This window comes from Chiroxiphia lanceolata, chromosome 2, assembly GCF_009829145.1.
Source record: "Chiroxiphia lanceolata isolate bChiLan1 chromosome 2, bChiLan1.pri, whole genome shotgun sequence".
NCBI lineage: Eukaryota > Metazoa > Chordata > Aves > Passeriformes > Pipridae > Chiroxiphia > Chiroxiphia lanceolata.
The window spans coordinates 89,614,779-89,686,867 of NC_045638.1; the positions used below are offsets into that span (position 1 = coordinate 89,614,779).

The 72,089-nt window shown below is 41.8% G+C and overlaps 2 protein-coding genes across 5 annotated transcripts in view; both read left to right on the plus strand.

The window, feature by feature from the left end:
* Positions 1–4,103: 4,103 nt before the first annotated feature.
* GUCY2F (guanylate cyclase 2F, retinal) lies at positions 4,104–46,195 on the plus strand. The gene is given in 19 exon segments (XM_032679268.1): positions 4,104–4,842; positions 6,583–6,878; positions 8,631–8,985; positions 13,183–13,267; positions 17,656–17,752; positions 18,251–18,385; positions 19,672–19,752; positions 20,763–20,939; positions 22,141–22,297; positions 23,662–23,811; positions 25,692–25,840; positions 28,133–28,296; positions 28,594–28,786; positions 28,870–29,044; positions 34,278–34,376; positions 35,762–35,856; positions 36,965–37,056; positions 43,108–43,192; positions 46,056–46,195. Coding segments are annotated over 19 exon segments (3,351 nt in total). The 3' UTR covers positions 46,083–46,195.
* A 14,915-nt stretch (positions 46,196–61,110) lies between these two features.
* The window catches only part of LRRC32 (leucine rich repeat containing 32), a 17,954-nt gene continuing 6,975 nt past the window's right edge, over positions 61,111–72,089 (plus strand). The window contains exons 1-2 of one of the 4 annotated variants that reach the window (XM_032681019.1): positions 61,111–61,214; positions 70,835–70,910. In XM_032681019.1, coding sequence (XP_032536910.1) covers positions 70,839–70,910 — 72 coding nt within the window. In that variant the 5' untranslated portion in view covers positions 61,111–61,214; positions 70,835–70,838. Of the gene's footprint in view, positions 61,215–63,079; positions 63,426–63,546; positions 63,823–70,834; positions 70,911–72,089 lie in introns of those variants that run through there. The other 3 variants (XM_032681017.1, XM_032681018.1, XM_032681016.1) reach the window with 3 other exon arrangements.

Consider the following 72,089-nt stretch of genomic DNA (forward strand, 5'->3'; position numbering starts at 1 on the left):
CATACCACACTTTCAAAGCAGATGTTTGCATTAAGGAGAGCAGAGAAGGGCTTAAAAACTGTGTTTCTGCAGTGTTCATCCAAGCTATAGAATTAAAGTGGAGAAAAATCAAATAGGTGATAAAAGATGTCATCACTCCTACATTCACCATTAAGGAGTGAGGCTTACTAATGGATACTGCTTTTAATTTAGCAAAAAGAAAAAAAATTAAAAATGAATGTTGAAAGAGCATTGCAAGGATGGAATGCTGAAAGCATCCTCTATGGTAAAAGTCTTAACGAGCTGTTTATTTATTTTGTTCAGAGTATGACTAGGATGTGAGCTAATTATGGTGTGCAAATAGTCTACAGGGAGGTGATATTTTTTGTACTTCCTTGTTTTTGTTTCTAAGGCAAAGGTAGAGTGAGAACCAGTTGCAGGAAGCTGAAGCCAGACACACTACATGCTAAGTGGGTATTTTTAATGTTGAGGATAATTAACAGTTGGAATAATAGACAAAAGAACCTGGTAGATCTTCCAAGACTGGAGCTTTTAATTAAGGCTTGGAGGATGTGCAGAAAGGCTAATGTGAGCATTGCCATGCTGTTCTCTCTCAATTTTTTCTATAATCAATGGAGATACAAGACTTTTCTGCAGGGAGAGTAGAACAGGAGTCAAGCCTTTTCCTTGTCTCTCTCTGCTGACAGCAGAGCTTTTCCAGAGAAATCAGCTTTATTCAGTGGTACCCTCTGGTATAATTCACTACAAAACATATTTTATTTCCAGGATGCTGAAAGAGCTTAGAGGAGCAGCAGCTCCTGGGAGGTTGCTTGGCTGGGAGGCTGATGTGGGAGGTCAGACGGAGAGATTAGAGCACCCTCTCCTGCTCTAAAAATTAAAAGCAAAGAGATACAGCTGTGGCTTAACTGTCTCTTGGGAAATATTATGCTATTCACTTCAGTGAGTATGAAGAGTGCTGGGAATTAATCTGTTGGTATGCAAGTAATGCAATATTGCAAAGAAATCTTTCCTCTGTACTGTGGTTGTTGCAATAATGATGAGCTGTAGATGTGGGGAAAAAAAGCAAGGTTTTGGACACATAGGCAAGGTTTTAAACTTCAGTGTTAATTTCAGCCAGATGGATAACCTAAATAACTTTTGGGGTTTTTTTTTTGTCTCAGCTGCTTGATTTACCTTGCTTTTTTATTAGAGAACCAATCAGGCAGTGCCAGGACTTGAGAGGAATGCCAGGACTTGTTTTGCAGAAGGAGGAGTGTTATCCCCTGTCCTGGATACCCTGAGCAAAGGAGAGATGTGGCAGAGCCATTTGGGATAACCAACTTTTCCTATGGAGGACGGAGGATTTTTATTACTGCCACAGTTATTACTTGATGGTAGGAGAGTCTTTTCATTCACCGGCAAAAAAGAAGCAGAAGAAAAGGGAGACTGATAAAGTTTTCCATCCACCTATGGAAATGTATAAATTGTTAAGGGCAGAGTAATTACACTAATGAATAGACCACCAATTTCTTAATCTTCCATTGCTGTATGCCTGACCACATATTTTTCAACAAATTAGGTTTTAATGCTATAAAGATGCCCTAGAAGTGAGTCACTGGAGTTTTTCAGCTATTCCAGGAGACTTTGAGACTGCTGATCTGAAGTGGAATTAAACTGTGCAGGCCCAGTGTTTATACTGAAAGAAATGAGATAGCAGTGAGCATACGATATATGGATAGAGATACAGGTATATCTGTATATGGATAAATCAAACTTTCAGGTTCAAATAATAAAAAAAAAAGACTCCTAATTGAAAAATCTTTATTTAATTTTTTGAGTAAAACCTGATGACAAAACATAATGAACTAGTAGCATACAAAGCAGTGTTCTGAGTTTAGGCTTGACATTAGAGTGTGTTTTAGGTACTTTCCAAAGATGAAGCTATTTGATAGTCCCTGATGACTATCTTGAGCTGTAACAGTCCTCAATGAAGCACATGTCCAGGAACCTTCCTGGATCTGGGCCTGTGCAAGGAAATGAGTGAATGGGAGAAAATCGATGAAATTAATGGAGAGAGCTGAAATCTTTGGGGCTTCCCTCAATCATTAGTTACGAAGAACTGCTCTTGAACACACACACCATATGATATGTATAATTTATATGATGTACTTGAAGTTAATACTACTAGAAGGTTAAATCACAAATTTTTCCCTCTAGACCCCAAGCACTGGTCCTCTGACCTCAGCTAAATTATTGCAAGGGGCTTCCTAGCTAGGACAGGCATGGAGACCTCTGAGGTCTTTGCAGGATGACAGTTTTATTTCCAGGGTGTCTGGGAGTGGTTCATTGGAGAACCCAGAGAAATAACCAAGAATCTTAGAATCATAGATTAGTTTGTATTGGAAGAAACCTTTCAAGGTCACCTAGTCCAATGCCCAAGAGGGCTTTGATGCAAGTGTGTGTCATGATGGGTACAAAGGAAAAAACATGAAAAAGGAGAACATAACACATCAGCAGAATGGTAAAGCCAAAAATCAAATATTTTACTTACCCCAAACCTAAAATAGCTCTTATCTCAGCTGATTATAAGGCAGAAGAGGAGCCACCTCTCCTGAGCTGCAGAGACTTAAGGAGCTGTTCTGCAGGGGCAGATCCCAGGAGCTAAATCCCACTAATCCAAAGGCAGAGCTTTAAGATACTATCCCTACAGTTAGTGAGTTAGATAGGAGTACGTCTCTGCACTGAGACAGTTCAGTGTGAGGCAACCTTGGACCTTTGCAAGATCTTCAACAAGGCGCTAAGGTCTTGGGATGTTATGCCCCAAGTTGTGAAGCCCTCAGGAGGAGGATGGCCCTCACCAAAAGTGACCTAGGAAGCTTTTGACAAGGCACAGAGGGTCCCAGAGCACCCACCCAGCTGGAATGGCCCATGCACACAAGAAGTTGACGGAAAGTGGGCATCAAAGCAGGGGAAGCTGATTGTGTTTCACCAATCCTTGTGATGATACCCACATCCAAGGACAGCCACTGCTGAGAAACTGCTCTGCTAGTGGGTGGTTCCTTCTGGAGGTCTCCCTCCATCAGGCTAGAGGACCTGTGAGTGCATTTAGAGCACACACTGCATTGCAGTGCTCTGTGTTGCATGTCTCAGTGGCTGAGGATCCAGGATACAAGTACTTTTCCAGTATTGAACAGGTAAGCTGATGTAAGGGGCCTGCTATTTTTAGAGCACAAACCTGCTGGAATCAGCAAAGTTTTTTAAGCCATGGGGTGACACTGCAGAGAGCTGGGGAGCCTGTTGGGGCTCTGCTATTTCTGTGCCTGGCTGCGAAGGGTTAGATGGCTATTCCAAAAAATCCCTCTATGGCTCCTCATATTCAACTAAGATTATTTTAAGCCAAGAGCATACACAAAGTTTTTAAACTGATAGTTATATAGCAGTTCTTTATCCAAACTGATAGTTATATAGCAGTTCTTTATCCAAATTCAAATAATAATCCTACTTTTCCCTCATTTTCTGGTTACCTGTTTATCCACCTTTCATTTTGCTAGGTTTAAGAGTCTCTGCTATGAGTTGTTCTTGAAAAACTTCCTCAGGAAGTTTTAAAATCAAATGCATGTACATATGCATCCCTAAGTATATGAATATAAGGGTCTATGTATGTGTGTGTGTGTATATTTGTCTTCACATGGGCTCTAATTAATATTCAAAACTCACTGTGGATTTTTGGCAAAAGTTGATGGCTTAGTGTGTTTCACTTTTTTATTTTCTTCTATGTGTGTTTGTGTGATTTTGAAATTATCTTTCTTAAGAACCAAACCCACAGTGTATCCACAAGTTGTGCTTACTGCTGCAAACAAAGCAGACTCATTCCTCACTGCCTGGTGTAAGAATATATTGCAAAGCATATTAAAATACATGTGCATGTCCACGTGTCTGTGCATGGTTTTGGCTTCTCACAGACTTGCACCTGTCAGCAATTTGTGCTGACTCAGATGTATCTACGTGCAGTGAACAAATACGTACGTTGAAAGGCGAAAGTAATCTACTTTCCTTCCAGCCACTGGTAATGCACTGCCTGGCTTCCTCAAGAACTTGGTGCAGATCTACCCACCTGTAATACGATGTCGTTTCTCCTACGGTGCCCTAACAGCTTCTTCTGGGTGCTGTCGAGGCACATTAGCTTGCATCACCTCAACACTGGAAATTCATTCAAGACATTTTTCTGGGCTCTCTGGTGGCCGCTGTTCGGAATAATCCTACTTTTCTCTCCAGCACATTGTTCTGTCTTTAAAATTGGACTGCTCGGACCCTGGAATTGTGACCCCTTCTTTTCCAAAGCCTTTCCCCATGTGGCTGCCAGGTTGGCTGTGGGACGAATAAGCCAAGATCCTTCACTAGATCTTGGCCACAGGCTGGATTATGTGATCCTGCAAGAAGAATGTGAGGCACCAAGAGCTCTGGTTAGATTCATTGACTTTGGAAAGCTTTCCTCAGCTTTCATAGGCCCTTTGAACCCTGGCTTCTGTGAGGTGGCTGCACATTTAGGGGAAAACTGGAATAAAGCTATCTTCTCATGGATGTGCAACAATTATAAGCTGGATTCCACCATCCACCACCCTGCATTTGCAAGGACTCTTCCCTCTCCAACCCACGTTTTGTTTACAGTAATGAAATATTTTAACTGGGCTCATGTTGGAATCATTGCGTCCAGTGAGGATATTTGGATGTACACAGCCAACGAGTTAGCAACTGCGCTCAGGAGCCACGGGCTACCTGTAGGCATTGTAACATATGTGCATAAAGGAGAAAAAGGCATTGAAGACACCTGGAACAAGATTAAAGAAGTTAATGACGTTAAAAGTAAGTGCTTTAAGTCTCATTCCCTTTTTTTTTTTTTTTTTTTTAATTATCATGATTTTCTCTAGGGTGGTACTGCCTTGTTATAGTTTAGAGAATGGAAAATTTAAAGTGGTTTAAATCAAGAACTTTACCTCTAACCTTAATGGACCCAGGTCTTCACATACAAGAGTGCTGGACATTTTGTGTTTGATGAAGATAGAGTAAAATAGTCTCCTATAACATGAAAGATTAGTTCCAGCTTATCTGAAAAAAATGATACTTAGTAGATGGTTGTCTGTGCTTGACTTGTGTAAAGAGTAGTTTATAGGAAGGTTTTATATTAATAATGATTTGTATTCTGGATTATCAAAAATCTCACCCTTTGACACTGTGTCCTTGCCACCTGTGTTCAGTGAAGATATCAGAAGTGAAATTCAGTGTTACACAACAGTCTACTAAAGCAGAGGAAGGACTCTTTTTGACGCACAGCTTGTAGTAAAGAACGATCTTCTTTCTCTTGAGAAAATGGGTGGGGGGAAAAGTCCTGTTTTTCTGGTTCAGAGCCTCGTTAGGAAATCTGTGATGGAGCTCTGATCCTGGATGTACACCTCTGCAGTCATTATTGGGACTCCAGTGAGGATGCATTTTAGCTGACTTTGGATTTTACACCAAAGAATAACAAGGGTAGCAAAACGCTGTCTAACTTCAAGTTTTATCAGTACTCAAATCTGTGCTTGAGACCAAATCCACCTTGGGTGGGTTCATCTCCTCACCGTCACAGCTCTCCATGCGAGTTACAGATGATGGGCTCCTTTCATAATAAATGGAGAGAACCAGTCCCTTTTCAAATATCATTCATTTGACCAGCTTAAGTTCTCTGCTACAGTATGGGATGAACCACTGTCAAGAAGTACAGGTTTCTTTCCTGTAATTCAGAAACCTGGAAATATTCTTTTTCATTTTAGCTTCTACTTTTCCAAGGATACTTTTTCTCCTAAGAAGAGACCACAGCTACTCTAGGGATCCTGGTCTCTCCTGGTTTAGTAACCATCAGGTCTCCTTTGCAACTTCCCTTTACATCATTGCCCTATTTTTCTTCTCTCATTGACTTAGTCTTGAGATGCTATCTTGGATCAAATATCAGGAGTGATTCCTTTCCTGAAGGGCCAGTGAGCACCCAGGAAAGCCTGTTAAACAGATACAGCTGTATTTCAATTCTCCCAACAGACATGGGGACATTGGCTCCATGGCATTTTGCGGGCAAAGACACAGACTTTGGGACAGTCAAGCATGAACCAGATGTTTAAACACAACACAGTGTCCAACCTAAAATCTGTATATTTGGTGAGAGGGTGAATGAGTGGAGGTTGGACATTGCTTGCAATGGTGTGGTGTCTGTCAGCTCAGGGCACACAGAGGGAAAGTTCAAGTCTCATGGTCAGTGACGACAATGACCATAACTACCCATCATGTTAACCCGTGCCTCACTTCTGTCAGAATTTCTCTCCATTCTTTCTTCTTTACAGCTCCAGAAATATGTACTACTCACAACGTTCTTTACTAGATATTGCAGTCATCCAAAGGCTGAACAAGATAGGTGTAGCTCCCAGCTTCCTTGACACGTAACATAGGAATCTGACTTGTAGTCAGGAGTAGAGTAGTTCAGACAGCTCTTTTATTGGGAGGGGAGGGAGCTATTTTGTGTTGAAAACCCCACATAGATTAACAACACTCTCTACTGTCCTTGTGTTCCAGTTATAGTCCTGTGCATGCATTCTGTTCTCATCGGAGGGGAGGAACAGGCCACCTTACTTACAAAAGCTCTGGAAATGGGACTAGCAGATGGAAGATACATCTTTGTTCCATATGATACTTTACTGTACAGTCTTCCTTACCAAAACAACTCATTCAATGTCTTTGATAATGACAGCAAGCTCCAGGAAGCGTATGATGCTGTGCTGACTGTCACACTGGAGTCTGGAGAAAGGACTTTCTATGAAGCATTCAGGGAAGCTAAAGAAAGTGGTGAAATAATGAGGGATTTGGAAGCCACACAGGTAAATATTCTTTCTCTTGGGCTTTTCTGGGACCTGTCAACAAGAGACATGAGACAAGCAATCATGGCTGGGCTTCACGAACGAAGATTTGGGAAGGGCTCTACCCACGTTTGCTACAAGCACGTTGGTGGCTAAAAAAGCCAATACGAGACAGGCATGTCCAGTTGCAAAAGGCACAGCAGAAGGACTCGTGAGATGGTATCGGCAAGACACGATTCTTTCTGCGTTGTCTTTTCTCCTTGAGAGTGATCCTGCGTGTGTTCTCAAAGGAAGCAGCAGCGTTATAGATAGAAGCAATAGTTATAGAGAAAGCACAGGGGAGAATCAACCCAGACTGCATGCTTTCATTTCGAGAAAAATATGGTGAAATTTGAGCATGGTCTGCATTCATTTGGAAAGATCATTTCTCCTGGATGTCTGGCAATATAACTCGGTTCAATTTGCAGGACCATACTGGGAATTCAAGAGAAAGAGGTTGTCTCTGACCTTCTCAGATTTGTTTTGCTATGTGCTAACTGCAGTAGATTCAAGTTGAAAAGGTGTCTCCTAAATTGGAAAAAGTCCATGGAGTTTGTAAGGAACCAAAATAAGATGTTCATATGCCTGAAAACTTGAGGGGATGAGACAGACTAATGAAATACTGGATGTTTAAGATGTTTAAGAGGGAAATGTTTAAGATCTTGCTGCCTTGTTCTTAGCACTATAGTTAAAGTTACTGTTTGTCAGCACAATTATCTAAATGTCACCAGTAGCCTATTAAAAACTGAATCAGTTGCTACCTTGTAGACATTTACAGGAAGAACTGGGGAATCTCATACTGGTGAAGAGATGCAGGATTCAGCTGAGCTGATCTTCAAATCTCCCTATGACCTTTGAAAAAATTACAAGTAATTTTAAGGCATGATTTATGGATGTCTACTTAAAAAGGAGATGAATCATGCCTTGAAAGCATTCATTTCTTTCCCTTCAATATAATGAGAGCCCAGGTTAACTATATAGAGTGTCGGGTTCTTCATTGTAGATATCTAGATCTGAACAACAAATCCCACCACAAATGTCAAATTCTGTGGCTCCCAATGGTACTCTTCATTTTTTTCACAGGTATTTGCCTCTAATCCCTCTTCACCTACCAGTTGTGAATGTCCACATGATTTCAAAAGTCACCATTTTTGTTAAAGGTTCCTAAATCAAGTCTGTCATGGAAGGGAGCAATGCAAAGAGAAAAGGCTCTGTTACCCAACAAAACAAGTTTGCCATGGCTCTGCTTTGGGATTTTAATATTTTAGGAATAAGTAATTTTCTGACAGAGAAGACCAATTATTTAGGCAATGACACTCTTCCTGTCTTGGTAGGGAGGGAGGCGAGTCTGTGACTTTGAACTTCTATTTGTAGAAGATGTTTAGTGTAGTGTTTTGAGGCAGGTTGCGATAAATGTCAGGTGAACATCAGGCTCAGAGTCTAGGCTTTTACCATCCTAAAGCAATTTTGCATAGTTTTAAAAATATTTTGAAATTGTATTTTGGGAAGCAACCATAGGAAAAGACAGGTGTTCAAAGTCATGCATATATTGAGTCTATCCAGAGTTACCTTTGACCTGAGATTCTTCAAACCCTTTACTCTCAGAGCCTTAACGCTCAGCTGCCTCAGTACTTGAGTTTACAACTTAGCCAGTGGGACAATATTTTGTCACAAACCTCAAACTGGAGGTTGGGAACAGTCTATCCTGACCTCAATTTCTCCATGTATTTTTAGGTTTCTCCACTCTTTGGAACAATCTATGATGCTATTTACTTCATGGCAATGGCTATAGATAGTGTCCGGAAGAAAGGAGGCAGAATCTCTGGAGCTAACATAGCTGAACACACAAAAAACTTCAGTTTCCCTGGATTTACTCACCAGGTAGAGACAGACAGCTGTGGAAAGGGGCTCAGCAACTATGTGATACTGGACACAGATGGTCATGGGAACCAGCTTTTCCCAACCCACATGCTGGACATGTCTTCAGACTCCATGTTGTCCCTAGGCCAGGCCATCCACTTTCCCAATGAAGTTCCACCCAAACCAGACTCCAGCTGTTGGTTTGATCCAGATGTTCTCTGCACTGAAGGTAAGGGGAAAAAAAACAACAAAAGTGTCAAATGGCATTGAGTGTCATTTCTTTCATCTTTTCTCTCACTCCAGGTGGTTACCCCTTTAGATTAGAACTCTCCAACAAGAAAAGTCTAAATTCAAGAAATTCATATAAAGATGTCCAGTCATCATCCTGTTTGTAATGGGAATCATATGCAGAGATACCATCACTGATCCAAAAGACTCTTTTATTGCTTGTTAGGTCATAGAATCATGGAATCATTAGAGTTGGAAAAGACCTCTAAGAGCATTGAGTCCAACCATTAATCTATTACTTCCAAGGCCACCACTACCATACCCCTAAACACCACATCTACACATTTTTTGAGCAGTTCCAGGAACATTAATCCCATCACTTCCCTGCGCCAATAAGGTTGTTGCCACTCCACTGTTGTGGTGTGCTTAAAGGGGTTTTCTGGGTCTAACAGTCAACATCTGCCTATTTTAATAATGACCATTATATACCAGAGGCTCCACCCAGCACTATGTCCCTGTCCTTCTGAGGGATAGGGCACTAAGAGGATTTGCCTGGAAGACAGCCTTAGAGAGCTGCTCAGCAGCAGATGCTTTCACCACCTCTCCTGTTAACCCAGTTTTTTTATCCAGTTGTGGCATTAAGGACATCAGAGCTCACCTCTTCAAGAAAAAATGGTAATTATTACTCAAAATAGTCTGAGTCACTGTAGACAACAGAGGTAGTAAACTAAGGCTTAGGGGCCAAGATATTTGTTCTGCTTCCCAGGTTGGTAAGATTGGGCACTGTTTTTACTTATTGTTTTTAATTTGAGGCAACTGTGGTGCAGTTTTAAAGTCACAGGGAAGCCAAAATCTCAGGGTAGGATACTTAGCCTCCTCTTGACATATTTACTTATAATATTAAGCATTTACACCTACTGCTCCAGGATATGACTGAAACAGACAAAATTAACCACATCTACAGAATACTTCATTCAGTAGTTGAGAAAAACATTCCCTTTGACTCAGCCATAGCTGGTTTAAATCAGTGTCACTCTATGAAAATTGGAGATACACTGATCTTACAGCAGCTGGTAAGCTATAGAAGAGATAAATATAATACTATCATAGATCTAATTTTGCACTGCTACTAGGAACCATGTAGCAATTTAGAATCCCCTTCCAGTCTATAGAAAAATCCCACTGATTTTCAGGGAGATCAGATTTCATGTTCACACCTTTACAAAAGTATAAAGCTCTAGGCATTTGTCAGTGAAAGAGTATTTTTATTACTAATATTTCAGAGACTGAATTTTATGACTAAAATTAAACCCAGGACTCACTCTGACTTTTGAAGTTAGTGTTGGAGGGGGATTTGATGTGAAGTTGTCAGGCTGCTGTGGTTCCTAGCTCCAGGTTCACCAGGAGTGGGGCTGTGTTGCTGTTCCCAGTATGTGGACATACACATACACACACATACACACTGCAGAGATAACCAGTCACTGATAAGAGTAACAGATATAAGAGAGCAGTGTTTTCAGAGGCACCACACCTGCAACCAGGATTGCTGAGACACGGACAACATAAATGGCCCCATCCTGTTCTCATGCACCACATAATTAGGCTCTAAGCTTGCTACTGGATCTCACAGCCCCAGTTCCTGCAGACTTACAAACGCACCCTCTGGTAGATGGTCCCAACCTAAATTCCCTCTCAAACCCTTTGATCTCTGCAGAAGGTGACTTCAGACTAGTGGTTTCTCATGGGTTGCAGGCTCCAGGACTCATCTTACCTGTTTGTTTGATCGGTGTGAAGTCTGTAAACATCATGAGCAGTCAGACAGCACACTCACCCAGAAAAAAAAAGAAGCAATAGGGGTTAAGAAGAAGGTAGGACAGATTGTGATGATCAGGTGCAAGGTTTGGCTGGAAAAAAGGCACAACATGGTTACGTGTAACCAGCATCCCCATCCTCTTCCATACTTGACCATCCCTGACTCATGCTATCTGTTCCTTTCCCCATTTTTACCCTTCCATCTAAAGATCCCATAAGAAGTTTCACATAGTCCCACAGTTCCCTTAAAACATTCCCTAATGACTTTAACACAATTCCACAAGTTCCCTCAAGTATGCCATAAGTTTGCTGTTTCCCATGAGCTCACAATAACCTTGCTTTCACTTCTAACTAGTTATAAAGATCTGTTTGAGCTTCCTCAGGGCTTGTATGGTCCCTGCAATGCCCAATTCATCACTGACATGAACTCTCTGGTGTTCAGTAGTGCCTTTGCTATCTCTCATTCCTCGGGGTTTGTTTATCTGGCTGTTTATTTTTTACTTTTCTTGTCCTTTCAGTGTATGGTTCACTGCAGTGAATGTTGTACTATGACTAGCTCTCATTCTCATCTTATCAAATCCTGTTTCAGTGAATAAAATTAGATGGACTTTGGATGTTTTTTAGCTGATTAAGTGTCTTCATATCTGTAATGATGTGAAACTGTTCCCCTACTTCAGCAAGGGACACGATCAGGGAGAGACCTTTTGGCACTCCTTGATTTTCTACACTGCATTTCAAGTACCACATTGCATAAGGGTCCTCTAAAGAATGGTCAAGTACTTGTAGGTTATTCTAGGCAATGATAATCAAAAGAACTTCTCTTGGAGTCTTTCTCAAAGGAGATTTGTTCAGAGAGTAGTCTCTGGGGGCTACCTAAGGAAGTTTAAGAGACAGGACCAGTAAAAAACCCTGACTAAATACAGAAGAGAACATTACCAAACTCCAAATTATTCCTACCACATTGTGGTCTGGGTTACAGATTCTCTCTGAAAATGTTAGTAGGTCATGCAGGGATGTGAGATGAGACTTTCATACCTTCATCACCGGTTTGTCCAGGAGGCATTCCTTGCTTTGTCCGGCAAGAAAACCAACTCATAGCACTGTGGCTGGGCTATTCAAAGCTCATTCTCTCTTTAAAAATAAGTTTCTTAGCAGGTGACCACAGCCCAGAGCACTGGGTTGCCTGCAAATCTGCCTCTAAGTGGATCCAATCCTTCCTTCTCCATGCACGGATACAGATGAAGGTATCCAGGGCTAGATCCAGGCTGGAGCATGAAAACAGAGTGGAACGTCTTTCACTAGAATCATAAAATAGTTTGGATTGGGAGGGACCTTTCAAGGTCATCTAGTCCAACCCCACACTAGACCAGGTTGCACAAAGCCCCACTGAGCCTGGTCTTGAACACTTCCACAGATGGGGTAACCACAGCTTCTATGGGCAACCTGTTCCTGCATATGTGTGAGGACAATTAGAGACTGGGGATCTAGGCTGAACCAGGAAAATTTCAGCTAAAATACTCTGTCTTTTCTGAAATGGACATCACTTTTCAAAAATGTCTTCAGTTTTCACTGGGAAGGTCTAAGTTTCAGAGGTTGCAGATAGGGCTGTGATTTAGGTGCAAGTGTGACATAAAGTCATGAACCTTTTACTAACCCAAATTTCTCCATGTTTGTTTGCATTTATAGATCTCTGAATACAAACAGAATAAAATAGAAAAATCAGAAGACAGAAAAGGCAGACACAGCAAACAGCTCCCCCTGGAATTCAGCTCATTCACTCATGTTGGCTTCCCTTAGCTCTCCAGTAAACACACTCATGAGCAAAGTATCTGTCTCCAGTACTTTCTGTCCATGGAATGTTGAGGAGAACATCAACATTCTGCTCCTCCTCTTCTGCTCTTTTCAGCATTAGAAATCTGTAGCAGAGGATGAAAAATCCCAGATGGGCCAGTAACTCACAGTGACCATAAGTTTGGTATCACATGATAAAGATTTTTCAGCATTTCAGTTCCTGGTGTGAAAAGGGTCAAATGCTAAAAGGTTATGAACTTTGCAGAAACTTGCTTTAAAACTTAATACTTTCCTGTGAGTCTAGTCTTTATTTACTTAAGAAAAACTATTTTTCCACTGATCCAAGGCTCTAAATCTGGTTTAGGTAAAAAAAGTGCATGGAAATAAATAATTAGAGCAGTTACGGTCTCGTGTAAACAAAGTCAGTAAGTATTTGTGTATTCACAAGTTAACATTGCATAAAATTTTCTTTTGTCATTCTCCTGGCTCAATATTTGACTTTGTAATCTAATGGTCTGATATTGATGTTTTTAATATTACTGCCTAAATCAAAATGATTTTCTAATTCACTGATTCTTTTCTCCCCTTTGCACAGGGATTGAGACTGAAGTCATTACGTTGGGAGTAATGCTGATATTTGCCCTGGTGGTGTGTGCTGTGGGCCTGGCTTCTCTCATCAGGTGAGGTTTGCAGCACATATTTGAGTTGGTGCCATTTTTAACTTCTGGGGGGGTTCATGCTTTAACCAGCAGTTTAGACCATGCACACAAAGCAGGTGGGATTGTGCTCTCTGCTCTCCAGCCACAAATCTCTTCACATTTATAGTGGGTTGACCCTGGCTACATGGGAGGCATCCACCAAATCCACTCTATCTCTCCCTTCTTCAGCTGGACAGGGAAGAGAAAATATAACGAAAGACTCATAGGTCAAGATAAGGGCAGGGAGAGATCATTCACCAATTACCACAACGGCCAAAATGGAGTTGACTTGGGGAAACTAAATTTATTACCAGTCGAATCAGAGTAGGATAGTGAGAAATAAAATCAAATCTTAAAATCAGCTTCTCTCCACCTCTCCCTTCTTCTCAAGGCTTCACTTTGCTCCTAAATTCTATGCTTTGTCCCCACCAGTGGCACTGCAGCCAGGTAATGGGGACTGTGGTCAGTTTTTCACATGTTGTCTCTGCTGCTCCTTCCTCCTCAAGGGAAGAACTCCTCACACCCTTCCCCTGCTCCAGCATGGGGTACCATCCACAGGAGACAGTCCTCTGTGAATATATATGATAGGAGTTCTTTCTACAGGCCACATTCTCCATGAACTCTTCCAGCAGTCCTTCGGGGTGCAGTCCTTCAGGAACAGGCTGCTCCAGCATAGGTCCCCCACAGGGTCACAAGTGCAGCCAGCAAACCTGCTCCAGCATGTGCTCCTCTTTCCACCGGTCTAAGGTACTGCCAGGAGTCTGCTCCAGTGCAAACTTCCCAAGGGGTCACAGACTTATTTGGGCATCCTCTTGCTCATGGATTGCAAATGGATCTCTGCTCCACTGAGAACCTCCATGAACTGCAGGAATACAACCTGTCTCACTCAAGTCATCGCCACAGGCTTGCAGGGGAATCTCTGCTCCGTCACCTGGAGCACCTCCTCCCTCTCCTTCCTCCTTGATCTTGGTTTCTGCAGGGCTATTTCTCTCACATATTCTCACTCCACTCTGGCTGAGTTGCCCAGTTATTTTTTTCCTTCTTAAATATCTTATCTCAGAGGTGCTACCACTGTTGCTGATGGCCTTGACCACCAGCAGGTCCGTGTTGAAGCCAGCTGGCATTGGTTCCATCAAGGAGAATCCCCTCCTTACAAAGGGAGAGGTTCTAGCAGCTTCTCACAGAAGCCACCCTATAGCCCCCAACAACCAAAACCTTGCCATGCAAACCAAATACAACTTTACTAGGTGACAGTGGCTTGAGCACTGCAGGCGTTGGTTCTGCAGTCTCAGGAGCAGCCATTTTACTCTTAACGCAGTCCAGGCTTGGTAGAAGATTGCAGTCTGTTGCTGTAAGGATTAGCTGGATGATGGGTCTGAAGCATCAGGATGATTATCACTTTGGAAATGCAAAGGATGGCATATGAACCAAAGACAGGAATCTGCTATGAGAACATGAGGGTGGAGGTCAACTCTTTTTCTTACTCCAGATCATTCTTCTCCAATATAATCCTGTTTCCTATGCAAGGCTGACCCTCTGTATTTTCTCCACGTACTAAAGAGAAAGAAAATACCTCTAGAGAGGGTTTGGTCCAATTGTTTAGGATGCCTCTTTATTATCAAGCTGATTCATTCTCTGTTTTGAACTGGAGTTCAGATCCCTAATCATTCCCATTGTATAAATATTGGTCTGGGGATGGGACCTTTGGAGCAAATGCAGTAGTCGTCTAGGAAAGGAACCGTTTCCAATAATTGCATAGGTCACACTTGTGTCCCAAGTGTGTGTGTGTGTCCCACTCTACACCCAGGGTAGAAATCAGCCAGAATGGAGTGCTTAGTTCAGGAGCTATGGATTGATGTTTGGCAAGGACACTGGGGCCCCTGGAGTAGTCTATCTCTGATTATTGGTGTCTACATGACAAAGTAAAATGAAAATAGACTGAAAGTAGAAGGCATTTATTCAGCAGCAATGAGTTCAGCAAAGCAGGGTTCCTAGGTTGTTCCATCCAGCCTTGCCTCTCAAATAATTCCCAAATATGTTTTCCCTTCAGTCCTGAATCATCCCTCTGAACCTATATGATGCAAGGCCACCCAGCAAGCAACACCCTGAACAGCTCCCCCACTTCAAGCACACAGCTGCTTCTGATAGCATTGCAGGCACTGAGGAGGTTGCCTCCATCCACCCACACTTTGAAACTCAGCTCTATTCCCTGGCTACCAGCCTCTACACTTAAGTAAACAGAAGACAATCTTTCTGCCTACTCTATTTGTAAGCTCTTCCACAAGTACCATGATTGGGAAGGCTCAGTCATGAGTAAAGATGTATGGCCATCTGCATGGCAAGAAAAAAGTCCAGCATGACTCAGATAATAATTTTTATTAGGAAAGGGCATGTCTGGAACTAAATTTAAACCACAGCATAGTCTGTGTTTAAATGTGAAAGCTCTGGTCCTAGCTCTGCCAGAGATCTGCTGCATGACCTCCAAGGAGTCACTCTACTCTCTATGCTTAGCTTTTGGCAGAGGGATGCTTTCCTCCATGCTTGTGGGAAAGGATGTGATTGATCAAGCAAGGTTTTTCAGGTGGACCAGTGTAAGATACATAAGTTATGAGTTTTTTGCATGAATATGACTTGGGTGGCTTGGGGCAGTGTGGTTAGAGAAAGATTATAAAAACATCTTCCCAGGTAAAGCCTGTGGTTACACAGATAAGGCTCCCTCTGAGCTCCAGGAAACTCTCTGCGCTCTTCTAAAATGCCCAAAATGGTACATGGAGTGGAAAAATGAATTGTGGTGATGTGGGGGTATTTTATGGAATGGAGTTCTTCTATAGTAGAGTTAGCAAAAGACATTCTATGGTCCATCTTATCAATATCACAGAATAGTCAATACCACAGTATATTCTGAGTTGAAAGGGACCCACAAGGATCATAGAGTCCAACTCTCACTTGAATGGCCAGGTGGGGATTGAAACCACAATCTAGGCATTATTAACACCATGCTCTAGCCAACTGAGCTAATCTCAGTGTCAGAAAAGTCTTAGGAGAGTGCAGAGCTGACATCTGCTTTAGTGTTAACAAAGTTCCTTAAACAAGAAAGTGACACTGAGGGCAATAGGAGAGCATTTCCTTCCCTTCTCTGTTCCTGCTTGGGGAGTTTTTGACTGTCTAATAGATATAGTCTGCTTTGTTCTCAGTGTTAGACCTTGATGTCCATTGAAACAGTGGGTTTAAAATGATGAGGTGTGATGTCACATGTGCCATACTGCTCATCCCATGTAGCTTTTCCCTCTGTGTAAGCTTGTGATCATTACAAGAGCATATCTTCCTCTGTGCTTCATACCACACAATACTACAATCTGGATACTCAGACAGCATATTTCAACAGTAACTTGTGTCCAGACAGCTTTTATAAATTACCCACAATTCAACATCGGTTCCTAAGAAAGGCTGGTGTGTCTGAGAGTGGTTTGCTCACCAGCCAGGCCAGTTGGACTAATAAAACCTATTTTTGTGTCCTAATGGAGGATGATTTGGGATATGACAAATAAAACTGAGCAAAACAAAATATGCATTACACACACATCCAATTAATATTTGTAACCAGATTAAATCAAGTTGTCCGTTTGTGATCACACCCTTTTAGGTGGTATCTTTTGTAGTCTGTGAAATGGATAACTCTTGACTCAGGGGATTTCAGTCCAAGACAAGGCATTGTGATTTGTCCCCCGGTTTCACCAGTATCCAACCCCATTGCCATACCATGTGGTGTGGTACCTTAAAGACCATGTAGTTCCAACCCCTCTGCTATGGGCAAGGACACCTTCCACTAGACCAGGTTGCTCAAAGCCCCATCCAGAGGTTCAAAGCCTCTCTTGGCTTTGAACATTTCCAGGGATGGTGCTGCCACAGCTTCTCTGGGCAACCTGTGCCAGTGCCTCCCCACCTTCATAGTGAAGAATTTCTTCCTAATTTCTAATCTAAATCTACCCTCTTTCAGTTTGAAGCCATTTCCCCTTGTCCTGTCACTCCATGACCTTGTCTAAAATTCCTCTCCAGCTCTCTTGTATCCCCTTTCAGCACTGGAAGGGGCTCTAAGGTTTCCCCGGAGCCTTCTCTTCTCCAGGCTGAGCAACTGCAACTCTCTCAGCCTGTCACCAAAGGAAAGGTGCTCTAGCCCTCTGAGCATCTGTGGTCTTCTCTGAACCTGCTCTGACAGGTCCACAACCTTCTTATGTTGGGGTCTCCAGAGCTGGAAGCAGTACTGCAGGCAGGGTCTAATACTGCAGGGAAGCCAGATGTGGGGAATTCAGAGGTGGTACAAACTGGTTGCCTACCTAAAAATGATAACCTTGACTCTCCAAACCTTTCAGGCAGAGTATCTTGAACAATCAGCTTTTCAAGGGTCCAAACAAGATAATAGTGACCTTGGATGACCTCATCTTCATCAACCCAGAGTTACATAGAAAGGTAAGTCTTCTACTCGTGAAAGTAATCTGGTGGAACACTAAAACCGGTTTGCTGTGTGGTATTTTCATACCCATGAAGCTCTGTGAAGGTATTCACTTCTCCATGTCATTTTTCCCTGCACATCAGAAAATTTCCCATATGTTGAGTGGTTTTGAGTCTCAGATTAGATGTCAGAGCTTTTACGATGATGTAAAACAGTATCCTTGATTGTGTTTATTCTAACTGCCAGGGCTTATTCTTTGTTCTTGAGGTTGGATGGTGTACTATAGTGCACGTCCATATAGATAAATCATCTTATCCTCTACAATAAAGTGTCTGCATTCAAACCTATTGGAAAACATTTCTGGTCTGTGCTGGCTCCTACCCAGAGCTGGTGACCTCCTGGGGGATGATCCCATGATTTACTTATCAAGAAATCTGTGGTCCAAGAGAGAGCTGGAGTGGAAGTCTATATCCAAAGGTGGTAGCTGTCTTGCACCTGCTTTCCTTGCCTTACAGAGGCTGACCTTGGACAGTCTGGCTGATGCAAACAGCATAGCAGTCAACTGCAGAAGCCTGAAATCTGTAACCCGCTCCTCTTCGTTGAAAAGCACAGTCGCCACCCACGAAACCTCCAATGTGGCTTTGTATGAGGTAGGTAGAGACCTCATGCAGCCTTCTCCCACTGCTTCTGTTCACTGAACTGCTCTAGTGGGAAAATCGTGGGTTACAGTACTGTAGGTCCCAGAATGGGAATTCTGTGAACAGACTCTAAGCATGAAAATAAGTTATTCCCAAGCATGGACTTACCAGTGATTAAGGTAAGTAAAGGTTGGAATACTCTACCCCAACCCTCACCCTGACACTTGGAGTCATGTGGGATGGTGATATTCAACATCCATATGTAGCATTGTCAGGTCTGGTCCCTGTTAGAGAAGTCACCATCTAAAGGCACCATGAAGAACCTTTCTTACAAGACCGTCTTTAGCTGGTGACATCTCTAATAAGGAACTTTCTAACAAGACAGCATCCAAATACACAAATAAAGGCTCTCATATTCCCCTTTGTGCCACTAGGTCTGTATGGAGCTTAAGCAGAAGCAATGTCCAAGAATTTTCACCCTGTCCATCAGTTCTTACCTGAAAATACAGCTTTTTGAAAAAATGGCACGGTAACTTTACCTGAAGAGGAGCAAAATAAACTGCATCTATCATTAATGACAGAAAAAAGATCTGGCCAGAGTTGCTTTCCTTTTTAATCAATTTATCATTGTTTATCAGATACTAATACACCTTCCAGGCGTGAAGTTCTGATCTGGGTGAAAGCCCTGCCTCACCCCTTTCTTGAGGATTTGTGTGGATATTCTTATTCAGGTGCAGTGTAGAAATAATCTACTGCCAAGAACATTAAAAATCCTCAACCACTTTGAAAGTGAAGGATCTGGAATTCATACCTAGGTCCCAATGTTAGCTGTTGCTCAGAGACTTGCTCTATCATTCATCCACCTGTACTGTGATTAGGGGACTGGAGCATCTCTCTTATGAGGAAAGGCTGAGGGAATTGAGCCTGTTCAGCCTTGAGAAGCGACAACAGAGAGGGGACTTCATCAGTGTGTACAAATATCTCAAGGGAGGGTGCCAAGAGGATGAAACCAGGCTCTTCTTGGTGGTGCCAAACAATAGGACAAGAAGCAACGGGCAAAAACTGATGCACAGGAAGGTCCATCTGAATATGAACTTCTTTACTCTGTGAGTTACTGTGCACTGGGGCAGGTTGTCCAGAGAGATTGTGGAGTCTCCCTCACTGGAGATATTCGAGAACTGTCTGGACACAATCCTGTGCCATGTGATCTAGGATGACCCTGCTTGAATACAGAGGTAGATAATCCATCAGTGTTTATTCCACCCTTACCCATTCTGTGATTCTGTGATTACGGACAGGGAGACTGGGTGTGGCTGAAAAAATTTGAGACGGGAGTGATTCACAATCTGCGGCAAAGCTCCACCAGCATCTTAAGGAAGGTAGGAACAGGAGATAAAGAGATGTGTGGAGGGAAGGTTTCTCTGGGGGGACTTTTGCAGCTTCAGGGTGTTCTTATTCTCCTTGTCTCCTGTTTATCCATTGAATCACACATCATAGTTGTCAATGAGTCTTGTCCAATCTGGTAGAATGGACCATGCATGACTGCATCTGACAAACTTACCAATGATCAATATGTCAGAGTCAGCAGTTTGTAAAACCTCACCCAGGACCTGCCACTTCAAAGCTGGTACAATGCTAAATGTACAATGAATCCTCCAAATGACCTTGCCTGCAAAGGCAGAGTGGTTTGGGGGAGCTCATCCCTATGCAGTGTGAGGCACTGGTAGACACTTTCATGTATTATATGTTGACAGTGTGACACAGAGACAGTTTTGCATTTCTCTGGTATTTGCTTTGTGTCTCCATCTAAGATGCCTGTTAGAAGTTGACTTTTAGTCTTAAATTTTATTATTGTTACCAAATGACAACAAAATATACTTATTTTCCAAATCCAAGGCCATTAGTTTTTGACAGCTATCGCTAACATAGCAGTGGCATTTTAATGCATATAAATACAACAAATTTACCAGGTCATGTCTCCAAGGGCAGTGTTGACAGATAACTTTGGACCCTCAAGTATGGAGTTGCTTTCCAAATCAGACCAGACCCAGAGCAAGATGCCACATGCTGAACTCAATCTACCCCAGCAAAGCCATTTTGGCCTATTGAAAGATTCAATCCGGACTGTCTAAAGAGAAGACAAATTTCTGTTCAGTTTGCTTTTGCTAATTTTCTTTCTTTGCCTTAATGGATAGACAAAGGAAAGCAAAGCTTGAAAAGAGCACTGAGTAGCCAAAAATAATCACCAAAAAGGCTGTTTGCTTCCCCATCCTTGTATGTAAGGCTGTTTGGGAGTACAAGAGTGATAAGGACATCTAATGATATCAAGAAGCTGCTAAGTAGATGTCTGGATGATTTGGACTAGCTATGATTCGCTGTCTTGTTTCAGATGAAAGATCTGCGTCATGAAAATGTGAATCTGTTCCTGGGCTTTTTCTCTGACTGTGGCATCTTTGCCATAATGACAGAGTACTGCTCCCGAGGAAGCCTGGAGGACTTGCTGAGAAATGAAGATATGAAACTGGACTGGATGTTCAAGTCCTCTCTTGTGATGGATCTAATTAAAGTAAGTCCATTACTCCTGCTGAGGCATGATCTGCATGTGACTTTTATATTGAATGAGCTATTTGATCCAGAACTTTGGGATTTTTATAGTAATGCAGGGAAAACCAATGTGAATGTAATTATACCGATACACAGCATCTTTAATGGAGAACTCTTACCCTTATTTTGTTACTATCTGAGAGAAGTTAACTATTTAGGGTAACAGGAGTGGAGCCACACAGCAGGATAAGAGGTTAAAACTACGCTTCAGGCTGCAACTGATCCCCTAGAACAAAGAATTTTGTGACAAATTCATACTTTTCGAAGGCCCTATCTTATTGTAAATCAGAAATGCATCCACCATAGAACCAAACAGTGTCCATCCCCTGCCACAGGATGTCTGCACATATGTCTGCACAAGGAGGTCATTTGGAGGATTCATTGTACATTTAGCATTGTACCAGCTTTGAAGTGGCGGGTCCTGGGTGAGGTTTTACAAACTGCTGACTCTGACATATTGATCATTGGTAAGTTTGTCAGATGCAGTCATGCATGGTCCATTCTACCAGATTGGACAAGACTCATTGACAACTATGATGTGTGATTCAATGGATAAACAGGAGACAAGGAGAATAAGAACACCTTGAAGCTGCAAAAGTCCCCCCAGAGAAACCTTCCCTCCACACATCTCTTTAGTAGAGTGTTCACATCCTTCTAATCATGTCCCATGTGTTTTCATCCCATAATGGTAAACTACTAATCTGGGACACACGGTGTTCAGAGGGTAGACTGCCAGAACTATTTTTGCAGCCTGTGATCTACCTTCTGAACCTCCTGCAGGGAGCTGGATAAGGGCATCCAGCTCTTCATGGCTTCCTTTGACCTAACCATTGAGTACTACTTGTGCCTGCTTTCTTACCCTTGCCTAAAAATGAAACTTACGAGTGCACTGCGTCCTAGGGCTACAGAGGGAGGCATCTGACTGTTCCTAAAGCTGTCAGACCTTTCCAATATTACTTGAGGGTGCAGACAACCTAGTTCATGTTCCTAATCTGTTTCTGAACCTCCCCCATAGTTTATTGGTTTGATCATGACTGCATTTGACATAAAGTCAATGCTGTATCTGATGCCATCTAAGGTGACAATTTGGCTTGGTGTCTCTGAATGCTGATTAATAATATAAATCCTAAGGAATAGCCTTGGGTTTTTTCTGTATTTCATAGGGAATTAGATATTTGCATCACCGAGATTTTGCCCATGGACGTCTCAAGTCTCGTAACTGTGTTGTGGACGGCCGGTTTGTGCTGAAGATCACCGACTATGGTTATAATGAGCTCTTAGAAGCACAGAAATGCCCCTATATTCAGCCATCCCCAGAAGGTAGGTGACATGAGGAAATATTCTTTTCGGAAATGTTTTTCCACTGATTTAACAAATGTTTGTCCTAATACAATTTCAGGCCAGTGACCACATAAGGATTTACATGCTCAATCTCATGACATCTTGTTTCCTGTATGTCAATGTTATACGAAAGGATAAGCTAAGTTTTTTTCAGACTTCCTAAACATGAGTAACAGAGTGTCATTGTTAGGAAAATAGATTTTATTGTAAGTTGTGACAGAATGTAAGCTTGTTGCAATTGGAGAAGTATTTAACTGTCCCTGAAATCTTATCAGTACTGAATTTCTGTGACCAATAGAATTGGCTTCACGTACTTAGACCCAGTCCTATATTTGAAGTTTTACATTAACCCACATGCAAAGAGCCTTTTTGTTAAAAGAAGCTGTCTGAAACACAAAATGATGCAGATGTCTTTGAAATAGGTCCTCTACATGCCAGTTGCCAAAGGCTATCTCTTGAGAATCCCACCACTTAGGAAGAACATCTCATGGGACCAGGTCTGGAGACTTTGACAGGATTTCTTTCACATGCCCCTTGTTTTGGGATTCCTCTGATATCTCAATTTATTCTTGAAACATGGTTTCAAGTAGTAGGTAGTGTTTTGATCCCTCTGTTGTGGGATTTGATGCCTACACATTTCCAGTGTCTCAGGTAGGGCAGTTACCAGATAGAAGACCTTCTCCTCCCTTACAGAAGTTAAACATATTTGCAGTAGTTGAAATGTTCATTATTCCCATTATTCAGAATGCACAGTTACCAGGGTAACAATAGCATAGTTTCAAGATCCATTTCTTGATGAGGCTGGATATGTTTTACAGCTGTGTTTTTCATCACTTGAACTATAGGATTACAAAGACTGATTGTGCTTCAGATTGTCACAAACTGCTTTTGCAGAAACTACTTTCATCTAAGAAGTACTACAGAAATAATGGTATTAATTGTTTGCTTTTTAAAAGAGTAACAACAATAACAAGAAATCCAGGCTTCAGTACCAACATTTTGTCTCAAGGATATTTTAAATAAAAAAAAAATAGTTAAACCTTTTGGCAATGGTGAGATGACTTCTTATGCTGAAGTTCAAGGCTGGTGTTATGTGATAAAATTTGTTGGTACTGAACCTTTTTTTTTAAATGTAGAGTGAAATCTGGAAAATTCAATTTTTTTGTCAGGATGGAAGTTTAGTATTTCTAATACATCACAAGAAGTAAAATATTTGGTCCGGTAAATAATGAAGGACTTTCCAACCTTTCCTCAAATGACTGAAATAAGGTATTCCTTTAAGCATTTACTTTGCAAGAGTCTGAGCTCAAGTGTAAGAAATGTGATGTTCTGGAATTTTTTAGAATTGCTCTGGACAGCTCCTGAGTTACTGAGGGACCCAGACATGCGCAGAAAAGGCACATTCAAAGGGGACATTTACAGCTTTGCAATCATCCTACAAGAAGTGGTTGCTCGGGGTCCACCATACTGCACATCAGAACTCTCAGCTGAAGGTAGGCAACAGTATATTTTTAAGGCTTTGGACAGAGCACTCAGAAAAAGTCTGGTCAAGCCCCTGGGTTAAAACATTAATATGGAAATAATGTATCAATCTCATGAGTTTTCTCAGTGAAAAAAGCTTGTTTTCAACAAAATATCCATAATAAACATCAAACTGTGTAGTTCTGATCACAGCCTTGGGGCTCTGGGTACCCCTCAGGATGCTTCAGGGCCGGCCTCAGTCAGGCCACTGTAGCACCTCCAGTTCCCTGTCCAAACTCTGACTTTTTGCAGTATGGGTTGAAATCTGATGGTAGAATTTTCCATAGCTTCCCACTCCTTAACTTCTCATTTGACAGCCCATTTTTATGTGCATCATGGGGGCTGAAGTTTTTGAGCTGGACCCCTTGCCAACATCCTATTTTGTCCACCTGCCCATCTATTTTTCCTTAATTCTTCTCCATTTAAAGAGGTTCTCTCTTCAACAGAGTTTGAAGTGATACGTCATTAACCTCTTACTTATATATAAGGTGACTTCTATCAGAAATAGCAAAGATATGAGCTCCTTGGGAACTATTCATTGGTGCAACCATGTTGTACATGCATGGAAAGAGTAAAGTCACTGCAGTCTGGGTCACATCACAAGCAGTTGAACAGGGAGGGACTGAGAACAATCTAAATTGAGCTGATTTTAGTGACAACCTGTTCTCAACACATTTTAAGCTGGGTGGTCACCAAATAGGGTATGGCCATTCAGTATCTGCCACTTCAGTGCCTGAAAAAACAGGGCCTCGACCTTGTTGTGCTTGAAGATGGTGCAACAATGCAATGACAATGATGATTATGATGTATCCCACCCTTTAAATCAGAGTTGGACCTATGATGTAGCCTATGATGTAATTAGCTCTTGTTCCCCTGCAGAATCTCCTGCAGAATCCCCTGCAGAATATGAACACAGTTCAGCCCAATTTCCTAGTCTGATAAAATGATGGATCTCTACTCACTGTGTTTTAATCCTCAAGGGGCTTTCACTTGTGATGGGAACTTTAAAACAATCTGGGGGAGGCATTTTCCCTTGGCTGTCTGTCAACTTATTTGGACTGGGTGCTTCGATTAGTTCATTTGGTGGAGACTGGTGGGATGGACCAAAGAGCCTTAAAGTAAACTCTCAACACTGAAAAGCTTTGGGTACTCACAGCAACAGCTGTGGAAATGCAGAGCTCCTGCCAGAGAGAGTGGTTTTCACTCCATTTGACTGCTCTGCACTACACAAAATGAAACTTTCAAATACAATAACTTTGGTGGGTTTTTTTTTTAGGGACTGACTTCTCAGGGCTTAAAAGCCCAAGCCCAGTTCCTTATTAGTCTCATTTCACCTCTAGATAGGGAGTAATTTCCCAGATGTTGTTTTGAACCCAAACTCTCCCCCTTAATATTGTTTCCACTGTCTCCATTCGCATAACCTCCTACATACTGGTTACCAGCTAACCAAGAAGTGTCAGAGGCTGCTATTCTTCCTGTCTGGGCTCAGCCACAAACCTCTGCTGTTTTAGAAGACTGCCAATCCTAGTGGAGAGAGTCAGAGGGAATTTCATTATACACAAGCCTGCGGGCTCACACATCCATCTGTCACACATTCTTCCCCCATCCAGCCACTTTATTGCTCATAACCTGGTTCTCCAGGGACAAGAAAGCAGATGAATCTCTTTTAAATCCTTCAAGAGACTCTTGACAGAGTAAAGCAGAAACCTCCAACTTCATTTGGCACAGACATTGGGTGCTGAGAAATAACAGTAATGGCTGAAGAAACAAGCAAGGGACAGGTGAAAAGTCCTTTGCCCCTATCAAGACCCTCCATCTCACAACATGCTTCCCATTCTTCTCTTTGTCACAGAAATTATAAAGAAAGTGAAGAAGCCCCCTCCTCTGTGTCGCCCAAACATAGCCCCTGAGGTGGCCCCCCTGACGTGCCTCCAGGTAATGAAGCAATGCTGGGCTGAAGCCCCTGAACGACGTCCAACCTTTGAGGAGATATTTCATAAGGTTGGTGAATACAGCAGTAGGTGTAATTCCTTTACTTGTACTTGGCAGGGAAGTGTTTTGTTGTTTTGGGTTTTTTTCTTTAACTGAGTTATTAAAGAATGAAGAAGTGGAAGAGCCCTAGACTTGTCCTGACCTTGAGGTGGTGAAGCAGCCTCGACATAGGCTTAATGTCTTCACATCTGCAGTGTACCTTCACAGATTGTCTCATGGAGATCAATGATTTGTAAATTATGATAGCACATTTATATATTTTCCTTTTTTTTTTAATCTGCTGAAGTGTTTAAAAGGTGAGGAAAAGGAAAATTTGCCAAAGATTGTTAAACACAAAGATACAATGTTTGGCATAGGAGGTCTCTCAACTCCAGATTGGTGGAGGATGGGAGAACATCCCAGGGAAATATGACTGTACCTGAGCCTAGTTTGAAAAGCTTTCTTAGATGTCTGTTACTGGCCAGTCTCATGGGCAGGCACTGGCAAAATAAGCCCCCTTTCTGATCCAGTAGTGCAGTTCCTATGTCCTTATAAGGTCATAGAATCATAGATTTCTTAAGGTTGGAAAAGATCTTCAAGATCATCAAGTCCTACCGCCAACCCAGCACCACCACTATGTTTGCCACTAAACCATGTCCTCAAGGGCCACATCCACAAGTTTTTTGAACACTCCAGGGATGGTAACTCTGCCACTTCCCTGAACAGTCTGCCACCATACTTTACAATCCTTTATGTGAAAAAAGAGTTTTCTTAATATCCAATCTAAACCTTCCTTGACACAACTTGAAGCCATTTCCTCAAACCAAGTGTTAAACCCCAGTCTAGCTTTACTGGGTGCACACTTTAATTTTAGATTTCAAGAGATATTGTCCATATGAATTCTTGCAAACAGCTCTGGTTCTTTGATACTTTGAGTTCATATCCAGAGAAAAGACTACACACTTTTCTCTAAGAGACTTTTTTTTTAATTTGGTGAGAAAATAGGCATTTTGGCAAAAAGGGTTTTACAGAGATTACATGCAACTTCACAAAAGTATTACAACAGGCTACTAGGACTTGCTGTAGAGTAGGAAACTTCTGTTACACCCAGCAAACACAAAACCCTATACAACTTAGATGAGATACCTACAACTTAAGTGAAATACAGAAAATAGGTGTTTAAGTTACCCACAAGAGGAAGAAAAGAGTAAAGGAAGAGAAATTAAGAGAAGAAAGAATAAAGAGAGAAAAATATAGTTACCAGTGGAAGGTCACATGTTGACAACTTCGAGGAGACCAGGCAGGATGGAGACCTTATGTGTGCCTCTTTATCTACTGTGACCCCTCTCTCTAGGCAGGACCTTTGGTTCACTGACCACTCAAGTGTCTTCCTAGCCAAAGGGAGGGGTTCTGCAGCCAGTCAGGGGCTCCAGGGGGTGTGGTGTGGGCAGGCTGCCAGGCAGGCCTTGTTGGTTGACAGCCCAGCCACATGGGTCTCGGTGCTCCCCTGTGCTCTTCGTGGGCACAGCCATGTTGGCTACAGGCCTTACATGTGCCTTCTTGCCACGGGGCTGCAGATCATGTGCCTGCAGGCCTAGCCTAGCCCTTCCCCCAACACACATGCTCCCCCACAAGGTGGTTCTGACCCAATAATTACTGATCTACTGATTTCCTTGGTCTAACACCAAGTAAACAAACATCCATAATTTTTACCTTTTGGTTCTATGAAACTGGGAACAATTTTAGACCCAGTGACTCCACTGTTGAATCTAAGGCAGCTTTAGAAGCCACAAATTATCCAAAGGTTCCAGAGGTTCAACTTCAGGTCAGGAAGAGAAATCACAACAAGAATAGAGAATGGAGGTGGCAGTACACATACATGCCAGAGTGCAAAGCTGGATTTAAGTCCAGTAACATGTAAGCAGGTTGTAAGTGTTCCTAATACCCTGAAATTTGTACCTCTGAATGCAAAGATTTGCAAGTTACCCTAAAAATTGGTCATAGGATAAATGGGGTTGCAAACCTGCAGCCTGATAAGACTCCATAACAACAATGTTGACAACTACTGTAAGGTGATGTAAGGGAACTGTCACTGAAAGTTCATAGATGAGCGACATGCTCCTGGACAGCTTCCATAGCTATTGATGCAAATTCACCTTCTAATATGCCTTTTTCCTTTATTGTTGAACTCTTCCCATTGATGAAGCCAGTCCTTAGCACTGAACCTTGAAAATAAGTGTTTGCGTTTCATTCCTTTCCAAACTTAGAGTGCTACGGTGGTGTAATGAGATGGTCAAATAACTCTCCAGTTTTATTTTCCAGTTCAAAACAATCAACAAAGGGAAAAAGACCAATATCATTGACTCAATGCTCAGGATGCTTGAGCAATACTCAAGCAACCTGGAAGATTTAATCAGGGAGCGGACCGAAGAGCTAGAAATTGAAAAACAGAAGACAGAAAAACTACTGTCACAAATGCTTCCCCCGTAAGTACTGGTACTTTAGGTGGTATAAAAAAAAACCCAAACCAAACCAAATAACCCATAGTTTGACTGGATAAAAATCTTCCCCAGAAGTGAGCAACACTGTACAGCTGACCTCTAATTTTGGCTAGCACCTTCCAATCAAAGTAAGAAACTTTAATCAGTACTTGTTACAGCCATATAGAACTTTCTATTTATTGAAAGATACTCTGAACAAGTAGGACAAAAGAGTCTGAGCTCTTGAGCATGCAGTAGAAAAGGGTTTGTGCCCTGCCAACTTTGCTGGTGTTGTTATTTCAGATCAGTGGCAGAAGCTCTCAAGACTGGTGGCACTGTGGAACCAGAGTATTTTGACCAGGTGACTATCTACTTCAGTGACATCGTGGGCTTCACATCCATTTCAGCCCTCAGTGAGCCCATTGAAGTAGTTGACCTTCTGAATGACCTTTACACACTGTTTGATGCTGTTCTTGGAAATCATGATGTTTACAAGGTGAGAAGTAGTTTTATTCTATGTGTCCTTTCCATCTTTTTCAATTTTTTAATTTATTTTTTTAATGTAATGGTATTTGCTAGGTGGAGACAATTGGTGATGCCTACATGGTTGCTTCAGGACTACCAAAACGGAACGGGAACAAGCACGCGGCTGAGATAGCCAACATGTCCTTGGACATCCTCAGTTCAGTAGGAACATTCAAAATGAGGCATATGCCAGACATTCCCCTCAGGATACGAATTGGCCTGCACACAGGTAAGCAGCAGCACCCACCTGCACCTGAACATCAAAGAACTCCTTCACAATTGTATTTCCAGCTTCAAATGCTTTATTCGCTCCTGCCCCCCAAAAAACACTCTTACAAGATATGTTAAAATCTTCCATATCAACAAGGGCATTGAAATGAAAACGCAAAACCCAAAGAGGGTTTGTGGAGGAGAATGGTTAAGTATCATTTCAGGGAGAAATTGTGTATTCTGTCCCAGTTAGGAACTGCATCCGGATTATTAGTCACAAGGGTTTCATTGTATGGATAGATCTTTGATGTGCCATAAGATCTTCAGTAGTGGGATACGAAGACATCCAGTGATGTCTACTCTATTCCGAAATTAAAAAGCACAGAAAAAGTGGCATATAAAGTGAAAGAATAAAAAATATGGTGATATTTATTACAGGTAGGACATCCTGGAAGAAAAACAGATCTTAAGAAAAAGTTATGTTATAAAGAAAACAAATTATCTCTAATGTAGAAGTCATAATCTAGTCAATTAACAGAAAAGTGGCTTGTTTAAAAAGAAAAGAGAAAGTTCTTTTCTTTTATATATCTAAAAAATATAATTAAACTCCAAAATAAACAAAAAAAAAAAAACCAAAAAACCCAAGACTGCCGTTACATAGGCAAAAATATGATTTTTAAATGTAGGAAAATGTCGCGACGAGGGAAGAGAGAGGCGCTCAATATGAGAATCAGCAAGCTTCGTTTATTGATCACTGCTAACAGCTTAATATATGCTTTATAATTAGCTCATACATATTGCAAAGCTAAGCTCATTATTGGTTCTTGCTTAAATGTTGATTCCGCCTTTACTCTCTTCTTTTGTTGACACAGGTGGCTCTCAGTTGCTTTTGTTTTGCTAATCACAACGTCCTGTTTACCAGCCAACTAGCACGTACAAGGGCACTGTAGTCTTGCCATGGCCTTGCTATCTCAGATTTTCTCATCGGCCTAGACAAACTGTGTTCTATACACAGCTAAAGCTATAGCTTTAGCCATATCCATATGTCCTTGTCCTGCTAGCCAATCCTCTACAGGAAAATACATCTGCTATTATCATAGAATCAACATTTTTACAAGAGATATGAACCTTCATAATTTTATACACTTTGTAATCATCCATTAATAGATTTTTTCCCAGCTGTTTGTCACCAGACTTCTCGCCTCTTCCTCTGCAGTATCAGGTAATGCCCATTGTGGGAAGCCAAACAATGAAAAAGACTGCCCAGGAATCTCACCCAATATTACAGGAGGTTTAATCCTCCTACCTATCTGATAATGTCCACATTTTTGCAACTGTGTCATGAAAGCATTTTACAGATGTCAGTATTCTGGTTTCTGTTATACATGTTGGGAGACAGAAGGAGAAGAAAGGAAGTATCTCACCCAGAATATCCAAAGAACAGACCTGTGACTTGAGCAGAGTTAAGATCAATGTTTCATATCTCCTAGACCTTGCAAGATCTTCCTTTGGGGATATCTCTTTTAAAACTCATCTCCCTGTTCTTTTCTTTGAAGTTTGGGAGCCTTAGCTGGCCTTTCACAGAAGTCTAAAGTGTTAAAGGAATGATTGCAGGAGGACTGTGTGTTTAATACTCTATCAGAAATTACGTGAGATTATGGCCCAGGCTTGTCTTGCCCAGAACAGGAGTCTCTGGAGCACAAGGAGCATATTTTCAACATGGAAAAAGAGGAAATTGATGTGCAACATCTGCTGCTGCCTGTTGACAGCAGATCTGCAATGTGTCTTCCATACAGTATGTCAAAAAATCTATCCCTAGGTGATATGTACAGGGGGTAGTTATATTTTTTCTTGATTTTATGAACTCTAGGTAACTGGAATGCAGAATTGCTAAGAATTGTTGTATTGGGTGTGAGAGGAAGAGGGGGAGGAGTTGATGTTTTCTTTCGAAAGAAGTAGGAATCAGATCTTGTTTTGCACATATCTGGCAGCATCGTACTGTCATGGGAGCAGCCACAAATCCATGTTCCAAAGCAAACCAGCTCTCTGAGCCACTGAGCTGACAGCAGAGTTTGATTAACCTTAGACCTTATTTCTCCTGAGAAAAGAAGCATGAAGAGGGAATCATCAGCATCATGAAAGCATTGAGGAGGCACCTGGGGGAGAGGAGAGTTTGGCTGACACTTTCACTGTACTGGAAAGGATGGAGAATGGGTGTGACCCCCAGTTGTGCAGTTCAACTGTTCTCTGGAAAGTGATGTCAAGAAAAGCTCATTATCACCTCTTTGAAAAAGCAATAAATGCAACTTGGGCATGGGCTGCCCATGTCCTTTCAACCCCAATGGAGAGCTGCACCTCTGGGAACTTCTCCTAGCCCATGTCCATGGTCCACTTATGGCAATGCATGGGTGAGGCAAAGAGGACAAGAAGATCAAGGTTTGGTCTGCAGTTTCTCCCCTGCTTTAAATGAATCCTGGAATCTTGTCTCTCCACTCTTGACTTCACTGCATGTCCAGGATAACTCAGCTGACTCAGCTGTTTCCATGCCATCCATATCTGAGCTGGAGCTGGACAGCTGGGGAGAGTGGTGGTGAGAGGACAAGCTTTTCTACTGAGGCTGAAGATTTGTTTATCGATCAGACTCTCTGGCAGTCAGCCCTGTACTTTGCAGCACCACTGATGGTTGTTGCAAAGTATTACCCAGAACCTCTCATTAACTGATCCTTGCAAGCCCTGGCAAAGAGCCATTTCAAAGCAAACCTGTGAACCTATGTAATTAAATAACTAGGCCATAACATTCTCATCACAGGGTGTCTGGTTTCCTCTGAAACTGGTTACTGTGGGAGATTTACCACTGGAAATTTTTACTAGCCTTTTGCTGAACCTGTCTAGACAAGGGAGAACACACCCAGGCAGTGAAGGTAATGAGTGAATTAAGTCTTAGATGCTTTCAACACAGAGAAGTCTTTTGGGAATGCTTATGCTGTAGGGCTGGTTTTGAACTAGGAATTTCCTGCATAAGTACCTCAGCCTAAAAATCTGACCTCTCCTAGGTTCGCAGAAATGGCTAGATGATTGTACTGACTGAGTAGGAAACCTGAATTTAGGCACCCACATGGAGGTGTTTCCAGGGTTTTTAGGGAGCCTGCATTCTTTTTGAGGACACATAAGTGAACCCTGGAGAACCGTTCAGGTGCAGGAATAGAAAAGCTCTCACAGCTCAGTTGACCAGATGACTTGTCTCCACTGACAGCAGTAGAAGCTTGACTCCCTTTACTTGTGCTTCTCAAGATGGAATCAAATCCTCTTCAGCGAGGACTGTTTTTTTTAACAGGAACCATATTTTTGTGTCCCTGCAACACCTACTACAGAAGGATCTTTGTTCCTTACTGAGATTTCTGACTGCTGCTGTCATGTCATCATCACAAGAAAAAGAGAGGTGATGCTTTCTGAGAAAGCGTTTTCTCAGGGAAAGCTATTATTGAAGCATGAATTAAAAAGTCTCCAACAAGACCCTTTTTTTTTAAAAACAAATATGTCACATTAGCATGCACAGACTAAAGACCACTTAGGTAAGCATTAGGTCCTTGGCCCAGAAGTCTCAACAGTGCCCTTACAGTTATGCTATAGAAGTACCAATAGACTAAAACCTGAAAAGACTTCCTGTGATGGATATAGCTCCTCTCCTGAAAAGCTTGAAACAAATTAGAATGTACCAATAAGGATGGGAATTAAATTGGAAGGTATTCTGAGGAACAGTGTCTTGTCCAAAGTTCATTGACGGTTGAAAAAACCCAAACCTTAAATCAGTTTTTTATGATTTCTATCAGTCTCTGCATGCTGTGTTTGATCCAGATATGCTGTTTAAATCCTTGTAACATTTTTGGTATGACCCATTCTTCCTGTCTCTTTTTTTTCCTGATATTTAATCTAACAGTGCTTCATTAGGTAAGAGTTAAAATCTGTCTCACCTCTCAGTTTGCATCCTCATAAAGCATATTAAAATCTGGTAACTTTGTGCAGCAACAACTTTTCAGAGGTTACAACAATAGGGGTTCTTGCAAAGTTTCCTGTAGCTTTCAGCTATGGAGTTTCATTGTCCTTAAGATGTATCTGAAAGAATCAATTTTTGTAAATAAGGCTAAAATCACAGTAAAATAACATTGTACTAAAACAAGTACCTGATAGCTTCTAAATTAGGCTACAATTATATTTGTTACTGTTTTAAAACCAAATAATTTAACCCACAAAACCCCCAATACTTTAACACACAACCTTATCTATAGCATCATTTCAGGTACTGTTGATGATGTACAATGTTCCCATCTCTTGTAAAATTGCATGGTAAAAGATTTCCTAGATATCAGTTATACTAAATCTTAACTCAGAAGGATCAAGACATTGAAAAGGCAGAGACATATCTCATAAATGCATCTAATGGAAAATACAGTGCCTCCTGTCTTTTCTTTGCAAGAAACCCCACATCTCCTTACATTGCTTTTATTTTACAGGCGTGATATTTTATATTGTGGGTGATGAAATTTAGCGTCTTATCTTTCAGAGTGCAGTCTAAACATTATCTAAGCCATGTGCCATGGATGACAATTGTCTGCGGTGTTTGTCACACATTTCATCTCTCAGTGTGTGCATGTTCCTGTAAATCCTGCATGCATACATTCATCTCCGTGAGAACTTGGCATCAATTCTTTGGAATCTACTTTGGAAGTAGATTTTGTACAAAGAATGAAATAAAAGAAAAAAAACAGGTTTTGGCTAGAAAGGCAAGCTAATGACGATTTCCTTCCCCAGGAGGGAACATAGGGTGGTCCAGAGTGCTGTCAGCAGCTCTAGGCTTCCAAGGCTGATTTTTAATCCTGTTTCATTGTGATACAGGGCATATCATAGGATCTGAACTTTCATCTTCTCACATGGAAAAAGGTCTTTTAAAAATGAGATTATGGTAGTCCCTGAGTTTCTGTGAACTCTGGACAAACTTATCCCAGATGATGGTAAACTGAGGTCCTACCATGCATGACCTTTCTCAGGCATAAAACACCAGTGTGCAATCCAGACCAGTGCTTAATTTTTGATTGCTTATAGCAAGCACTAAGGTCAGTGAGATCTTTAAAAACTTTTCTAATGTATTTACAAGTGGCTTTTTGGATATCAGAGGAGAGGATGAGATTTGTTTGTCAGTGAGCCCCAAGATTTGTGCAGTACCATCTGGGTTACACAGATGATGTGTCTTTCAGGACCTTGTGTGGCAGGTGTGGTGGGGCTGACCATGCCACGGTACTGCCTCTTTGGAGACACGGTGAACACGGCATCGCGGATGGAGTCCACAGGCCTGCGTGAGTATTTGGGACAGTCCCTGGGGTGGGTGGCTGAACTAACTTCTCAAGAGAGATGAAGAAATGCAGATCTGTAATTATAATCATTGCAACTGAAAAAGGGCAAGTCAAATGACAAAATTCAAAGCAGTCTGAAAGACAGGGCGTCAGCTTTGCAATTGTAGGTCAGCCTTTATGACCCTGCCTTCAAGACCCTGCCTTCCATCTCCAGTCCTCTAATTTGAATCCCATCAACTAAAATCAACATGAATCTTGCCCTAGTTTTCTCTGACACAGGTTGCATCTTGCTTTCAGTCAGTGCTGAGAATCCTTTATTCAGAGCTGTTCTTGCACAGTAAAATAATGCATTTACCTGTCACGACCAGTACAAAGCAAGGGTTGAAGCACACAAGGGCATTGCTTCCATCATATCCTTGGTTGTAGAAAGTCCCACTGAGAGGAGTAATGCAGATACAAGAGCATTGTTATACATTAGTAGAAATGCATATAGATAAGTAACAACAGGAAAACTGTAGGTTAGTCTCTCAGGAAATGTAGCTCATAGCTATGAGGTCTTCCTCTACATACTCCAACTGATGTTCTTCTCTTAGATTATTATACCAAAAAAAAAAATTAATCGGCTCATCCCCCATCATTCAAGAGGGAAGGGAATTTGATTGACACAACTGAAATAAAAGCTCAATAAAAACAGAAAAGAAAAGTATCTTTGAACTTTTCTTTGAAAGAAAAGTTTTAGAAACATTGCCTGGCTTGCTCACACTAGCATAACAATAACAAATTTCAGGGAGTTCCAGCAAGGGCTGTAAAACAGATTGGGAGAGTTAGGAATTCAGTAAGGTTCTCCACCTTTGCCCTTTTTGTTCAGACTTAATGGTAGCTCTGGGTGGAATCAATTACTGAAAGCCCAGACAGATCTAGATTCATAGCCACATTTTCTTTACGTTCCCTTGCAAACTCCATCTCTCTGCTCTTCATCCCAACTTTCTATTTATGTTGGGTGCCTGGACCAGGACAGTTAGTTATTTTAGGGGGTTTTTCCCATTCCCTAGTTATTCTGTGGCAATAGATAAAAGAGCAATCCAGCTGACACTGTCACTGGAAAATCACTTACTATCTTTGTTGAGCTGGGCTTCTGCAGTTAGTGTGTTTGGTATCCATCTGCAGGAAGCCCCCAGTACGGATCTCCTCTGCTCCTGTACTTGTTACAGCCCTGTCTGAAAGGATCCATCAGTCAGCATTGAACTCTATGTAGAGGAGCACCACACAGCTGCACCAGCTACACACCTGCATGCTTTGGAGCACTTTTCCTCTTCAGTATGAAGCAGTGGGGAATTTGCAGCCTGTGTGCAGCATAGTGATTCAGCTGTTTTGCTTTCTGTTCCCAGCTTACAGAATTCATGTCAGCCAAAGTACAGTGGATACACTTCGGAGTCTGAATGAAGGCTATGAAATCATACCTAGAGGGAAAACAGAACTGAGGGTAAGAAGGGCCAGGGCTGTGTGAAGCACTTCACAAGGGAGTCTCCTTGTTTAGGGAATTCACATAGTAAGGTCTTGTTTGGCCTTCGCACTTCACAAGGGAGTCTCCTTGTTTAGGGAATTCACATAGTAAGGTCTTGTTTGGCCTTCATCCACCACTCTTCTGCTAAATCCTTCCAAAATTGTCCCTTCCAGTTGTTTCAGTACATGAGGTGGTGTTTGAAGCACAGTGGGATTGAGCAATCAGCTGTATGCACTGGATATAAGTATTTATTTAGTAGTCTATTTAGTCCACCTTAAGAGAAGCTGCTACTTCTCACAGTGTCCAAACAAGAGAGTACTAAATAATTCAACCATCATTTCTACCCTTACATAGTTAATAGACAGACTTAGAATCTTTACTTGCCTTAAACACCTAGAATTAAAGCTCTGAATATGGCCTTGGGCCCCTCAACAATGTTTCATGACAAGTGGATTCATCTCATCTGAGTTCGTATGTCTGCAAGTGGAGATCAGAGGTAATTATTCCAGGTTTAGTCAATGGAAAGAAACCTTTATACAGTTAGTGGAGATAAATTGGCACTTTAGAAAATTATTAACCTGACGTACTGTCAGGGTCCAATTTATGTGAAGATGAATGTTTTTCTCCACTTCTTCAGTCAAGGGTGATTGATTCTGATATAAATGCCTACAGTTCACCAGATGTATCACACCTTAAAAGCTAAATCATCAGTGGTGGGAAAGGAAGTTATATTCTGATAATCAGTCCAGAAAGAGTTGTAAAATCTCTCAATTAATAATGCTAGTGCTGCCAAATAAGGTGATTAGAGATCCTGTAGTTTCCCATTTCTGTTAAATTGTGTAGTTTCAATGACCCAGATCACTAGGGGTCATTTGTAAATGACAGTTTGAATAAGGATAATGAATATCCTGCTTTAAGATAATGAAATTCAAATAATCCCTGAGCTGTTTGGAAGGACAGCCCAAGATTTCCAGCCATGGTCTGTCTCTGGAGATATAGGAAGCCAGAGAAATACAGAGGAGATTATGTATTGAGCAGAGGGCAATCAGAAAGCTGCTCTTTATCTGGATTTTTGGTTTTATTTTAGGGTAAAGGAGTAGAAGACACATATTGGCTGGTTGGGAAAAAAGGCTTTCTGAAGCCCTTACCTAAACCTCCTGAAATAAAGCCAGGGTAAGTGTGACTTCATCACTGTTCAATACATTCATTATAAGGTCCTTTTTGGAGTTTGTGGGCTGAATACCTGTCTTTCCATGTTATCCGTTTGCAAAGTCTCTTGTCATTTTCCTTAGGTGACTTGTATGTCCAGGCATAGTACTGAGACTGAGAAGTTATGTGGTTTCTTCAACTCCTCTCCTTAGTCGCAGTTCCCAAGCGACATGGAAGTTTTCTGCTTCTCCCCTATACTCCCTTGGAGACTGAGTACCAGGGAGTTGCTTCCTTAATCTCCTTCATACTCTGTGTGCATATGGGAGATGCACAGGTACAGACACTTTTAGGTCTCTGTTGTCATCAGTGTATGGGTGACACTCGGATTTTTCTCTCCCTCCATCAAAATTCTTGCAGAAAACACCAACCTCATCCAACATATAAATATATTTCTTCCCTTTCACTCTAATATAAAAATAAGGAGACTTTGTGTTATAAATTATGGCACCGTTAGGTAACTGAAGACTTAATGATGTTGCCTCCATACAGGTGGTGGTGAGCAAAGATTGATCACACAAAATTCATTAAGTCATTTTCTAGCTTTGCCACGCCTGACTTTGCAAACAGAGTACTCCCTGTTCAGTTGTTACTTGCTGTATGCCTGGAAAGGATGTGGGGTCAGGGCATAAAAAACAGAAGTCAGATTTGTTTGACAAGAACAGTGTAGTCACCCACATTAAAAGCAGTCAGTTTTGACTCCCTTTATAGTCAATAAAGAGAAATATAAGCTATGGTGTCTGATTTGATTGGCTTGCTTAGACGTCTGTATTAGAAGATGAATTGCCCTTGCAAGGTGCCTCTTTTGTTGACTGTAAAGAGATCCTACAGTGACTACCTCAGAGATAGATGTCTGACAACAAACAGGGTCTGTTTTAATGTGGCTCTGACTTCTCCTGATCAATCTTGTTCTAAGTATTACCCCATTTCCTCTTAGTAAAATGAAGACTTCTTTTTTTATCTCTCTCTGCATGTTATAGTCGACTTGGGAGGCTGCACACAGGGCAGTCCATGTGCTCAGAGCCATCCCAGAGCTTTCTTGGAATAAGGTGGAACTTACAGTATTACCGTACTTGGGGACATAATTTTAAAACTGTTTGGGTGTCAGTCAGGGTGAAAGTAGAAGTTTACTGAAGGGCAATTTTGAGAGACAATATTTCGTAGGCCCTGAAGACATTTTACTATTAATACTTGATGGACGTGAGCTATTGAATAATGTGTGTTGATACCAATGATGAATTATTCATGGGAAATATGAAACTTGGAGGAATTTTGCCATATTAGCAAGGTGGGCTAGCTTACCATGCAACCAAGGAAGCACTTAGACTTTTACTTTGAGAGTAGATTCTTCTCATCCTGGTTTTATTATCTTAAAGTCATGATTTAAACCTCTGTTGACTATTGAGATTCTTTTCATCACTTTCAAAGATTCTGGCCTCTGGTCATGTTAACCAAAGTCAGATTTATGCAGGGCTGAGCTGTTTCTAAACATGGATTGTAAATGGCAGAAAATAAATCAGGTCCAGGCACAAAATAAGAGAAGTAAAAAAATGTTCCCATGTGCACAGGATCAGAAGATCTTGAACATCTGTGTGTAAACTTTGTAGAGTCCACCTGTAGCACTGCAGAGAGGGAGGTGGTCTTCTGCTCTTGTCCCAAGGCGCAGATCTTCACTGTTCTTTTGCAGTGTCTCTGTCCCCATAGATCATCATGCAGCAGTTGAATAAATGTTACAGTAATCATAGCAAAAAGTAAAGTTATACAAAACAGAATTTGTCCTAGTGAAGCGTCATAATGAAAGTTATACCTGATAGAAATCAAATGTCAAATGACAGAAAGAAGTAACTGGTTGTTCAAGCAAGGCAAGTTTTCAGAAAACTGCTTCATTCGTTAGTTGGGCTGTTATCAGATAGGTGTCAGACATTATGTCCTGCTTTTCCAGCCTTATCTTGATGGTTCAGTTTTTGGCACAAAAATAAAGTTGTGTTTCTCTTGTTGGCAAATATGGTGGTTTCAAGTCACGGCCTCATATACTTTCATAAGGATTTCCTAATTTCTGGACTTTTGAGCTGAATAAATTCCTCTTCTACTCATCTTTTCTCCCTGTCCTCAGGCAACTCCTCTTCTACTTAGGTATTTCCTTACCATGAGATCTATGAGCACTTGCTTTTATCTCACACTTTATTTTGGGTCTTAGGTGGCCTAAACATCTACAGGTGGGCAGTTTTGGTGGCCACACTGAGAGGTGTCTCCTGCTAAATGAAGGTTACTAAATTGTCCTTAGTCTTATGTGCATACTATGGAATTGCAAACCTGTTGCCTGTGGATTTAGGGGTCACATCCTAGGGATGGAAATTTTGAAGTTCCTTTTTGAGCCATAAATACTTCTTTATAGGTCTGGTCAAATCTCAGTTTTACCTGCATTTCATGGGAGCTTTAGGTTAACTTTGCGTAACATAGAACAGGGCACATAGTTCTGATGGCTCTCTAGAATTTTTCTTGCTTCAAGGCGAATTTCTACACCTACACCTGATACTGCCACAGGAAATAATGGCAAACTGGACATAGAGGAGTAAGAAAATTATGAGATAGCAAAAAGAAGCATGCTAAGCAGTCGAGCAGCGGACTACCTGTAGGATAGATATTTTTTTTGAGATTTCAATCAGATAGGTTTAGAGGAAGGCTGTACTAGTTAAGTAGCTGAAGAGCAGACATGATAAAAACACAAAATTGCGAGTATATAAATGTGGGATATTTGAAGTTGACATCCCACGATGCTCTGGGACAGGCAGAGCCTTGGCAGCACTGGTGGAGCACTCCTCTTGTCCAAAACAGCAGAAAAGACATGAGCTTATGCAAAACTAGCAGATATAAGCCTGACCTGGACTAACTCACAGATGCATTTGGTAAAGCACTGAAAAAATATCTAACACTAGGAAAAATTCATTGGCTAATGAAATTCAGAAGAAAAAAACAAGCAAAAAACAAGCAAGCCAAAATGAAACCAAGAGCCAGGATCATATTCATTTGCTTTTCCAAGGAGATGAGTGACATTCTCAGCCTTCTGAATTTCCAAGTTCAACATCCTGGTTCAGAAATCCTTTGCTTTGGTACTGAATACAGTGTTCAAAAGCATCAGAAGTCCTCTATCCCAACAGGTAGTTTTATCCAGAAACTTTCCCTTTCTAAGTTATGGAAAGTTAACTGGAGGGGAAAAAGTAACACAATTCAGCAAAGAAAGATACAGATTGTCGATCCTCTCAAGGGTTTTTAACTATGAACTCAGTGCACAGGTAGATCACATATGAGAGTTTTTGATTTTTAACATCGAACCCAGATTCCTGACCTCATATGAAATCATGCAGTAGGTCTTAAGTCCAGAGGGGTCAATAGGTTATCCAGCCCACCACCATTCACAGCGATGAGTGCAGCCTAACATGAGATATCACTGAAAACTGAAGATGCAGGCATGGATAAGAGTGAGTCTGGGGGCTCTCTCATCCTCACATACATGAGGATCATCCCTGGAGGAAGTACTGAGATCCTTGTTTGAAGATAAATGGGTGAGAAATAGTGAAGGATGCTCAAAGAATCCAACTCCTAACACCAAATGAGAATCACCTTTTTATGAGCTGGGAAAAAGGTACCCATTAGGAAAACATGGCTTTTACTTCTACTCAGTACAAGGTTCTCATTGTTCTGTCTGTATTGATGCACCATGGTATGACGGGAGTTGATTGGTAGAGAGCCTCTGCTGTTGCTGTTGCTGCCGATGTGTCTTTCCCTGGAGAAAGGATTTCTATTCAGGCTCCTATTTGAAGTCTTTCACCTGATGCTCTTTTAAATCAGAAATAAAAGAGCTTGTGAGGCAAACAGCAGCAAAAAACTTCTGTTGTCCTTCCATAGCTGGACTTCCGAAACAGTATCAAAATACTTCCTAGATAAACTTTATATAACATATAACAAGAGCTATCTGGGGAAATCCAAACATCCTCTGGCTCATACTCATAGACTTGATCACCGAATCTTAGGACACATGCTTTTTGCTTCACAATCAATCCCTTCTTTTCAAATTATTTCTGACCCCCTAACATGGCAGCAAAATAAAGAAAAAGGAATATTTTGATCATGGCTGTGGCATAATGATTGTGAGAAAGAAGAGTTTTCTCTGAAATCTGATTGAGGGGAGGGAGGGAATGAAAGCTGGTGACATCTCCCTTTGAACAAGACTGTCTGACTTGTGATATGGTTCCTTCAGCTTTTATTTTTAAACAATGCTCTTCTTGAGCAAGCTGAGGTTTCTGAAGAATTGACAGGAATATTAGAGAATTGGTGCTGATAGCAAGAAACCCTAAATGTAGTATTCAGAATAGAAGCAAAGTCAGAACTTTACAGATTTTTCTCCTGCTGGCTTTGGAAACAAGGCGGTAGGAAGAGAGGACCTTGGAAAAATAACAGTTGTCTTAAAAAAGACAGAGGATGGGTTGGAGGGTGCAGAACCAGACCTTTCCAGTTGCTCAGACATTAGTTAGTTCAGGAGATGTGCAAGTTCTATTTGCACAGGATCTTTCTTTTTGTTATGGAGCTGTGGATGAAAGGCAAGTCCTTATCATAGTTATTTGATACTTGTGTGAGCAGTGTTTGGAGGTGGACCTCAATCTCATACTGTGCTTCGTCCCTAAATACCGTGATCAGGTCTTCACCTTCTGTGGGTCACAACCTGCTGCACTATTGTGCAGACACAGGCAGCAACATCCTCCACTCCTCTGTGGGTGAGTCCAAGTGGATTAAAGGAACAAACCACTCACACTCACCCTGTGGCTGAATTTTGCTACTGCTTGCAAAAAGGGTCTGGACACAAAGATTCCTCTTCTTCCTCCAACAGTCAAGATTTAATCTTATTAAATGTTATTTGCCTCCATCTGATCTGGTCATCTTGCGCGTCTTTTAAGAGTCAGTGCAGGGAAATAGACATTTCTAGGTGTAGATCTTCTGTCTCACAGAGGATATCTACTTTGGGATAAACCCCTGCTGTGTTCCAGCAGTGTCAGCTTCCCTCCACTGTCTGAGAAGGGAACACAAGATATTTGGCTCAGATGAAAATATCTCTGTTGCAGAGAGACAAATGGCAGGGAGCTAAATCCCACCTGAATTGTGGATTCCCAGAAGTCATTCCTCATTGAGCCCATCAGGGTTATATCCTCCTGGCTTCCCGGTCCTTTGGACAGAGCCCTAAATTCTCCAGCACTCATGAGGAAGTTTATAAACAGGGATTAATGTTTCTAAAAAGAAGAAGGACGTTCCCAGAGTTGAGGATTTAGTTAAGGAATGGGAGGACAACTTGACTAGACATTTCCATTTGTAGAACAGAACTGACAAAAGAGCTGAAACTTGACTCTGATCTCCCTCAGGAAAGGCTTTTAAATTTGTGCTAAGCTTTCAGAGACAGCTGGCTATCTCTAGGGACAGTTAAGTAGGATTTCCATTAGGAAATGTGACCATAATTTTGAGAGGTGAGAGCTTCTGAAAGCAACACCTCTGGAAGACCAAAAGGCACTGAGACAGGAACTGAACCAACCAAAGGTGAGGTCTTCACAGCATTTTTGTTCTTTCCTTTCGTTTAATTAATGAGGGGAAGGATCAGTGGAATAATGGAATCATTCTCCCAGGATTCATCTTGTCTAATAGATTCTGAAACAGCCATGATAGACATAGAGTTTGTGCTCCTCAATCAACAAAGTCATTCAGCTTGTCCTGGGAGAAGTGTCTAAGAGTACCAAGAGACCTCTAGAAACTTAAAATTTAATTAGCTGACCTCACTTTTTGCAGTAATTCAAGTTGAAAGAATACAAAATGGGAATAAATAAAACCAGAACCAGGACCAATATTTGTTTTCCTTTTTCTCACCAGAAGACACTTACCTTTCACTTGGTAAGTGAAAGGTACATTACAGTCTGTTCTTTATTACAGATGAAACTGAACTGGTTCTTTCTCTAATGGCCTGCCTGTTCACTGCAGGTATAGAGCTCATGGGTTACTCCCGGAAGAAATTGCAGAGTTCAAAAGGAGGAAAGCTGAAAAAGCCTTGGCAAAAGGGCCTAGATCTGAGGTAGTAGCTGTAGGACAGTCCCAATGTAGCTCTTCTGCTTAGTGTCTGCTTGCATGTCATGTGTCTGCACTTTGCTGGTTTAGTGTCTTTTTTTTTTCCTTTTTAATTTCTTTTTCTTTCTTTCTATTTTTTTTAATATGTTGTATTATTATTCTAAAGTGTCTCATTCAAAATGTGTTCAGAACAGCAGTAAAGCTGTCTAAAGATAGTAGTAGCCTTGTTGGGTGATTTCCTAGTGAATTTATGCTCTACTATCATATTAATTCCTGAAGGGCATACAGTGTTTACCTGCGTTGTATTATCAGTCTATTGAATGTTGATGTGCACTGTGCCAGGAGGAGACCAGTACATGGTAAACACAGTGATAAAACTGTTCAAACCTGGAAAAATCCAAACTGCCTATTGTTGCTTTCCTGTAATGTATATCTCCTGCCTAGTATAATCCCATATCTCATGACATGAAAAAGGATGCAGCTCTGTTATTCATCATTATGGTACCTACAAGTGTGAGAAATAATGGATTTAGGGTGATTTGGGTGAAATTCAGAAGTTACATGGGGTATTACAGCATGACCTGAGGTGTCTGATCAAGGAGGTATTACCAGAGCAAGGCTGGCATGTAAGCATGCACACCCACACGTGCACATATATGGTGTCCCCTGAAAATGTTGTATGATTAGGTTTTCTTAATAGTATCTCTAAAAACATCAATAATGTTTCTGCTCAGTTCCTCTGAACTAATGTGTATTTAATTTCCACTTTCTTAAAAAAAGGAGAAAGCCCAGAGTACCAAGATACAGGATGGTTACAAACCCCTAAGATACATCATATCAGGCTGATAGATTACTACGAAGACTAAAGCTCCATCTAATTTTCTCATAAGGATAAAACCCAGCAGATAACTTTTGGCTGTGTTCCTCCTTCCCAACCACAACTTTTAAAGATTCAGTGTGTGTTACTAGGCTGGTTTATCTCCCTTAAAAGATTTTTAAATTTTGAGGTTCTCCCTGTCAAGGATCTGGGCAGAAATTCCTCCTTAAAAAACTAAAAATAAAATAAAATAAAGGATTTAAATATGGGGCCCAATCCGCAGAGACCTGCAATAAGCACTACCATATGAGAACACTGGCTGCTAAATATAAGCTCCAAGGCACAGAAGACCACCCTGCTGATTTACACCTAAGAATACCAGCTAGTCCTCCAAGGCCAAAGACAAAGAGCATCTCTCACCGGGGTTAACCCTGCTTGACAAAACCTGCACATATACATAAATATTTAGTAGTTATATCATCCACAGGCTGATTAGTAGTATATTATGGAGAAGAGAAGGTCTTTAGTAGCCAACTTGGCTCAATCTATGGGAAATAGCTGAAAAATCAATAAGGTATTCATACCTGGATCTTATCAACGGTCCTAGTTCAATCCTTCTTGTGTGCATGAAGTTTTCAATGGAGGCAATTAAGTCCTCAACAGCTAGTTATTCCCAACATGCCTGCTTGGTGGTTTAGTGATGTTTCCAGCTAAGCTACTTTAAATGCTTATGGTGAAAGGGAATATGCCACCAATAACCTTGTTTTTCCTTGACAGCAATAAAGGAACACTTTCCACAGATCTCAGATATAGTGATCCATAGTCCATTCACTCAGTGTATGATCCTATTAGTCTGGGACCATAAACAGCTGACAGTCCCAAAGGCTTCTTGCTGCAATAGGATAGGGATCCCCATCTTGGAGCAATTATATTTAGGAGTATTCATCTGGTCTGGAGTCTAGAGGAAGGTCAAGACTCTGCTCTTCATGCTCAGGAATCAAATCCTTTAACCTTGAAGGAGTGGCTGTGGACTCTGCTGTCTTTAGTGGACACCTTATTTCAAAGAGAAGTGATGGTTCTGGATGGATCTTGGTAAAAATGTTCATCAAAGCATGAGGAACACCTGAGTGCACCTCCAGTTACCAGAAGATAAACCCCTTGACTATATCACTAGTGACTCTTATACTTTGTCCTGTGGTAGGATCTGTGACCTTAACACGTACCTTCCAACCCACTCATGTGAGTGGGATTCAGCCCAGAGCACCATGTTTGTAGAGACACTTGTGCAAGGCTGTAGATGAAACAGCAGCTGAAGACCACGTAGGATAAACCATGGCATCTCAAACACTGCTGGATAATATCCTCAGGCAGATGAATCCCACTCATAGCATCTTAAAATACTTCTGATAAGGAGAAAGGGATTTCTCTCTTTAAATTCAAGACACAACAGAGAACTGTCCCACAGAGAGGTCAGACTCCCTCGGATCTGTGGGTTGATCTCACTTTGGAGATGAGGCTTAAAGTCCATGCAAGTCAGTCAGAACTCATTTTGGAGTTCTAAGTGGTGAGATTTCACCCCAGTGTGATGGGTAGCTGTTGTGTTTATAGAGGGATCCATGGCGTATGAATCTTAGTACGGTCTGTATTGCTCTTTGCTGACCTTTAGATATATAAGCATACAGGTAGAGTATCCTGCATGGACAAAAGTCTGGGATTACCCAAAAATACAGAGGTTCAGTTTTTCAAGTTATTTTCTCTCCCTTTTTTTTCCTTGTTCCTCAAGAATTTGACTCTCCTTCTATTCCGATCTCTCATGCTATGAACTCAGCTTAGTGACAGGAGATCCTTCAAGATTCTTTCTTGTTCAGGAAATACAGTAAACGCCCAAATAATTGCATGTTGCTGGCCAAACCATAGACTAGCAAGGTGCAGTTGACCAGCAGATAAGATCATAGAATCACAGATTCATAGAATGCTTTGGGTTGGAAAGGGTGTTTCAAGGCCATTTAGTTTAACTCTCCCCTCCCCTCCCTTCCCCTCTCCTGTTTTACAGCCACAACTGGCCAGATGTACTGACTAGGAAACTCAAATCTGTCCTGAGGGACACAAAGAGAACACTAACGAAAGCAACCTGTAAAGAGCTGGGGAACATGAAGGAGTCTGATACAAGTTTCGAAGAGGATGAAATTTGAGAAGAGCACAGCAAATAATTAGTAAGATCGAGATGGACACCTTGAAGCCAATCCAACAGAGCTCACTCTCCGTTTAGTTCCCAATCACCAAAAGCAGTATAATTAATGAAGCCTCTTGGCTCTTCCAGAGGGTGAACCTGAACAGGTAGATGAATCCTGACCATCTTCTCTTGTGAAACTGGGAACCAGCTCAGAGCTGTATGTGTGCATTTTTTTCTGGGGGGGTCCACTGGGGAGGAACGTGATGGTGATGATGATGGTAGTTACAGCTCTTCATGAGCAACTGTCACAATGAGCAACTTGAATATTTTAGCTAGGTCTGCATAGCAGGACAAACAAGTCTGGCTGCTCTTGGGCCTGGATTTGAACAATAATGCCAAGTGCTAAAATGATTTAACTGTTTTGCATTAAATAATTTTTTTCCCTTTGTTGTAGCAAACTCTGGTTTCATGAAAATTATTACAATTGAGAAAAAAATGTTTTGGCCAACAACAAAAAATATTTTTACTCTCCCACAGGTGGAAATTCTGAATCAAAATGTTTTGGTCCTGTATGTCAATTTAAGCTGAAACATTCTCTTTAAAATTGACATTTCAGCTGCAAAAGCCAATATAATGCTATTTTCAAACTGAAATGACAGTTTTGAATTGAAACAGTTTGGTATGAATCAATATTTATTTCAAATGCCAAAATGAGATTCTGCTCAAAATGTCAAAATATGTCATCTTTGTAAATCCAGATCCAATTGCAAGAACATATACAGGATATCTAAAACATTTTATGCGTTTCATCCCAAAGCAAGATGAAAACAGAATGCCAAGATATTGCAAAACTGAAATGCAGTTCCATTAGCTGAGTAATACTAACAAAATACACTTTTTTTCCTGAAAAATTGGGGCTGATGGAACAAAGAGTACATCACTAAAGCAGTTCAAAGCCTAAAACCCATCAATCTTTTTCCTTCCCAATCTCCAAGTGGTCTCTAAGGCACTTGTCTATAAAGGAAGCCTCCCAGTGGGTAAAAGACTTTCTGTAAAGGGTCAACATTTGGCCTGTAGGCACTTCTCACAGAGCACACTTCATCAAGGTAAAATAATCTTGGTGTTGGTCCCTTCTTCTTCTGGCTTTTTTATTCCTGTTCAACATCTGGCTTCTAATAACTTCTGGGAATTATTATTCTCTCTTCTTCAAGGCTGAAGAGAAGAGCAGGCATGTTAATTCAATGAATATTACCACCAGAAGGTGCTCATTGTGGACACTGAGACCTTTCTAAGCAGATTTTTACCATTCAGATAATAAATAAGAGTCAACAACCACTTGGCAAACATTCTTGGGATATTCCAAATATCTTTGTGGAACAAGGCTTCATAAAGCTCAGGAACATAGTGTTTTCTTTACTGTATCAAGAATAAAATGTACACTGTCAAAGTAGGAGCTGTTTGGAGTATAAACATCTGAAAAGCAAAAACAGAAGGGAAATCCATTAATACTATTTAATAATAAGATTTTACTCTATGACACCTGGTTTTGTGAAAGAAGTTTTGCTTATTTCATGATGAGAGTAGATATTCCAGGTGGGAGAAGTTGGCCCTTGAATGACATCTGTTAAAAGGCTCACACGACACTTGAGCTGTCAAATTAGGATTAGGAAAGCTTTCACTTCCCGCCCTCTGCTCACCCTCTGTTCGAGAATTCATTCAGAAATAAAGTCCTGTGGGAGAGACATGGGGCAGGTAATTCTGACACAATATACCTCAGTATACAGTTCGAGGGAGGGACATTACTGGAGTTGGTTTGTACAAATGTGAGTTTAAAATCGAACAATTTCTCCATAATTCATGTATTTTCCATTATTTTCACAAGTAAAAAACATTTACCAGTGCTGTCCTGCTACATAGCACAGGGGGTTAAATCAACCTGAATTTTCCATCTGAAGATGACTGAAACAAGAGGATTTCAATCCATCCTTCTGCACAGTTTTTTCCTTCAGCCTGTAGTCTTCTAAAATAAACAACATTCTTTGAATTTATTTTAGAAAATAAGATAGTAAATCTGTGGGAAAGGGTAGAAGAGAAGCAAAGTTCTATTCACTGATGACTTTAGTAATCCCAGGATAATTCTTAATTCTCTTTGAAGCCAGTGGTTTTTTTTTTCCTCTTAATTTCAACAGGAAGAGGCTAAGGACTCATCCCTGAGTGTGACCATCTCTACTGTTAGAAACCCATAAAACATATTTATATTTTTCTGACGTTATTCTGTTTAGATAGATTTAGGTTCACTCATGAGATTTCTTCTAATACTAACTACCATTGCTATATAAGCCTCTAAGTTTGTTAGTTTGCTCCTAAAACTAGTGTTTGGATGTTGCAATGAGGAAGATGTGGGTTGGAAGCAGCAAATACAAATTTTTGTAACTCCACACGAGACTTCTCAGCTGACTGTGGAGAAGACAGTTGGTGGATTCTTGGGTAGTGAAGTGCACACTGTAGAAACCACTATCAACAAGAATCTATCACATGATTGCTGGAGGTTTGACCGCTGATGTTATAGAGTGAATTTTAATACAGTTGTGCAAACCCACTGAGAACTGTAGAAGCTGTATTTGTATGCAATAAACACTCTCTGAATACAGTTCATATTTCATACAGTATTTTCAGCAGTCAATTTATAACATATGACAATAAAGATCCTTGAAGGTGTATACCTCCTCCTGAAAATCTCATCCTAGTTTGTATATTTACCTTCAGCTGACTTCTCAGCTTATTTTACAGCTCTCTGTGCAGATAAGGCACCTGTGGAGCCCCCTGTTCACATATTTGCTTGATTATACAGTAATTTAGAGACAAGTCTCAAAATGCACAAGTCAGAGGCAGGACAGTCAGGGAGAGAAGGTATGAGATGCAGAAGAACCCCAGGAAGGTATGTAGCAGCCACAATGTGGATGGGTGTCCAAACAGCTGCAAGGGCACATGTCTGGGAAAATTTCCTGTCACAGGGGATATTAATGCAAAGAGGGGGCAATATCACTCCCCACAGCACATTTCTTATTAGAAAATATGAAGGTGTTTCTCTGAGTTATGAAATTACAGCCAAGTGAATGCAGGTATAGAGCCAAAGATGAGTAATCCCAGGATAATTCTATGATTCTGTCCTCACACAAGCAAAGAATCTGTTAAATAAACGCGTGGAAAACATCACATCAACCTGCTCCTTTCCATCCATTCAAAGGACATAGTCTGGCAAGGGCCTATGCACAGGCAGATGCTTATACTGCCCTTTCCCTATACACTCACACACAGTGGTCATCAGCTGGATGTATCACTGATGAAGGTGTGCTAAGGATTACCTACTGGTGTAGCCACATATCCTTTCTTTCCGAAGGTGTGCTAAGGATTACCTACTGGTGTAGCCACATATCCTTTCTTTCCCCTTCAGGCATGCCAGAAAGCCCTACTGTGGTACTCACTAGCCTCATCTGTGTTAAAAATAATGGTTTGAATCATATAAAGGAATTATAGAATTGTTTAGGTTGGAAAAGACTCTGAGGTCATCTAGTCCTATCATTAACCCAGCACTGCCAAGTCCACCACTAAACCATGTCTCCAGGTGCCACTTCTGCATGTCTTCTAAATCCCTCCAAGGATGGTGCCTCCACAACTTCCCAGTTCCAATGCTTGACAATCCTTTCAATGAAGAAATTTTTTCTAATATCCAGTCTATCCAAACCTACTCTTGTACAACCTGAGGCTGTTTCCTCTTGTCCTATCATTTTTTATCTGAGAGAAGAGACTGATCCCCACATGGATACAGCCATCTTTTAGGTAGTTGTAGAGAGTGATCAAAATAAAAGAATACATGGAAGAAGGCAGAGAAACTGCAGCTCTTCACACACAAACTCAAGCTCTGTGAAATGATGGTGTTAGATAAAGCTCTTACAGATAAAACTCAGCCTGATGAAGAGCTATAGGCTTGCTAGGTCAGCTGTAGAATACAGAGAGCTTGATGTACAGGGAGGTTGGATTAGCACATAGAGTTGAAGCAGACCTCCCAAAATGCACTGAGAGCCATTGCATTAATGATCATTTCCAGACCTTGGGTGTTTGCAATCCTCTCCTCCAGCCTTCTGAAGCTGCTGGGTGAGCAGTAACACACAGTGCTCATAGGCCAGCAACTGCTGAAACAAGTGAGCAGGGAAAGCTTTTCTGTATTCACCCCACACCAGGATACTCCTCCAGCCTTCTTGCAATGACCACAGGAGAGAGTTCCCTGAGCTGACAAAACCAGGTCCATGTTCTCTGCGGTGTAAGAAGCACCTGATGCTTTTTCCTCTGATGCTCATTACTTTACAGATGTTAGTATTAAATTTCATTCACCAACCTTTTTCCTCATTCATTAGATTTTCACAATCCTTCCCAAGCCTGACTTCATGCTATTTGCAGATGTTAGCATCCCATGCTTCTCCTTCCTTCCCTGAACATCCCTAAATTCTGTTAAACAGCACAGGACCCAGTGGAGGGACTATGAGGACCACCCACAAAAGTTCTTGCACAATGCATCCTGATCATGCAGTTCTCTGCTTGATTTCCTGACTCCACATCAGTCATGATCCACTTTATCATTACTTGGTACAATGAAGTCTCCTTTTCTGCACAGGATCGGTTTGGAATCACTTGAAAATCAAGAAAAATTTTATCAGCTGGTTCTCTTTTATTGCCTGTTTTCATTGATACATTAGAACTATTTTATTCAAAGGAAATAAATTCCCCTTTTGCCATGATCTGTTCTCAACTTGGGGCTGCCCAGGAGCCAGACTTGATAGCACAGACATCAGGCACAGTTAAAAAACTAACAGATGCTGAAAATAAATACACTCATTTTCATAAATCTAGATGTCTGAACCGTGTTCATTAACACATGCAGAGAAATGCAGGAAAAATCGATTCAGGGCCAAGGACCCATGTTGAAATATGTTATATCCACATCGGCCTGATGCCCAAATGGAAACCACAATACAATGTATGAAATTCCAGTTGGTCTTGAACAGAAGGCATTTATTAAGTACTGAAGCCTGTTTTTTCTATTGTTGTTAAAATTTGCCAAGTTGCAAATGTTATGCAGTTTTCAAGTGGAAAATGGTCTGGTTCTCAGACAGTTTGTTTCCCAGACACCTCAGCTGCCCATCTGCTGGGCTATTCCAGTCACCAATTCCAAAGCAACCCTGGAGGCAGATGTCTCAACTCCAATCTCCACATACAATTTCCTCCTTTATTTATTTTTTCATTCAAATGCTGGAACTGAAATAGTATTTCAAAATATTGAAATCCTGCAGGAAACCAACTGACCTTTCTCCACACTCACCAGAAAAATGTGGGCAGGAAGAGAAGGCAGCAAATAGACTCTACAGCTAAAGCTCCAGCCTTGAGGTCTTTTCTCACCAGAAGAAATGCACTGTCCGAACAACACAGAGTAATATCTGATGGCAGATGTACAGCAATTAACAGCTTTAATAATCATGGCTTATCAAATATTTCTTCTGTTGTTCTACCAGAGGTGTTAAATCATGGACTGATAGTCTAGTGCTATAAAAAATTGCTTACATTTCCCTGCATGTGAACTCTGCTTTGGTACATTATTGCTTCAACAGACAAAGCTAAAAACTATTAATCTGAACAATTCTGACTTTAAAGGAAGGTCAGACTTGGCTTGGAACATGCATTTTGTGACTCAGGGCTGTTTGCAATAAGAAAGCATCACAGGAGCACAGCATTCTTTGCCAGTCCTTGTTTTGAGCTGTCTGTGAAATCTTGGCACTGTGTACCAAGAACACTGTGTTGAAATAAAACTTTTGTTTAACCTACTTGTGTGGGCTCCCTGTGGAGGTGACTGCCTGTGCTGCCAAATCTGTAACTCTTAGCTCCCCAAACACCATCAGCACATAGAAAGAATCAGAGGGAATAACCACACGTTGTTATCCAAGTAAGGCACCAAAGCTCATTCATGGAGAGATGTCATCAAGGTTGCTCAGGATCACTGCACCTGTCAGGACTGCAACACTGTCAGAACAAAAGGAAAATATGACCTAATACTCATGGTGGGTCCAAGGCTTGGGTCCAGTCTGCATTTCTCACACTGTGGAGGGAAGGGATCAGCCTGAAAACCTTCTCCTCTCTACCCCTGCTGTTGTACTTTTGTCCTTGTGGCTGATATTGGAATGGGTACAGGCTATCCAATGCTGGTGTGTGTGGAGAGGAACCAGTCACCAGAAGGTGGGCAGGTGGAAAGGAACTGAGTGAAGAATCTCCCCAGATGGGTAATCCTCCAGCTGTGGTGAAACAGTAGGTTTCATATTCTGCAAGATCTCGGCCAAAATATTCCCCATATCTGGAATAACAGGAGGCCCTAAGCATTGAGAGGAACAACCCTTTCATTGTCTATCTAGACGTTAGTGAAGCATTTGACACCATTTCCCTGGAAAAACTGCACTGTTCATTGCATTAAAAATTGGCTTGATGTCCAGGCCCAGAGAGTGATGGTGAATCCAGCTGGCAGTTGGTCACAGATGGGGTTCCCCAGGGCTCAGTACTGGGGCAAGTTCTGTTTAATATCTGTATCGATGATCTGAATGAGGGGATCGAGGGCACCCTCAGTCAGTTCACAGACAATATTAAGTTGGACAGAAGTGTTGATTTGCTGGAGGGTAGGAAGGCCCTACAGAGAGATCTGGACAAGTTGGATCAGTGGACTGAGACCAATTGTATGAGGTTCAACAAGGCCAAGTGCCAGGTTCTGCACTTGGGTTGCAACAACCCCATGCAGTGCTACAGGTTTGGGGAAGAGTGGGTCCTGTGGCTGTGGACATCATCTCCATGTTGCCTAATGCTACAGGGGTCCAGAGACACAGTGTGCTCATCCCTGCACATAGCTTCAAGACAAATTCAAAGGCAAATATGTAATCAGGATAATAATCTGTAGAAGGGTTTGCACATCTGAAGGGCTACAAGGAAGGCTGTTCTCCCAAAGGCTAAGTCTGTAGTTTCACTTGGAAGTGCTGAGTGGTGAATTAAGATGTTGATGAGAAGCTTCTCTGTTTCACTTCCCTCTGGACATAGACAAAGCTCATCAATATGAATATCACCTTTGCTATACTTCCCAGTGCAATGGGTCATCCAAAGAGAAAAGACTGGAACACTGTGTTCAGCTTCTTATATTTATGTAAGTCCTGAATGCTGCATTGTTGAATGCATGTATCCTCACTACCTCATGCCCAGGTGCTGGACTCATTTCTAGAAGCTGTGAGGGGCTGCATGGCAAATTACTGTACTCTTTGCAACTACGATGGAAAATGAGTGGAAATATGATACCGAATCTTTGCTGAACTGAAAAAACCCTCACCAAATGTGAATGAGTATATGTCCTCCAAGATTTCAGCTTTCTCTCTGTGCCCTCTCGCTATCCCAGACTGGCATTATATAGGGAAAGGCACATCCATGCTGTGGTAGTTATCTTTATGCTGTCCCATATTCTTTATAAGAACTGGTTCTGGAAAAACATTTTGCCCTTGATTTTGTACAGCTCACTCAGTTTCAGCAGTTCATTCACAGAGAAGAAAAGGACACAAGAAGACCTCACTGGTTTCTCAAGCTGGAACAAATATTTCACTATACTTCTATTATTTTCATTCTGAAACATTTCAACTGAGTTAAATTTTAAAACAAACACAGGAAAATCTTCATCCTTAAAAAAAAACAGCTACAGCCAATGACAATAATTAACTACTGCTCACATCTGTAACATTCAAATTCAAGATACAACTCAGATGTAATCACTTTATGCTGTATAAGTCATTGCATATGTACCCAATACATACGCATATATATGTATGTGTATATATAAATAGATAGGTATGCATACAATTATTCAGTAACCATTCACCACCAGAGGGCAGGCAAAGAATACGAAAGTCTACTGTCCTGTGTGATACTGCACAGGTCAATAAGCAAACTGTTCAGTGGCCAGAAAGGTATCACCACCGTTTTCTTTGTCCATCTCCAATGACTTTCTTATCATAGAATCTTAGAATAGTTTGGGTTAGAAGGGGCCATTCAAGGTCATCTAATCCACCCCTCCTGCAATGAGCAGGGGCACCTGCAACTGGATCTAGTGGTTCAGAGCCCTGTCCATCCTGGTCTTGAATGTTTCCAGGGATGTGTTTGAGGGATCCTATTCTGCACTGATGCAGCCTCACCTTGAATATTGTGGCAGTTTTGGTCTCCGCAATATAAGATAGACATTAAGCTCTTAGAAAGCTTCCAAAGGAGGGCAACAAAGATGGTGAAGGGCCTTGAGGGGAAGCCGTAAGGAGAAGCTGAGGTCACTTGGTCTGTTCAGCCTGGAGAAGAGGAGGCTGAGGGAAGACCTCATTGCAGCCCGCAACTTCCTCTTGAGGGGAAGAGGAGGAATAGACACTGATCTCTTCTCTGTGGTGACCAGGGACAGGACCCAAGGGAATGGCCTGAAGTTGTCAGGGGAGGTTTAGGTTGGATATTAGAAAAATGTTCTTCACTCAGAGGGTGTTCGGGTGCTGGAACAGGCTCCCCAGGGAAGTGGTCACAACACCAAGTGTGACAGAGTTCAAGAAGCATTGGGACAATGCTTCCAGGCACATGGTGTGACTCTTGGGGATGGTCCTGTGCAGGGCTAAGTGTTGGACTTGATAATCCTTGTGGGTCCCTTCCACCTCAGCATATTCTGTGATTGTATGATTCTGTTTGATCAGAAATAGGTCGTCTTTTTCACCTATGACATCATTCTGGGGTTAGAAATTTTTATGAGAAAAAGGACATAGGAGTTTACTCAGCTCTTCAGTGCCTCTGCCCTCACTACTTCTATTTGTGTTTGATAGGGGGCAGGGGATACATGTTTGAGCATAATTACCAGTGCTTCTGTGTTCCCCATATTTCACCATTCCAGTGCACTAAACTTCCTAGTGGAAGTGTAGCCTGTGCACTAGCTTCAAAGTTTTTTCTGAGTACACCCCACTTTTGAAATCTAGAAGGGGATGTTCAGGAGCAAATTATATTTGCAGTGTTTGGAAAAATCAAAGAGATAGATGAGCAGGGTTGTTTCCTTCAGGTTGTTGCATTACATCTTCTTTCTGTCTCCACTGAAATAACTCCAACCTTCCCCTATGTCTCCCATTGTATCACCTGCTTCATTATTTGGTTCAGAGGGGTTGTTAGATGGTACAGGTACCTTTCTCTTTCACCAGTATTTTCCAGCTGAAGTACTACACACAGGGACTGCCAGGATATATGGTTTTTGCACAGCAAGGACCATGCTCAGGGACTAAGTAAGGATTAATATATTTTTCCTTCATGCAAAAAATAATCCCAAATACATCACTGGGGGTAGGAGTTAGATTATTCATGAAAAGCCAACACACTGTGCAGGAAGCAAAGACATTTTGGAAATAATCCAGAATCCAGCTGTGGGATATAAAAAAACCCCATGATTTCAGTAAGTGATGACATAGTGGTGGATCAAGGGGCTATGGGAAGGATCAAAGGGTTTAAGGAACAGGACAAAAATAGAGCATTTCTAACTCAGTTCTTCTCTCCCTATGGTTATGAATGCAACCTTTTTTTTTCAGTATTTACCTAAAAAAAATATAAGGAGCAAAAGACAGAATAGATCACACTCTCCACTCTAACTGTAGTGAAATCCTTTTCTGCAGGACCTGAAGATTACCTGTATCATGATCAGCTTCAAGACCTTGTAGATATGATGCCAGTAATCCCTTCACTATAGCTTCCCTGCAATAAAACACCACATACCCAAAATAAACACAGTAAAGAGGTGGAAAGAAGGGACAACTAAAAGGAAAAATTTATTATTTTAATGGTGGTTGACATTTGTAAGCTCTGATTCAATAGCAGGGACTGAAAATGCTGAGGGGATAGACCAACTTTCCTTTTCATTCTCCTACTCAAAAACAAACAAAAAGAAGGAAGAAGAATGGATGAAATTTCACAATTTAAATTAAGCAGGAGATTTAGAAACAAACATGATCTTTAACCTCACTGTCACAGAAGACAGAGTAAACAATTTTGCAGCTTGTCTGGCACCACCTGATTCATAGATCCTCCTACTAGTGCAGTGGTACAGTAGAGGTATAGGAAATATTTGCAAGAGAAACCACATCAGTCTCACTTGGTTTGCATTTCAAGATGAATCATATTTGTCACATGCAGCACAGTTTCCTGAACCTGTTCATAAAGCTTTGGGGTGTTTCAAGCAGAGGTTAGAAGACGTCCCTGGAAGTGGCAGTGGAGGGCAGAAAAAGTCCAAAGACACTTGAAAAGTCTGTGCAGGATGCAGGCTCCCTCCAAACAACAGGTAGGGCAAGTGCAAGGCAGAAGGTCTCTGCCCTTATTTCTGTCTTCTTGAGATGTTCACCTGGTAACTTTTCTTACAAGCCATACCTCAAAGTCTTGCTGGACAATGGTGTATGTCTGAGGACCACAGGGGTTGGAAAATAAAACCAGAGGACCCTGGATATAGGGGTTTCCCTCCCCATAATACAAATAAAAATTCCATTTGCCCCATATCAACCCCCCAAAAATTAGGGGATTCTCTGAAACCCCTGTGATTTGAGTTTACTTATCTGAGATTTTTGCCCACGTTTTCCTTCTCTTTTTTTCTCTTACTGCCTCACTGCCTTATGCCTCCTCAACCTCCCCATCTGGCATTGTTTTCTCCCCAACTTATTTTTGTTATCTTCTGTGTTCTCTCAGAAGACTCTGCAGAAGGCCCATATCACCAAAGTCACCCCATCTATATCCTGTGGTGGTACCTGCTTAAGCTGGAAGTTTCCACAATATCTGCCACTCCAAGTGATGTACAGCATCCCTCAAGCATTCTATTAATGTCTTGAACATCATTACGTGCATTTTGCTTTCTTGCTCAGTTTTCTGGCACTGTCTGCCTAGATGCAAAGCAGTGCTTGGGGATCCTATCACCCAAGAGTAACAAGATGAGCCGGGACTATGCCAACCCTTCAAATCCCTGAATTGTAACATGGACGCAGCTAACTTCTCATAACTGGTTATATGAGGCTGGGTAAGTGTGGAGTGTCCCAGAAGAACTGGACATGGGTAAATTTCACAGCTTTTTGGGTGAATTTCCCAGCTACTTAGGTTACTGTCAGCTAATTTGGAGTTAGCTAAGGTATGTCTACTTTGCAGTTTAAAGTGGAACTGTCTGCATCTTGCAATGCCAATGATTTCATGGCCCAAGGCCAGGTGGACCTGAGGAAGGCTATGGTTGGGACAAAAGGGACTGAGCCAAACCTAGTCTAGGGAAATGCCAAGAGCTGCAACTTCTTTGAGTTCAACTAAAGTCACAGTTCCTGAGATCTGCAGGCACCATATGATGAGGCTGAGATAGGACAAGAATCACGATTGACCTGGTGACCAGGACAACTTCACCATTTTGCTCACCGCCAGCACCAACCCCAAGGCAAGCCAAAATCCCAAAGCTTGAAGCATCATCACAATCCCAGCAGCAAAATTCCCTCAACAACAACAGGAACAAAAAGAGTGGCCAGAACAAAGCTCTTGGCCCTCTTTTCCTCATGTATTTTTTTAAAAGAACAGGCTGTAATCAGAGCTGGAGGAAATGAAGCATAAATATCAAACTTTGTTTAGTCTGGGGAAATATCATTTATAATTAGACATGGGCATCTTGTTGACAAGATACAACCTATTTTAATCATTAGGTAAGCACACAATCAACTTCTAATCTTTTGCAGGTATTTAAAAACTGCCAGTTCTTCCTGGTTGGTTTCTTTCCTTGCCCCCCCCCCTTTTCTTTTCTTTTTTAGTGTAATTTCTAAAAAAGTAACGGGGCTAACGTCAGTTCAAAATAATGATGCTTATACTGGCAGGGATGTCTTGGAGCATCTCAGTAGCTGGGAATTTTGCTTTCTGTTCATGCACTTCCGTTTGTCTCCATACCAGCCCCACAAAGCAAGCCTGTTTCTCTCTCCTGCGGAACAGTAGGAATCTTCCGAGACTTTGAAGGGGGGGAGGTGGCCCAGGGTTGACTGTATGACCAGCACTGACCTGTGGCCTTTTTTTGAATTGGGATTTGCTGGTTCCCACATCCTGCTGCCCTACTATGGAGGCATCTAGGATTTGTGCATGGCAGGTACTAGCAGAAATTACTGCAGGATTGGTGCTTGTAGCAGTTCCGGTGGCACGATCCTACAGGTCTTTGGGGTATGGTGTCCCTCCTAGTGTCCTCAGGTTGTTTCATGGGGTATGCATGGGTACATTGATGCTGTTAGATAACCTCTTTCCCCGCAGTTAACCACAATGAGGGTTAGCTCTCTTGTGGGCACCCATCCCCACTAAACCAACCTATTCCCTTCAAGCTGGGATTTCCTTCAGGGCCTGCATCAGGTTTGGTTGCTTCTGCTCCACACAGTCCTCCTATACTGTTCCAGAGCAGCTTTGCATGCTGTCCCCACATTATTCAAGGCATTCTGAAAGAAAGTTAACAGTGAAAGAACAATCTCAGGGCTGTGCAGGCACCATCCAGAGGTAGACATCTGAGTGCTATACAACTGGACATAGCCAACCTGCTCTAGAGAAGGGAAAGGTCTGTGTGGATTAGGCCAGGGATCACTCTGTGTGAATAATTTCTTCTGCTTTCATATAAGTCTGAAATTTATTATTGGGAGACTTCCAATCCATTCTGTGACAGGCCATTTTCCTGTTAGCACCACTTGGAAAATACAATTGGACCCACATCTCTAAGCAGCAGGTACACAGCCATCCTCTAGGCTTGGCTGCTGTGACATAGAGGTGGCCATCAGGTTGGCCTGACGTGGTTACATATGAGGAGGGGATACAGTATCTCCTTGTACTTTGGTGAACACCAGTATAAGTCCCAGCCAAATAAGCTCGACTGAATTATGAGGTGAGTTTTATCTTCGGCAGGAGATGTACATAAACACATCAATATCAAGTTGATGCCAAACCAAGCATCACAGCCATATTCACTAGGCACAGTGCCACACGACGGAGTGATAGTGGACTCCTAGTTTACACACGGCACAGGTTTGTTGTGGCTTTTGTACCACACGATTGCTCGTTGGTATTGCCCTGTATTCTTGGGACCAGCTACGTCCCATAAAAGTGCTATTCTGAGGTCATCAGTAATGGTTTGGAACTGCTGTACACAGGCAAGCTCTTCCAGATAGGTTTCTGTTGCCAAGACAAGTCCACAGGAAATTGTTCACTTACTATTGTTAAGGCATTTGGCCTTTAAAAAATATGCTATACATATACACAGGCAATATCTATTGTGGTATTAAAATTTTTATTTTTTACTTCTTTACTATTCAATTGATTATCCTTGTTACATTCTTATTGCAATAACAAGTGCAAAATGTACTTATTGTGATATTTAACTAACCACATCTTTCACATCTGTAGATGTTTTCATCTTGAATCTCCCAGTATGGTGCAGACTTGAAGTAACCCTGACAGGAGCTGGTGTGCTACAGAGAACAAACAGTAACCTGTTGCAGAGAAATAAAGGCTGGAGCCAGCATATGTTTAGCAGAATCCACAAAGCTGCTTGGTACATGGTATTAAAAGTCATGGCTTTTATTTGATTTTAACAAGCAGATCCAGGAAAGTGGGACAGAATTGATGCTGTCCAGGAGAAGGGAGTTAGTACCCTCTTTTTTTTTGGTCCATCCAAAATCCTTGGCCGTCATTGATCTCAGTGCAAAGTGTGCAGAACACACAACGCTGAAGGCAAACATCTCCTTCAGGCTGGAGGTGGAGGTCACTCAGTGGAGATACTCCTCACGCATCCGGGGAAGAAGGTGGAAGGTGTGCAGTGGTCCCTGGGAGATTTGCTTTGGTGCCTGGTGCCTGTGGGAGCTCCCCAGTGGGGTGGCCCAGGGGAGGTCATGTCCTGGCTGCTGAAGCCAAGACTCATTTTGATCCTAAGACACCCATGGAGGAGCTGGCAAAACTCCATTAGAAGTTTGCTCTGCTGCAAACTAATGTGAAGAGTCCAGTGTACATCTGCCCAGGTATCAGGGCACATCTAAGCAGAAGAAGAAAACACAGGCAATGCACAGGTCCCCCACTGATTTACACAAGAGCATTTCTTCTGAAATAAAAGGGAGCCTCACATCCAAGGAAAAGAAAGAAAAATCCATCCCATTCACTTTTCTAGAAGGCATTTATGTTATTACTCATTCAAGTATTAAACTGAATTTATCCTTTCCCCCAAGGGTGCATTTGGTCATCCCACTGCGGTGCCACAGAGACACACCTGAGCTGCTGAGACACCAAATGTGAGTTTTCCCTACTGTGAAGCTTCCCTCCCATATATCATTTTCCTACACAATCCATCCTGCATGGCCTTGGAGTTTAGGGTTTGCAGCTAACTCAGTGTCCCTCATTTACCCCACCTCCTGAGAATCTGCAGGCTGACAGCTGTGGAGTAGGCATAGATAACTTCAGAGACAAGCACATGTCCCCAAAGCCTGCAGATAGAATTTTTTGTGGTATTCACAGACTATTTCATATGTCAATATGAGAGGAGCATAATTACCAGCTGAGAAACTGCAGGAAATAAGCCAAGATTGAATGAACTAAATGGAAAATAAAGAAAAGCGCAGAGGACACACACATTTTAAAACAATTATGGAGGTATGTATTCACGTGCTCGTGGGAGCCTGGGAATATATAAGAGATTATGACTGCAAAGGAATGAATTCAAGGACCAGTCTGTGGGGAGTATTTTTTTTCCCTGTGACTTCAAACTTCTCTCGGAGCTCACAGAATTTTAGTCAGCTGGCATGCAATAGAGGTACGACTCCCCTAAGGAAACTCTTCCTCAGCTTACTCTGGAAAAGCTCCTGGGAGAGCCTGGGAGGCAGAAGGCTGCAAGCAGAGGCGAAACCTCCTCCTCATTCTCCTTGAGCCACGGAACAGGTACGTGGAGATGCATGTGAACGCGGGAGCGTGGTGGAAAGTTGAGCTTTTGACTGTGGGAGAGATGAGGGCTCCAGTGACTTAGAGCTGCAGCCTTTAAAATTAACACAGATGAGGAAGTTACTCTATAAATAAAATATTCTGTGTTTATGAATAGGCTGAAGAACTGGCTAAACACACTGTGTAGATGGCTTTATCCACACAGCTGTATATTTAATCCATAAGGGACTTGCACTGCAGCGAGTTAGATCCCTTATGTTAAGGAGGTACTGGTTAGTTTATAACAACACAGTTGTCATATGCAGAGTTTGTTATTCTTCTCTGTGCTTACGGTAATGAAAGATGGGGACATGTTTGGGCATTTTTTTCTTTCTTCACAGGACTTCAGTCTATTTATGGTATCACTGCATTATAGTGCTGTGAACCAGGAGTATTGCAGAGATCAGCATTGTGCACTGATTAAATGCCATTCGCCCATCTCTCCGAAACTGAATCCTAATATAGCCTTGGGCAAATCACACAGTCCCGGGGAAAAATGACCAAATGACTGTTTGGCTCATCTGCTCTTCTTACTATCAGCACTGTCATTGAGCTCTCCCCGTTGGGGCAAGAGGTGTGGGATGGCAGGGTTATTTTGCTACTCTTAAGATCCTGACAGCTTGAATGTCACCTTGGGTGAACGATGACTTACTGAGAGGGTTTTGCTGCATCTGGACTGTTATCAAGGCAATTAACATTTAGACAATACTTGGAACTGGTAAAGTTTTAGAAAATCCTAATTTTATAAAATTCACAGATAAATTTATAAAGCCAAAGTCTCTTGTATTTTTTTATAAAAGTGCAGATATGTTTCCCTTAAATAGAATCAAAAGTTTGACTTTCCACAACAGTGGAAATCTGTTTTTTTTTTTTTTTTTTGGTTGGGTTTTTTTGTTTGTTTGGGTTTTTTTTGTTGCTGTTTGTTTTTATTTTAAATAAGATGTTATCCTTTCAACTTTGAAATCAACTTATTACTCTAAAATGCTAAAATCTGTTAATTTTCAATAGCAAAAATTCACAACCAGTCATCTCTTTTTAAAGCAGATGGTTACATCTCATTGACCGTATAGTTGCTTGACCTTTTACTAATACAACGATGGATGGTTTCAATGGGGAATATCAGTATCGTGCAACCAAACCTATCAGAAATAGAAATAATTTTCCTCACCTCATTTTGTCTCCTGTCAGGTCATATAAATTAAATACACCTTTTTCCAAACACTGACTTAACTGCCAATTAAAATAAAAATGCTGAATTAAAAGCCTATTTTTCTGTTTTTTTCCGCACTAGGATAAGATGGTAAGAAATTATTCTGTTTTAGTTCCTGAATTTGAGTTTCCCCCAGAGCTTTGGTCAACAGGGAAAGTATTTCATGGTCAGATAGTTTAATCTGCAAATGTCACTTTTTGCTGATGTGTCTTCATTTTCCCATCTCCTACTATCCCTTCACCCAACCCATCATTCAATAAGTCTCCAGGCCTGTGGGTTTCATGCAATGCTGGTTCATTTAAATTTTCTTTCCTGGAAAGAGGAGTATTAAAATATGGTAATAAAATAGGGAATCTGGCTAAACTCTGTGTGTCTGATTAATTGAAAATGTTACTTTTTAGTGGGGACATGCTGTTGGCTAAACACCTAGTACAGGTGCAGATGAAGAGAGGTCAGAGAGAGAAAGGAGGAAGAGAGCAGCTTCCAAAGACAGGAGAAAAGCCATGTTGGGGGCACAAGAGGTGTAGAATGCCTTATTTTGACATGTGGACTTGAGGCCAGAGAGGTATTAGGCTGCATCTGCCCATGAGACACTATGCGAAATGAACTAGGAGAAGCAACTCCTGGAGATGTTGTAGGGTCTCAAGAGCTGGAGCTGTGCCTCCTTCTCAAAAGCTGTGGCTGAGGATGACATCACTTATTTACTTTTTTTAATAGGGTTAATATTGAAATCTCCAGCTCCCTGGTGGGACCAATCACCAGGGAGCTATTCCAGCTGAAAGGGAGCAAGGCTCATACTACTTCCGCGCTTGCAGTTCAGACCCACTTTCTGAGGTAAAAGCTTGGGTTTTTTACTTAACTGATTGTGAGATACTGGATCCAAGTCTCGCTGAATTATTGATATGAGTCAGAACCAACTCACTCTCTGTGTGTTTGTCTAAGGATTGGGCCTAGACCCACAGGTACATGGTAAGGTCTGCACATCAGGTCTGCTGGGAGCACATGGCAGAGCTGGAAGGCCTGTGGCCAACATGACTGAGCCCATGGAAAGCACATGGCAGAGCTGGAAGCACATGGCAGAGCTGGAAGGCCTGTGGCCAACATGACTGAGCCCATGGAAAGCACATGGCAGAGCTGAAGGCCATGCAGCTGAGCTGTCAGTCAAGGCAAACCTGCCTGGTAGCCCACACACACCCTCCCCCCCCATGCCCCTGGAGCCTGTGACTGGCACTCCTTACTCTGGCCTTCAAGGCACTGGAAGACACTGGAAGGCCTGGGAGGGAAAACTAAACTGAGACTCCGTGTGAGCTCTCTCTTTTCTCCTGCAACCTGCACCATGTGGATCATTGAATCTTGTCGGTAACTGTTTTTCCTTTTCTCTGTCTCCTTCTCTCTTTCTTCTCTCTTTCTTTACCTTTTTAATCTCTTTTCCTCTCTTATTCTTTTCCTTTTCTTGTGAGTAACTTTAAACCAATTAATTGTGTTTTACTAAAGCTGGTATATTGATTCAGTGGAATGGGGTTTTGTGCTGGGTGTTTTAATGCAATGCTTTTTCTTGGTTGTATTTTACACCTTAAAAACTGTTTGCCAAATAATCTTATTTTTCTCACTAAATTGAAATACTTTCTCTTAGAGAAAAGTGTGTGATTCTTTCTCTGGATGCAAATTCGAGGTTATAACAAACCAAAAGGCTTTTTAAAAGTCTTAAATGAAATGTATCCACTCTGGGCAGCTTATAGCTTAAAATCTGGAGCGTAACACTGATGTAAACTCTTCTCTGAAGAGTTTGATTCATAAGGCTCAACACAGGACTCAACCCAGAAGCAGTGCCTTAGAAAACAGCAGTGTTATGGATGGACAAACTCTAAAAGTTCTGGAGGTTCAAGATGCATAATAAGACATATTTTTGTTTCTCTGAAACCCTTAGGAAGCTGCAGCAAATTACAGTCCAGCTGGTGAGAGTCAGTGGCTGGGATTTGCTTTTCCTTCTTGCTCTGGGTCACACTGGGAAGAGGGTTTGGAGGAGAGGAGACGTAGGTCTAAAGAGGTGCCATTGGCTTCATGTGGCATAGGATGTAATTCAGCTGATGTTGACAGAAGCCAAACAGGCAATTGCTAAGGAGACCACCGAAAAATCAGGAAGGGCCTGATTTCACACAGTCACAGGTGCAAACCCTTTGACATCAGTGGAATGGGAGAGCCCTTGCTATTTCGTGCACAAAAGAGTTTGATTCTCCACTCTACCAGATGGAGATGAGACTGGCTGGCTGCGGCTCTGAGCAGCCTGGTCTAGTGGAAGTTGTCCTTGCCTATGGCAGAGAGATTGGAACTAGATGATCTTCAAGATCCCTTCCAATTCAAGCCATCCTAGGATTCTGTGATTCTATGACCCAGTCTGTCTGATGAAGGTGACACTTGCTTTGTAGACATGGCTTACCAAGCCCATACCATGCTAATATTTCAACATCACTTCAAGGTGTAAACTGCTGGGTAGTCCAAAGCACAAAAATAGTGAAAATTGGAAATCAGCCAAATGCTTCAGGGTCTTTGAAACTGGTTTCTGTCAGATCCCCTTTAGAAACAGACAAAGGTGGTAAGGACAGCACTGATTTTTCCCAGCACGGCTGGTGTCCTCTGAGGCTGTGATTTTAATGAAGGAAAGTCCTGAACAGCAGAATCAGTGCATGCCCTTCCCTCCTGCTTTGGTGTTTGTTTCTGTCCAGGCTCTTCACAGTTCAGCTGGCACAGCTGCTTGGCCACTCGGTAAAACAGCTTGAGGAACAGAACTGGCTTATTAAAAAGTACAACCAACAAAACCTCTGCTATTTTTATCCCTGCAAATCCAAAATTCCCAAAGTTCTCTGAACATCCATGTGTAGAAAATGTGAAGTTACAATCATCCTGGTTACTCGCTGCTCTTCATTTCAGGCATATTAGTACTCCAAATAAAAATATCCTATTTAATTCTTTTTTTTTTCTCTTGAAGGCCTCAAATAATTGAGGTTTTCCTTGCGAAAGTGTCTGTGCATGTTAAGTGCTATTGCACACTGCTGACAAGGCAAACTCTAAACATAGAGCATCCAGAAGGAATTTAAACCTCTGGACGCCAGTCCCCAACTTTGACGAGAGTTTTCTGCTTATCCCAGGGGGATTGTAGATAGAGAGCTTAACTTCAGGAAGCATGCCAAAGGGATCAAGAGAAAAACAGCACTGCAGCCAGCTGCAACCTAGGGAAGCTCAAGACACAGTGTACTTGGGGGAAGGTGATCAAAATTAGTCTGATGAGAACCCAGTCAAGGACAACCAGTCTGGGGTTGTGATAATCCCACTGGCAGGCTGTTCTCCTGAAAACTTAATGTGGATTTGTGCTGGTTTAAAGGTAAACCAGTAGGAGAAATGAACCCAACTCAAAAGAGATTATAAGCCAGAATTACAACTTAGTAAAAATAATATAATAAATACAGTTATTCAGACGAACAATTGGTTTTAGCCCACAAAACCCAGATGTATAACCCAGTGCCCTGGGGCATGAACAGAATGGTGTTTGTTGGCCCCTGTGCTGAGCCCCACATGATCCCTAGAGTCCAAAAGTAAAAGGAGAGGAAAAACCTGTTGGTGCGAGTGGTGGCTGCAGTCCAGCTGAGAGTGCTGGTCGCAGTCCGGTCGAGGTTCTGATCTTCTCTGGATCTCATAAGTGGTACCAGAAGTCCCAAGACCCCAAGATTATATACCCTCAGTTTCAGGCAGGAATGCCCAGTACCTCCCCCAGGGCAGGCAGTTCCACAATGAGTGATTGTGAGTCGTGAGTGTGAGGACAGGAACATCCTCCTATCTCACAGGCCTCTTAACATCCAGCTTATATCCTGAGGGGTCAAATGTGCTCTGGGCAGCTGCTGCAAATGGTCTATTGTTAACAGTTTCTGGGAAATGACATGGAGGGTGTAGAATACACAGTTTGGGTTACATCCACACAGTGATGAACTGGTCCCAGCTGTTCTAACTAGGACAGGATTTTTCTGTCCATTGCACATAATCATGACCTAACCTGTTGTTTTTTTCATAACGTCTTCATAACTAAACCAGCAGCCTGGTCTAGAGGAAGGTCTCCCTGTCCATGGCAGATGGGTTGGAACCACATGATCTTTTAACCCAAACTATTCTCTTATTTTATGATTCTATGATTTATGCCTCTCATTTCAGAGTGCATTGCAAAGCAAAAGAGATGCTAAGAGCCCATCTCTGAACACAAAAAGAGTTCTTTAGTCCAGGACAGGTTTCTGAATTCTGGGCTTTATATTTATCAGCCATGAATTTTAAACTTTTAATCCTCAAGTGTTGTTTCCCTGAAGATGCAGAGAGATATTTAGGTTCAGGAGGCCACAATGCCCCCAGGAATGTAACTCATAGACACAAAACCCTAAAGTAAACACGTTGCCGTGCCTCACACATGCAGACAGACAGTGGCAGTGGCAATAATAAGTCACTTATTCCCCCGCCAAATCCATGGCCCAGTTGTGGCAGTTCCTCTGGCAAAAATCTCCCCATTTCTCAACTCCTGTCCCATGGAAGGGCTTCAGGATGTTGCACAGCAGGCAACTCTATTCAGAGAGGAGTGTGGAGAAAGACAAGCAGCATAATTAAAACAGACACTGTTCCAATTAAGGTTATTTCACTAAAAATGCCTCTGTTCTGAACTTATGAGTGAGTGACTTGGCATCCTGAGAAGCTGAAGAACAATTCCATTGGTACCAGGACTGAATCCATTTTGAAGATCTGGATATGGTTTTTAAAGAGATAGTAAGTGGTGTTTGAGGATGCAAGAAAACCTTGGAACAAGGTAAATGTGAAATATTCCATCTTTTTAGCCCTGAAGGCTCTAACTTGGCAGTTAAAAGTCTTGTGTGGAAAAGGATCAGACCCTGGGGAGTTTGGTTTGTGTTTTGTGTGTTCTCTTGTATTTAACTCTCCTTGGCACAGGAGGACATCTGTGTTAATTGTCTAAGCAGTAACAAAAATTACCTGTGGGAGAAATTTGGAAAGTGCTGCTGTTATTAGCTGCAAGCAATATCTATAAAGTAGTTTAAAGGTTATTATTGTAGTAGGGATGGAGGCAAGTATTGTTTGGGAATGGGAAATGGGAAAACTGGGATTAAACCCTAGTTATTCCATGGTTTCAAATGTGTCTTGAGGCAAATGACTGTTCTCTGCCTTTGCCCTCCATTTGTTAAGAGGACATGCTGATGTGGTTTGTGTACCATGCTTTTTCCAGACATTAAATTGTTTGACACACTTAATAAGACTCCTTGGGGATGATGTTCACTGATCCCACTTATATTTTTCAGCTGAGGATGGGTGATTTTGAAGTACTGTGATGGAAAGCAGTGACACTCAATAGGTTTCAGAGTTCAGTCTTGCTCTCAGGTATGCTGGGATTTTTATCGCCACTGCCAGTGGGAGCAAAGTGGCACTGAACAAGAAGCTGCTTCACGTCTGGGAAAGCTTCAGAGCTGTAAAAGCTCCATTAGGTTGAGCTGTTGCTACTGCTGCTCCCAGATTGTTTTTGTAAGCTGTGATTACAGACATCAGTGCCAGCAGGCAGGGCTTAGTGGTGATGCTCTCTGACACCAGGGTAATGCAGGCCCTGTGAGCCCTGAGCTCCACACTGGGGGAAGGGGGGGGCTGTTCAGACCTACCCAGAAGGTAGAGAGGAGGGGGATGCAGTGCTGTGTCACAGTAGGTGTTACTGAGGAAGGTCTAAATGCTGTCCAGAGAAAAGCTAATCAGGAAAAACTCCTCAGCTGGACAGAGAACTGAAAACCACCCTGGGAAGGGAATGTTCATGTTCAAGGAGCTTGGGGTGTATCATGACAGCTTAGGGGGAAATAGCCTTAAAAGATGTGTAGATGTGGCACTTGGGGACATGGTGTAGTGGGGGTCTTGGCCATTCTGGGCTAATGGTTGGACCTGATGATCTTACAGGGTTTTTCCAACCTAAATGATTCTATGAGGAGTGGCTTACCTTACTCTGGTCAGAGTCCATGTGGTCTCATGTTGGAAGAGACCACCATGTCCTAGTGCTTCATGGTGTGACAGTCACCTTAGAAACACCTTGAGAGACAGCATCCTTGCTTACTACAGATCTGTCTTACACAGCAAGCCATTACATCAGATTTTTGTGTTTAAATACAGTTGCTTTATAAACTTGAAATGCAGGAAATTTCAAAGCATGTTAAGATCCTCAATAGTCAGGTTTACTATTTAAGAAGCAAAGGGATGATTTTTTTTTTTTTTTTTTACTGATGGTGTGACAAGGGAAGACATTGCAGAGTGCATGGGTCACATGCTGTCCAGCAGGATGGTGTCCTGTTGTGGGTAATATCCTCACCTTAATTCATTGCATCTAAACAGAAAGCTTTTCCATTTGAGGGCTCTTAGTAAAGCCTTGTAAGCAGTGGTATGTTTGTCTTTTCTCTCCATCCCAGCAAACTAATACTCAAATGACAAAACTAATTTTCTACTCTTTAGGAGGCATCCACTATAAACATGGGGAATGAGGAATGGAGGGGGGAGACAGAGACAGTATGGGTAGTGGCATCAGCACTTCCTCCTTCCACAGGATGATTTCAGTGTATTTTGCAAACATTAATTAAAAGGTCAAGAATTTACGTCATTGGTGTTGTTTTAGAGTGGAGGAGCACACTTCTGATACCACTACTGACAACCAAAGACAAACTCCAAATTCTTTCACCTTGAGGTCCCAGATTATCATCCGTCACTGGTTGTTCTTGTGAAATGAAAGGAGTTTACAATCTGCAAATAGAGTAGCTGCGGTCTAATCCTACCAGTTTCTCTATTCCTAGTACACAACTCTATTCTCTGGCAGGGAAGGGGAGGAGTGGGCAGGTTCCCATCGTGAACCTGTTGGCAGTACTGTTCAGCAACTGCCATTGCTGTGAAAGACCATGGTCATCCACTGCTTCCCTCAAAAAGTGACTAAGCAGAGGGATTTACACCAGCCAGGAATGATCCTATCTCTTTTGTTTCCAGCCTCTTGATGCTCTCCAGGTAGAAGTCACTGAGTAACAATCCATTGATGCAGGACTTTTCTTACTCTTGTACATGTGATTGGTGTGTGTTTGGAGCTTGCCAGATCCAGGCTTGTTCCTGGGACAACTTAAGAGCGGTGCTAGCTAAGCAGTGCTGCATGGTTTCCAATTGTGAAAGGGTGTGTGGCTCACTGGCTCTGCATACGGGCAAGATCGGCTCAGATCTGTCAGCAAGAAGCCGTACAAATACAGGCAGAGTCCACATGTTTGCAACAGGCTGACATAAAGAAGTGGTATCCTGAGCTCACATCAGTGCTGACCTCAGCAAGAGACCTCATTAGTGTCTGTCTAGAAACAAGCTGCTTGGAGGAGGAATGCTTTCCTTTGGTTTTGGTTGTATTTTTTCTCCCATTACCCAGTGACAGGCCTACCAGTGGTTTTTTGCTCCTTTTGCAGTTATTTCTATGCTCTTTCCTGGAGTGTTTTCCAAACAGTTAAACTCTGATGAATCCATTCATTCACACAAATACATTCTATTTCATATTTGTCTCTTTGTAAGGCATCTGTGCCTGCCCATGGCAGAGGGGTTGGACTAGATGACCTTTAAAGTCCCTTCCAACACAAATTATTCTATGATCTCCTTTCAGATGTATTTAAAAGTCTACCCTGACCTGAGATGTGTAAAAAACTAGTAAAAATGTTAGAAAACTAATATTTGGACAAAAAGTTCTCAGTCCATTCTTTAAGCTGCTTGTACTAACTCAATAAGGATGAACATGCAAAAGCTCTTTGGCACCCTGGGACTAGATGAGCAGAAAATGTTGTGGATGGAAGTGGAAACTGTTCCCAATGGTAGTTGTTTCTGAGAAGTGCCTGTTCACTTTGCTCAGAACTTCAAAAACCCCAACACTCAGAGCCCCAAAACTTCAACCTAGTGGAAAGCACCTGAGCTGCCTCTATGGGGAGAGTGTGGGTAACTCAGTCTTGAGTGGTTGTCCTTCTCCATGATGTCAGACACACTGCCCAGCATGAGCATCTGGACTTCATTGGGTGGCCTGAGTATCATCTAGGCAGCAGCTGAAATCATGCTGGGGCAAACCCATTAAATGCCTTGGACCTTCCTTTCAAGTGCTCATATAAATCTCTTTTCCCACCAGACTCTAAGGAATGCAAGGCTACAGAGGTAGGTCATTAAGCTCAGAGATGAGTTAATTTATTGCACTGCTTGTCCATCTCCACACTTGATGATGATCTGGTACCAGCTTTCACGTGTATTGTCCACTGTGTCCCAGCTGAAATCTAACAGTAATTAATTTTACCTGCAGAACCATGAAACTGTACATCATCTTCTTACTGGCAGTGGTGAACACAAGAACTGCAGAAGGGACATCCTGTGAAATGGTAAGGCTTTACTCAGGCCCCTTGAAATCCTGAATGAGGCTGAGACTGCCTTGTTACAGGCACTGTACAAACAGCTATAATCTCTGAAAATGGGAATCCCCCAGGACCAGACTCTCCATGATGGTAGAGATGGGATTTGTGCTGTGTCCTTGTTGTAGGGATAGCACATAAGAGAGGTGGAGTGGGTGAGGTTGGAAGAAGGGTCATTATCTCCATTTTTCTCTGAGGGGGAGCTGGCTAAAAGAAATCTGACCTGATTTCCCCAAGACCAGACAGGGATTCTGTGACTGAGACAGAGAAAGAACTTAGACCTAAAATCAACTCCTTTATATCAAGCCCATATTCTTTGTGCTTTAAATAAAGTATCTTCTGTGAAATGCATCTATACCAGCCCTTTTGTAATAACAGGGAGACTGACCTCCTCTGCCCTGACACAGCATTGCTGCCAGGGAAGTTGTACCTGACTTCTGCTGGAGGGAAATTAAGTGACAAAGCCTCTTGACCTAGTACAAAATTTGTTCCTTGAATTTTTGTGAGCACCTGGAACAGTACTATGAATGTTATTCATAGTACTGTTCAAAGCTGAACTTCCTCCCTTCCCTATCAAAGTGCTTCTGACTGTAACAGGTCATTTAAGAATAACTTTTTTTTTCCTGAACATTGAAGCTGTTCAGCACAAATCCTCAAGAATTTCCAAAATAGGGAAAAAAATTATTTGCTAGCTCTACACAACTCCCTTATGGGACTCATTCCATTCCTGTCCACCCTGATGTTTTGCTGCATTTCCTGAATTCCAAAGGAATTAAGACCTAGTATATATAAAAAGATCTTGGGAAGGTGTCTGGGCAGCTCAACTCATTGGCTGGAGAAGGAAGACTGATGAAGCCACTGTCAACATGTCAGCTCAGGTCCCATGTATCATAGTCATATGAAGGCTGGGCAAGACATGCAATAACCCAAGCAGATTCATCCCCTCTCATTTCTTGATGGGTCACAGACCAGGCTGACTGCTGAGGAGTAAACACATGCTTGTTTCCACCACTCCTTTGCTTTCATCAAGCCAACAATCCAGGGCTGTGTGCAGCTAAACTGGGATGAATTTAGCTAGGACAGAAAACACACTGCAGTCAAGGTCTGGGATGCTCATCTGATATAAATTAACAGCTCAGCATTGCTAAT